Below are 71,713 nucleotides of genomic sequence, written 5' to 3' on the forward strand. Positions count from 1 at the left end.
AACGTTTTTAACGTCCCAAGATTCCAGTAGCACTAAGGTGAAGCTAAGCCATCTATTTGATTTGAGCTCACCTCATTATGGATGCTACATTCAAAATAATCACCTGTGCATGGAGTTTGAGGAAGTGGATGACTTTCATTTTCAGAAATGCTTTTTCATTTTAAGAATGTGGCTGCATTGTTTGACCCATAAACGAAATGAGTAATCAATAATCCTATTTGCATTTTAATTTTCTTCTTCAAGACTGCTCATTCTTTCACTTAATTAAAATGAAAAAGAAAAAGACATTTGAGATTTATTTTTCAAAATGTACCCCAAAATTCAATTTGAAATGTAAAATTTGAAAATGAAAAAGCATTTCCAGAAATGCTTTTTCATTTTAAGAATGTGGCTGCATTATTTGACCCATAAATAAAATTAGTAATCAATCATCCTATTTGCATTTGCATTTTCTTCTTCATGACTGCACATTTTATGCCATAATAAAAAAAAAAAACAAAGCCGACATTGCTTTTTTGTTTTCGTGGTCTGCCCGCAAAGTACTGCCCAGAACTCGAAAATGAAAAAGCATTCCGAGTGGCGGGCGCAGCAGAGTGACGTCAGCAGCCGCTCTTCCTCAGCTCCCTGCTCACCGAGCTACCCATCTTGTTCGGTAGGGGGCGCTGTGCACGTCTGCATTGGATTACATTGCAAACGTGCCGAGAAATTGATTGAATTGCAGCAGGGCCGAGCTGAATTTGTGGCAGTGGCAGGCAGAACTGGCAATTCCGGTGGCAGGCTGTGGCATCCTCGTGGCAGCCTTATGGCCTGGGACATCCAGCATGTATCTAAGCATTTATTTATAATTTTCTGTGACTGACAATTCAGAATAGCCGCTCATGCTCTATAATAAACTGGCTGTTTGTGCAATAAATCTTCGTCATCCTTTCAAGATGTCACACAAACACATAGCGCTATTTATTTTCCATGTCAAGTAAATACAATCACCTTATGGGTCTAAAGCTGTTTATTAAATAATAATCAATAATGAAATCATTATTTAAAGGTAACAGGCTATAACAACAACGACATCCTGTTTGCCAATAATCAGCATCAGCTTCCACAAAAACAGCGGCAACCGCATTGGCAAGCTTTTACGGCCGGTCTGGCATCCTCGCGGAATCCACTGCCACCCTGCGGCATGTTGTGGCAGCTTTGGTGGCCACTGCCACAAATTGAGCTCGGCCCTTCTGCAATTCAATTTCTCGGCACGTTTGCAATGTAATGCAATGCAGACATGCACAGCGCCCCCTACCGAACAAGATGGGTAGCTCGGTCAGCAGGGAGCTGAGGAAGAGTGGCTGCTGACGTCACTCTTCTGCGCCCGCCGCTCTGAATGCTTTTTCGTTTTCGAGTTCTGGGCAGTACTTTACGGGCAGGCCACGAAAACAAAAAAGCAATGTCTGCTTTGTTTTCTTTTTGATTATGGCATAAAATGTACAGTCTTGAAGAAGCAAATGCAAATACGATGATTGATTACTAATTTCATTTATGGGTCAAATAACGAAGCCACATTCTTACAATGAAAAAGCATTTCTGGAAATGCTTTTTCATTTTCAAATTTTACATTTCAAATTGAATTTTGATATCTATTTGCTGGGGTACATTTTGAAAAATAAATCTCAAATGTCTTTTTCATTTTAATTAAGTGAAAGAATGAGCAGTCTTGAAGAAGAAAATTAAAATGCAAATAGGATTATTGATTACTAATTTCATTTATGAGTCAAACAATACAGCCACATTCTTAAAATGAAAAAGCATTTCTGAAAATGCTTTTTCATTGGAAAAATGGTAACTATTTGCTTCCATAGGTAAGAGCACAGTTTTGCTCAAAATATTGAAATGCACACAACATTATGGGTGACATACCAGAGTTCAAAAGAGGACAAATTGTTGGTGCACGTCTTGCTGGCGCATCTGTGACCAAGACAGCAAGTCTTTGTGATGTATCAAGAGCCACGGTATCCAGGGTAATGTCAGCATACCACCAAGAAGGACGAACCACATCCAACAGGATTAACTGTGGACGCAAGAGGAAGCTGTCTGAAAGGGATGTTCGGGTGCTAACCCGGATTGTATCCAAAAAACATAAAACCAAGGCTGACCAAATCACGGCAGAATTAAATGTGCACCTCAGCTCTCCTGTTTCCACCAGAACTGTCCGTCGGGAACTCCACCCTGCTAATTGAACCTTCACACTCTGCTCTTACTGGTGCAATGTGCAATCAATGAAGACTGGCTACCAGGCTGGTCCAATTTAGCCATGAAACCTCCCACACTAAAATGACAGGTGTTTCAGTTTCATTGTCCAACCCCTGTATGTGTCCTCTATATGTCCAAAGGGCAAACGGGATTTATTTTCACTTTCTTTCAACAATGACTTGTTTCTTACCACTCCTTCATAAAGGTCAGATTTGTGGAGTGCACAACTAATGTAGGTATCACCTCAACAGAGTCCCACCTGAACTGTGGATCACTGCTGCTCCTCTAAAGTCACCATGGTCCTCTTGGCTGCTTCTCTGCATTGTTTCTCGCATGGCCTGTCCGTTTAAGTAGATGGCCATGTCTTTGTAGGTTTGCTGTTGCTGTTTAATATTGTCCACAACCTTCTCCCGGACTGCTGTGTTCCTTGTCCTTCATGATGCTGTTTGTTCACTAATATTCTCTAGCAAACCTCTGAGGTCTTCAGAGAACAGCTGGATTTATACTGAGATTAAATCACACACTTCTGAAGGCAATAAGTTGCACTGGATTTTATTTAGGGGCATCTGGGTTTTAGCTGTAAAGTGTTAGAAAACTCTTTTCTTCCATTTTACAGTTATGTATTTCTTTGTGTTGTTCCAGCACATAAACTCTTACCAAAATGTAAAACGGTTCAAGCAGTGTAAAAACTTTTGCTGGGCTCTATGTCTTTTGTATAACTGTGTGATCACAGAACATTCAATTTAAATCCTTGAAAATTTGGGCTCAAACTACATTGCAAAATGATAAAAACTTTCATTTTTAGAAACAAAACGTCTCTCACAAGTATTGGACATTGGAAATGTAGATATGCATATACACACTGTAGGATTTATTCAGCGTTTAAAACACCATCCACCTTATTCTAGCAGCATCTTGTGCTTTAGTGTAACCCAGATTCACTGGCATGCAGGAGCTAATCCAGGTGAATGCGTGCTTTTAAAGCTCTTCAAATAAAGTTTCCAAAGCTCTTCTCATTCCATCTACCCCCCAGCCATAGCAAATAATTGACTTCAAAACCAGATTTAAAGCAGATTTCCTTTAAGCATGTTTTGGTTCACCCTGGGAGTTTTTCCATGAATACCAATGGCTTGTGCCATTTCTTTTTACTTTCTGCACAGGTTAGATTAGACCTCCAACTTTCTGAAATTAATTAAAAAAGGATTCCTTGTTATCTGGATGGAGAATGTCTCCGAAGAAATGTGGGGGAAAGCAGATTTTAATAGGATGTGCTGACAAGTCTTTGGGGGAAACCCACAATTGTTTATGTGGTATTGTGCTGTTGGCAGGAACTGAAGTGTTTTGCTCTGCTTTTTTGTGTTTCAGAGGAAGCCAGTGCCGTTGTTTCACTGTTCAAATACTGGATCACAGAGATTCTTCCCATGCAGAGAGACGAGACGACAAGACTTCCTACCACACAGTAATAATACCGTCTGTGACAAAAACCAGAGATTCTACCGAAGGATAATTTGGGCTTTTTTGGAAATGTTTGGCTTTATATAGCTATGGAAAATGTTTTTTTTTAACAATTAAAAAGGTTTAACTATATGCTGTTTTTTCTTATATATGCAAACAAGACAAATTTCTAAACTTTTTCTTCTCCTCCCCATATCTGTTAACTTGAAGTTGACAAAAACATCGCTAATGTAACTGACTTATTTTTATGTAGTTGTAATTTAATCAAACTGCGTGGTTCAAACTCACTAATCGCAAAGCAAATTTCATATGTTAAAAGCTTCTCTTTGCTTGCAGGCATACAGGTCCTTCTCAAAATATTAGCATATTGTGATAAAGTTCATTATTTTCCATAATGTCATGATGGAAATTTAACAACCATATATTTTAGATTCATTGCACACTAACTGAAATATTTCAGGTCTTTTATTGTCTTAATACGGATGATTTTGGCATACAGCTCATGAAAACCCAAAATTCCTATCTCACAAAATTAGCATATCATTAAAAGGGTCTCTAAACGAGCTATGAATCTAATCATCTGAATCAACAAGTTAACTCTAAACACCTGCAAAAGATTCCTGAGGCCTTTAAAACTCCCAGCCTGGTTCATCACTCAAAACCCCAATCATGGGTAAGACTGCCAACCTGACTGCTGTCCAGAAGGCCACTATTGACACCCTCAAGCAAGAGGGTAAGACACAGAAAGAAATTTCTGAACGAATAGGCTGTTCCCAAAGTGCTGTATCAAGGCAACTCAGTGGGAAGTCTGTGGGAAGGAAAAAGTGTGGCAGAAAACGCTGCTCAACGAGAAGAGGTGACCGGACCCTGAGGAAGATTGTGGAGAAGGGCCGATTCCAGACCTTGGGGGACAAACATCCAGAGCCACCGTGCACAGGCGTGTGCAGGAAATGGGCTACAGGTGCCGCATTCCCCAGGTCAAGCCACTTTTGAACCAGAAACAGCGGCAGAAGCGCCTGACCTGGGCTACAGAGAAGCAGCACTGGACTGTTGCTCAGTGGTCCAAAGTACTTTTTTCGGATGAAAGCAAATTCTGCATGTCATTCGGAAATCAAGGTGCCAGAGTCTGGAGGAAGACTGGGGAGAAGGAAATGCCAGAAGTCCAGTGTCAAGTACCCACAGTCAGTGATGGTCTGGGGTGCCGTGTCAGCTGCTGGTGTTGGTCCACTGTGTTTTATCAAGGGCAGGGTCAATGCAGCTAGCTATCAGGAGATTTTGGAGCACTTCATGTTTCCATCTGCTGAAAAGCTTTATGGAGATGAAGATTTCATTTTTCAGCACGACCTGGCACCTGCTCACAGTGCCAAAACCACTGGTAAATGGTTTACTGACCATGGTATCACTGTGCTCAATTGGCCTGCCAACTCTCCTGACCTGAACCCCATAGAGAACCTGTGGGATATTGTGAAGAGAACGTTGAGAGACTCAAGACCCAACACTCTGGATGAGCTAAAGGCCGCTATCGAAGCATCCTGGGCCTCCATAAGACCTCAGCAGTGCCACAGGCTGATTGCCTCCATGTCACGCCGCATTGAAGCAGTCATTTCTGCAAAAGGATTCCTGACCAAGTATTGAGTGCATAACTGTACATGATTATTTGAAGGTTGACGTTTTTTGTATTAAAAACACTTTTCTTTTATTGGTCGGATGAAATATGCTAATTTTGTGAGATAGGAATTTTGGGTTTTCATGTGCTGTATGCCAAAATCATCCGTATTAAGACAATAAAAGACCTGAAATATTTCAGTTAGTGTGCAATGAATCTAAAATATATGAATGTTAAATTTTCATCATGACTATGGAAAATAATGAACTTTATCACAATATGCTAATATTTTGAGAAGGACCTGTATTTTAACTGATATCTTTGCACCACACCTTCTGAATATCCAATATTCTTTTCACCTGAGCTGTTTACGCTAAGTAGTTGAAAATCTTATAATCATATTTGGTATTGGGGGGGGGGGGGGGAGAAACAACCCAAAAACATTGGGTTTGTTGTATTTTTTCTTATGTAATGGGAGACTGCACACCTTTTCAATACTGTATCAGCCATCAGATGTGCCAGGTGCCCTGCTGAGATCTTACATGGAAAACAGCAGGTATGGTGAATGCACCACATCCATATGGCTTACGCTAACGTAGGCTTGTCTCGATGCCAAGAGACAATAAGGTAAGGTAACTTTATTTATATAGCGCTTTTCAGTAACGAGACACTCGAAGCGCTGTACATACAATTACAATACGATCACAAAGAAAATAAACAGATACAGAAAAACAAATCAAATGGTACTACAATCCTTCTGAGAAATCTAAAAATCTCTGGCCAACATTACAATGATACAGATAACATTAATAACCCTTTGGTTTTTACTTAAGAGCTGGTTCTGAACCAGTCTTTCTAAAGAGGTAATTATATCATTAAGTCCTTTATGTAAGGGAAAGCATCTTGTGCTAAGATTTTTCTGGTACTGAAGTTGAACTAAGTAATAACAGTCCATTGTAGTCTAATTAAGAAAGCTGGGTCATTGGTGTAAGAGCAGCTAAAGTCCAAATTACTAATAATATTTGGTTTTCGCTGGAAATCTTTATGATAAAACAAAAAAATCAATGAAAAAGTAATGAAATACTAATAATAATTGGCTTTTGCTGGTAATCCTGAGAAATCTAAAAATCTATGAAAAGTAATGAAATCACACATTTAGTTAAAGTAAGATAGGAGGGGAAAGAAATCATATTTCAGACTATTAGCAGAATAGAGTCTGAAATTGTACACAAAACCTCAGCAGGGGGTAAGCAACACACACATAAGTAAAGATTTAGCAAGGGTACGGTGGAATCTTGAGGGTGCGAATATATATATAAGTCTGAGTGTGTTTGCAAGAATTAGACTGTCAACACTGATAGAAGCACCATTGTCCTTGAGAAGAGAGGTGGAAGTTTTATCAATCGGCCGCATAGTCCTATCAGCACACAGCTGGTAGAGGAGTGCTGGGGAAGAACGTCGTGTTTATATAACATCCAGGAGATATGTTTGCCAGTTAGCAGAAGTTGCCAAGGCCACATTGGGGCGCCAGATTTAGAAAAACAATAAATGTTGGGGTTCAGGCAGTTGTGAATTTCCAACTACCTTAAGAGTTTTACTGGTATGTCTCAATTGCGAATCCAAATAGCCAAATTTCTGGTATATTCCGTAGATCTGGAGCGAACAACTTCTCCAAGATTATATCCTTTAACCTCTGAGTCTAACCGCTGCCAGGCTACGATTCTACTCTCTTAACATTCCAGTCTGAGTGTTGATCGCTCTACAGACTTCATCTAACATCGCAGGCAGCTTTGGAATGCTTTGAACAGCCGCCCACATTTTGCGAATCACTCGATAAGCCAGGTAACCACCAACTCCAAAAAGTAGAAATACAATACTATTTCAAAGGCATTAATAAAATCAGTGAACAACCATTAATCACCACGGTTTTCTTGAAATTTAATTAAGTTTTTAAAAGTTGGATAACCAACCTAAATTTCCTGTAATGTCTTAAATATAGTTTTCTGCTGTGCATCAGTTAGTGCAACAGGTGTATCAAAATAAAATTAAATGAAACTTGTTTTACGGATTTATTACATGTGTATTTCGTTTAATTATGATTATGATTTTCAGCTAATTAAAACCCAACTTAATTTTTTCAGCAATTTCGAAAATTGCACAAGATCAATACAAGATCCTTAATCCAGGTATGTTATGACCGTAATATAACAGTGATTGTCAGCCAACGCAAGGAGGGTAAACCACAAAAGGTGATTGCTGTGAGTGCTGTATCAAAGCATATTAATAAAGGGTTTGGTGGCAAGAGTGTGGTTGAGAAAGGTGCACAAACAAAGTGGATAAGTGTAGCCTTTAGAGAATTGTGAAGGAAATTGCATTCAATAGTTCCTGGTCACAAGGCTTGGTGCTCCTGGACGGTGAAACAGCGACAGAAGTTTCTTACCTGGTCTTAGGAGAAAAGGAACTGCACTGATGCTCAGTGGTCCAAAGTCCTCCTTTCAGGTGAAAGTCATTTTTACATTTCATTTTGAAATCAAGGCCTTAAAATTTGGAAGAGGAGTGCAGAGGCCAAGTTGCCAGAGGTCTCGTGTGAACTTTCCATAGGCACTGAAGATTTCGGGAGTCATATTACCTGCCACTTTGTTTTATCACATCCAAGGTCACCATAGCCTAATACCAGGAAAATCTAGAGTACTACATGCTGCTGTCTGCTAAGAAGCTTTTGGAGAGACTGATTTTATTTTCCAGCAGGATTTCACACCTGCCCACACTGCTAAAAGTACTAATGGTTTAATGACCATGGTATCATTGTGCTTGATTAGCCCCCAAACTCACCTGACCTAAAGCCCCTGGAGGCAGAGACACCACACCCAGCAATGCAGACAAGTAGAAGGCTACTATTAAAGCAACTTGGCCTTCCATTACACCTTAGCAGAGCTCCAGGCTGATTGCTATTATGCCATGCAGTAATTCATGAGCCAAGACCAAGTATTGAGTGCATATAGTGTATAGTACATGGAGATATTTTTTAGTGGTCTGACATTTCTGTATTAACAACTTTTTATTGATCTTGTTATAATGTAATTGTCCCATTTTCTGAGCAACCACATTTTGTATTTTCACTCACTACAAGCCATAAAGTAACAGATATAAACGCGATATATATCACTCTTTCTATATTATTTTTTTTAGTTAACCTTCATACATACAGGTTGTGTCATTGAGATCCAAGATCTCATTTAGAAGAGACCTATGTATATATATATATATATGAATTCACTTCTTGACTTGGAATCTGAAATACAGTTACTTCCTTTCACATTCTTCTTTAATGAGTGTGAGCTTTTGAGGCAGCGGTTGGGAACACAGCTGACACTTTATTGTAAAAATCACTTGCATGTCTCCAATTATGTGCTTTAAATGGTAGCAGACACTCTTGTTGGTAAACAGTTTAAACCTATACCACATGGGGATTTAACACTATTTCCATAGAATGCCTGTCTGTACCTATTTTAAAACGGTTTCTCACAGCTTACTGCACAGCAACGAGTTCAGGAAAAGGCCAAATAATTATCTCAGCTGGATGGTGATAGTTCGGTGGCCTGAGTGAAAGCTGCTCGCTACTTATCACCTTCAGTGGAAGTTCTGTTCTAGAAACGGCACACGCCAGTGGACAGCTGCAGTTAAAGTTCATAACACAGATCTGTGTGGGCGATAACTGGGTATTTTAGGAGAAGGCCAGCCATCCATGACCGGCGTTTGTGGATGAATGGAGACCAGGTGCTGCACCTGACGGGAGCTCAGATGTTCATTATTTTGATATTACACGGAGGAGAAAATAAGGACAGACGTTGTGACATTATGTAAGCTCAAACAGAGGTGATCATTTGCAGATTAAAGGGCCGGTTTTAGACAAGCTTAATGGCTCGAGGGATTTCAGTGCTGGATAAACTGCTTAAATGACTTCTCAACAACAGCGAGTTTATTAGTGTCAGATTTAAATAATCCTCCCCACCTTTAGTTCTTTCATTTATATATATATAAATGAAAATGTTGGCTGTCCAGTTTTTTTTTTTTTTCTTGTCTCATTAAACATTTTATTAACATTATAAAAGAACCACGGCACTAATTACAAAAAATAATCTGTCTATTTAAAAAAATAGAATAGATTGGCATTTTTGGATGCCTACCATTGCTCAATTAATTAGGTTTCATCATCAAAGTACTTATTACAATTATAAACCCTTCCACCTCATAAGATCCTGGTCAAGTAATTCCAACATGCAGTGATACTATTTTTTTTTGTACTGGATCATAACATAAAATAACGTTTGTGCCAAATTGTAATTAGCAGGATCTCTTAATGTTCCATAATTACATGACTTAGAAAATATATTTCAGTTTTCCAGGCAACAAATCTTACCGTTATTTTCATAATTGTGGGTTTGAGGGAAAAATCTCCATGGCTAATTTTTGCTGTATTTTTGCTGTATTTTTGCTCTTACTGATATGTGCTTTTTGTCCAAAAACAAAACCCCTGCTGGCATCAAAATACCCTGTTTTATCACGACTTTGCAGGATTATTGTCATACTTTTAGACTGAACATGGATGCATGAAATAGGAGGCATATTTGAGTCATATTACCAAAAATGAGAAAAGGGTGACTAGGATTCTCACACTGGAGACAATTTCACTTGATCACAATGAGAGATACATGGCACAGCAAGGCCTCCTCATTATGAGATCTGGAAATAAGGACCCTGCAGTGTAGGCGTTCAAGAGAGATATTAAAGCAGCTGAAATAGCAGGAGAGGCCATTGTAGATATCAACAGAATAAACTAACAGCAAATTCAGTTGAGAATCAGCATGATGCTGCCACTACCATGTTTCTTGCGGTGTCATCAGGTTGCAAACATGTTTTGGTAGGTTTTGCAGTACAATCCTCTTTTCATTTTTGGATGTTGCACTGAACAGTGTAGGGAGATTTTCACAGCTTGGAGTGTTCTGTATTTGCTGGTGTCTTTCATGGTGTTTGTGATGCTAGTGTTCTCTAAAGAGCTTCTGGTACCTTAAAAGAACAGCTGTATTTATACTAACAATAACATATACACAGGTGGGCTAATTAGATGATTAGCTGTCAAAGTGAAGCAGACAATAAAAACCAAACTCTGACTTTTCAGACTTTTATTTGTAAAAAATATAAAAACCATGTTTAATTTTGCTTCCTGTGCACAAATGTGCACCACTTTATGTTGGCCTTTCACCTAAAGTCCAAATAGGGCACACACAAATCTGTGGTTTGGAAACGTTCAGGGTGTATTAAAACTTTTGCAACCCCTTACAGTCTATGCAAAATAGACTGTTATTGGGTGATAAGAGTCAATTAATACAATTACAGGAGTGGCCATTGTATGTACGATAAAGACATCTGCGCAAATGAACTAACACCCTTGACCAGAAAAAAAAAATATCCTAAACATAATTTAGAAAGTTTTTAAACAGTGGCATGCAGTTTTACAATCCCACTTAACCTTATTTTTAATGTCATCTAGCAAACCTATTCAAATGTTTCTGTTTGCACTGATCTCTTAGTTCATGTGCTCCAGCTCTTTTAATCTCCTTAGTCTCACCTCCTGCAGCCTTCCTGTTATGCAAACAAAGGAAGGAGACAGAATAAGAGCTAACCAGGTTGTCTCATGTCAGACAGCAGAGCATAGGTTGGACAGGCAGCACGCACACCCGGGCAGACCATCTGTCAGCGGGGTTTCCCCACAAGGGAGTACAGGGAGAGGAGCTTCAGAGAATAGAGGCGAAGGTGATCCGGCCTTTACCTCTGATTTCCATCAGATTTTAAAAGAAGTCCATGGTGGAAGGCTGCAAGATGGTTTTCAGACTCCCAATACTCACTCCCAGTTACATCAGGCTGCTGCAGGTTAGTAGAGGACAACTTTTCTTTCAAAGTTTGGATAAATAATATATACAGTTCTCAGTATTTATGTTCTAGGTTCATATCTATCCACATGAGAAACCTTGTTTGCAGACAATCTTATGATTTGGACAAGAAATATACTCTTTTAAATACAAAATATGCACAGGAGAGCTTTAATGACAAATCTTGATCCTAGTTTTAAGGAAATCCTCATGAGTTGTTTCCACAGTAGGAGCTCCAATGACACAATGATTTCCCCTAAGCCATATGGTGCCATAATGGTGACATTTCTTTCAGCCAATTGCCTCAATAAATTCAGTTGTGACTAGATGATGAAACACAGCATTATCCTAATATACACTCACAACCCACAATTATGAGATATTTCCAGGCTGCTGTGCCTGTGATTGAGGAATGGCTTTGGATTTTGCACAGTGCTGGTTGTTTATATCTCAAACAATGGAGAAATCCAACCTGTGACAGTCCATTGAATTGTAAGTAGACACAAGAAGTGGATGAGTGAGCCACAGGAATTGCTTTCTAACTGCCTGTGACACAGCAGTAATGGAAAGGATGGAGTTTTATGATCTGCTCATCTTTATCAGCGGCGTAGAGGAAACTGTTCGTGTCTCATGATAGATTAGTATTTTTGTTTGCTGAAAGATGAAAATCATTGTTTAGTAAATAATAAAAAAGTTGTATTATTTGTGTAGGAGTGATGGGTGGGCTGAAAGTTGTCACTTTTTCTCTCCTGTCAGACCCAGGCGTTCCATAACATGCCTGTGACACCTCCAGCTGAGAAAACCATGCCTGGTATGGCTATGCTGCTGGGGGCCGTGGGGATCGGGATGTGCGGCTACAGCTCTAGGCAGTTGGCCCTTCACCACAGGCCCTCCATTCGGGTGCTACACTGGGTTGGCACGCACACCGACGCTGGCGGCGCTGGCATGGTGACACATGGGACCCCTTTCCTGGATGTAACCCGCCGAGCTCCCACCCCTCTGGAGATACCACCTCCCTCCTTTGTGGGCCAGAAATTTACCTAAAATAACAGCAACTATATCATGAATTTAGATTATGAAGCATTGTAGGTGAAGTTCCTGTAGCTACACTTCCTCAGGTCTAAGATTGTAGCTATGCTGGCCCGTTGCAGCTGCAATGAGGCCCATGTGCTCTCTGAAGATGAGTAAGGGTAGATACCTGACTTTACCTAAATGCAAAATGTAGTGATATGTAATTCCTTACCTACTGAAATAGATGTAATTATAATTCAAACTTTAAAAGCACTGATGGGATACTTGGCAATAAGAGTGACTGAATGAGTATAACTGGAACTTCCAGGACTTTGGAGATATATTTCAACATCAAGCTGTGGTAATAAAAACCAACAGGTTTGGCTCTATGATTCCTACAAAGGCAGACAACCAAGTGTAAGTGCTTAAGCAGCTTATTGATGCCTATGACTTCAACGAATTTCCTCTGACGTGGAACAGGTGTCGTCCATTCAACAAGCGTTGATATTTTGTACATATTATATTGCCAACGGAGAGTATCACTGGAAACGTTAACATTTTCAAAAGAGAATTTGAAATCCAAGCATGTAAATAATGGATGCACAACTACACCTTGCCAGAATATGATTGCTAGGTCGTGTGTCTGAGACCTTGTTGCTGGCAGTCAGGCAAAGCAGAGTGGCGGAAAATCAACATATGCTCATTATCCTAATCTGGAATTAGAGATACAAGGACTGGCAGGCAGTTCCTGTGTGACCAAACAATGTGCCGTTCACCCTGCAGTGTCCACCACTCCTCTCAGAGTCATTCACAGAGTTTTATGTCATATTAAAGTTGGTGTTTTTGATGTGTAGACATGAAGCAGGGAAAAGGGGACCTGAGATTTGGCGAGGCACTGAGTGTGGTTGAGAATGTGCACTGTGCCTTACTGGTTGCACTGGAATTACACTGTCTTGGCAAGAGTTGTAGAGGAAGTTCTGAGAATGCATACACAGTGCTTTGAAAAAATAGGGATGGTAAGAAATTTGATGTCTGACCAGTTAGAGGTCAGAGAGACTATGTAATCTCTTTTTATGCATCTGAAGTGCCAGCCTTCTCTGTCTGCCAAACTGGACAAGTGTCGAGTTGTAGCGGGTTGCAAGTGTTTGGAGCCTGAGTAGTGCTTCTCCAGAATACAAGCCCAGCAGGTCACCACCAAAATGGTCATAATATACTCAGCAGAGGGGACTAATGGCTCCAACTGGCATCAGATGCTGAACAGGACAGCCCGCTGGACAGGGGCCAGCATCTTTTAACAGTTAATGGGATTATAATAATAAATTTTTTAAATTCTGGCAGAAACCTGTCTGACAAAACATATTTTTCCACCTGTTCAAATATTATAAGTAGCCCCAATTTGGATTTCATGTTCAGGCTTAAACTTGAAGGAGTTGTGAAATCGATGTGGTCATGGGCTGAAGGCTGTGTAGTGCACCTGACTGGCTTTGATGGATCCTCACTATGCTGCAGTGTTGCACACCGATCTCCGAGCCCTGTGGAAACCAATTGATCTCAATCAGAAAGGAAGAGAGGCAGAGCTCATCTCCCCTTTGCAGCAAACCTTTTCTCAGGTTTCTGCACCTTATTACGAAATACTGACAATAATGCAATGTTCGCTGTTGGATTAAAAATGCAGAGAATGATTGAAGGCATCATATTTATCCTGTTAGCTTGCTTTTTGTCACACATCAGTGCGCATCTAGCTATTTGCAAACTTTGGTTCATCTCTGTTAAATAAAGGAGAGATCTGTTGTCCATAGAAGTTCATACTTAATAAATTCATGTTGCACACAATGACTTCTGCTGTTGCACTTCAGTCACAAATGTTAGTGAAACTGCCTCTGAAAACATGTGGGATTTTCTATTTTTTTGTACAAAGGAATAAAGGTTTTTAGTTAAATTGCAATTCATGTTTTGGTTTGATGGGAAGCTGGAGTATGCTTCTCCTGCAATACAATTTAATGTTATTAAATAGAGGTTCAAAACATCTGATTCTAGAGTTTGTTGTTGGATTTGCAGTTTTCAGTCATAAAACAGGTGTGCAAATATGTATTTTTACCCTTTGAACTTCACATGTCATATAATAGCAACACATCAGTTAATTTCATTGGGACTATGTGATAGAACACCAAGAAGTGTTTGATAGTAAATGAGGGAAAAAAAAAAAAAAAAAAAAAAAAAAAAAAAAACAGTTTTTGTTTTTCCTTTACAAATACAACTGAATAGTGTGTAGACTCACTTTTAGCCTCAATTTCTACTCCAAGGTTAACCCCCCAGGTGTGTCCCTGGTATTTAATGACAAGTCAACAGGTTTTGTGCATATTAAATATAGCAACCTACTAAGATGATCAATTAAAGGGTATATTAACAGAAATAATCTAAGTTCAAATGCATCATATGCTGCCTTTACACTGGTACTTGTGTATTTAAGAAATTAAAATCAAGAAACTAGAAGTACTTTGTCATATTAAAACAGGCAATCCCTGCACACATATTGACTCTTCACAATAAGATCCAAAGGCACCAAATCTAAATTAAATGTGGGCAAACTGGAGGAAAATAGAACATATTGTGCTTTTAGCACAGGTCAATATAATTTGGGAGAAAATTAAGACTTGTTTTACACAGAAAGTGCCTCTTGAAGAAAGTCTGGTACTGAAGATATAAACATTAACCACTGTGCCTGCAATGATAAACATTTCAGGCTGATATAGAGAGAGAAAAGAATTTCCTGGAGAAGACTGACAAACCGAAACATGTTGGAAAATTCATCTTATTGCCACAACAAACAATATAAATTGGATTGAGATTTAAACTTTGACAGGGCCAGTCAAACACATGAATTTGCTTTTCTCAAAATCGTTCCGCTGTACGTTTGGCTGCATGTTTAGGCTCCTTGTCCTGTTGGAAACTGAACACCCCAGCCTAAAGTCTTTTGAAGCCTCTAATTGTTATGAATCAGAAAAAGGCAGACCCAAGATTCAGCCAGACACAGTACTGAAAGTTTAAAAGGTTTATTCAGCCACAGGAACACATCACACAGGTAACACTCCTCACAGCTTCCAGGAATCACTGAGGCAGAAAAAGGGATTAGTGACTTGTAGTCTCTCCAGATTTTGCAGGGATCAGAAAAGCCACTAACCTGCTTTTGTCTTGAGTGGAACTTGAAACCCAGAGGGGAAACCTCAGTGGGCAGCAGGCGGTGATCTCCACAGCACAGGTAAGAAGTGACTCCAGGCTGAATAATCCAAGGACAGAAACAGGGTCAACGATTGGAACAAGAGGCGTCGACAACCAGAATCCAAATAGTCCGACAGGGAGCAGGCAGAGGCATAAATCCAAAAAACAAGGCAAGGTCAAGAACAATGATCAGACGGGAAGGAACGCTGGATATCTACTCACACAATGGCTTTCAAAACTCTGGCACCATCTGCTTGTCAAAGTCAGTATATATCAGGAAGACACAGGTGTATGGCATTCCACAGATTGCACTACACTGCAGCAGCCACCAGGTGCATCTAATCTGCTGATTGCAGCCCACTAATTTGTTTTTAAGTAAAATGAAGAAAACTAAATATAAAAACAATAAATATATAATAAATAAATAAATAAATACACTGAAGTGAAGTTTGTGGTTGTAACTTTATGAAATATAAAGAATTTCAAGGGGGTGGAATGTTTTTTTTATTGCATAGTAGATACATACTCTACATTTTCTACATGTTAGATTTTTCTTCATTTTTCAGTGTATGTAATAAAACCAAGTTTTTTACAACTTTTGAAGAAACTGTAACATCAAAAAACCCGGAGCACCTTTTTGAGGTTCTTTAGTTTAGTTTGGCTTTGTTTTGAGAAGTATAAAAGTGCAATGAAGAAAGCATTTACAACAAAACAAATCTGCACACCAAGAAATAATTATTCCAAACCTGTTTTTGTTGTCCCACAAATTCGACTTCTGATCTTGAAAATGATCATTCTGGTGGTTCTTTAATGTCCCCATACTGGAGTCAAAGCACGGCGGCAGTTAATGGTCTGATTAAAGACAAAAGCAATTATTAAAAATTCTGATAATTTAAGTGTTCAACCAGCATGCTTCAAAAGGCTGGCCAGGATTTGTTGATTAAAACAACCATTTAGTGTATGAAGCTACACTTAATGTAGATGCATATATACTGTATATTTCCTTCAGTTATTACTAGTTGTTGTAAAAATGTAAATAAGCTAAAATTGATTAATTAAAAAGCAAGTTTTGGACATTTTCAAAGTCTTATGTCCACAACACAGTTAACCCACTTTCATAAAATATTTGTCTTAATTTGTTTAAAACAACATTTTATATTAAGATTTTTCTTAAATTTAAATCAGAAAAGTAGTACAATATTAAAGTACAAAATTACTTTTAAGCATACAAATAAATAAATAAATGTCTAATAGGTTCAAACATATTGATCTAAATCATTTACAGCTTTCTTACTCAGCATATGACCAATTTCATGTAAGTTTTATATTTATTATGTCTGAACAGTAAGTCACCAATTTGAACTATTAAGGTGTGATGTGGCATTTATAATATTTTCTGTTCTAAAATATATAATATTGCAATGTTTTCGAGTATTTTATTTTTTGGACAAATACTAGCCACACGGTTCAGAGTTTTGTTTGTAAAGAATTTCCGAAATCATGTATCATTTTCCTTCTCCTTAATTATTTATTTTACTTCATCAGATAATATTCCAATAAAATACGTTAAAGTTTGTAGTAGTAATATGGCTGAATATGAAAAATGGAAAGAGGGAGCCCAACTTTGATGAGGTTTGATAAATTTTTAGGCGCGTTGCGGTACAGTAGGTCAGTAGGTCAGCTGCCTCATCATCAGGTCCAGAGACAAATGAGGGCGGGCATAACTTCCCAGAGTTTTTTTTTTTTTTCCACCAACACAGCCTAACCGTGCCCTCCAGTGGACACACAGCGCAGCTTGCCTTTGGGTGCTGTAGTTCACAGATCTTTTTACTTTGTTTAGTGGATTGAAACTTATGACAATGTTTTCTCTCATGGAGATGCTTAGAGGAGGAAAGTGTTGCTTGTGTTTTAGTTTTCAGTAGGAGCGGCGGTTGCGATCCGTGCAGCTGCCATCGCGTCTCCACAGTGAAGAAACCAGCAGAGGAAGCGCGTCTGGTTGAGCAGCTCTTCAGATACACAAAGTAAAGCGGGAAGGAGCAGAAGAACGGCTCATCAAGCAGATCTGGAGATCCTTGGAATTACCTATTCACTTTTTAAGGTTTGTATCCAGTTTTTATGTTAAATTCTTGCGTTTTGACGCGGAGGAGTAAATTACTTTTTACACATTCTCGTGCTTGGGGGAGAACATTTTTAGCTGGTAGATGTGGTTTTGGATTTAAGATCCTTGCTTTATTCACAGCTCGGACACATAAAGTATGCACAGTGGCTCAGATTGTTGCCTTTGCTTGTTATACGCAGTTCTTTTGCCAAAACATGATGCTCATATATCAGAGTAGACTACACTAGACCGTCCAGGTTCAGTTCAGGACTCATGCAGCTACTGTAATTTAGCTTCCTTATCTGAACATAGTGATTTTCTTAACATGAAAATGCCCATTATTAACACCGCGCAAACACAGACTTTCAGGAGTCTGTTTGCTTCTTCATGACCTCACCCGAAAAATTACTGGATGTGTGCAGGTCACCTCCGCACTGGTCTGGGCTGTGCAACAGGTACCTGCAGGGCCGCATCAATGGGCAACTTTTCCTCCAAGGACAACCATGGAAACGCAGGTAGGTCAGCACTCAAACAAATGCAACTGTCAGCAGTGCTGGTTTTTGCCCAATTGGTGCCCTGAGCGATGCCTTCGTTCGGCCCCCCATCCTCCCACCCCACCTTCTTCTCTGTGCTCCAACAAACACTATATGGTAGATGGCTTGCAGTTGTATAGCGCCTTATCAAGTCAGAGGACTCCGCATTATACTACAATCAGTCATCCACCCATTCATACACACATTCACACACTGACAGTGGCAAGCTACATTGTATCCACAGCTACCCTGGGGCAGATTGACAGAAGTGGGGCTGCCATAGAATCGGTGCCACCAGGCCCTCTGACCACCATCAGCAGGCAAGGTGGGTGAAGTTTCTTGCCCATGGACACAACCACAGGGACAGAGTGGGGGTTCAAACTGGCAACCCACCTCTTACAGGATGAACACCTATCACCTGCCCCTCAGTCTAACGTTTTATTACTTATCAGAAATATTATAAAAACTATTCACCTGTTCAACTTTTGTCTAATGCTTTATTGCTGGAAAATAGATATATAAATACCAGCAAAACACAAAAATTAAGAAATCTTCACCTGCAAAATAAAGTTAAAATTTTAGTCACAAAGTGTAGCCCTGTTGTACTGAACTCTTCTTTTCTAAGAAACTCTAGTTTGTGTGGGAAGGAGTAAATGTGAAATTGAACAACCTACCTGATGAGTTTCATTTTACTTGTTTTTTTATGTCTATCATAGTGAAAACACTTTTTGTAATGTAGAAAAATAAAATTAGCCTAATAAGGAAAAGGACAAGAGATCCACAAGCACACAAATTCTCCCTAAAGAGTAGGTGGCTTGGATGTGATTGTGAAACTGAAGTCAACAAAGGGAATGGTAAGGGCGAAGCTGTATGTGTGAGGCTGCAGGAATCTTGGCAGCCTTCCTGCTTGTTGCTCAGTGAGTGGTCATTCTCCTGGCATCCCCGTGTGATTCGCCCTGGCCCCGCCAGGCCAGCTGTGATGAATCGGCAGAATTCCCCCGTACGGCACAAGGGCAGCAGATTAATCATAAGAGGCCTAATGCTGCCTGACACACACACACACACACACACACGCGCGCACACACACACACATGAAGGGTTGGAATGAAAGATAAAAAGCAGGGGTGGCATTAGATCTTTATTAGACAATCCTGTCATTCTTCCTGAGTGAGTTTGGCCTTGCTGCGGGTGGTGCATAACTTTGCAAATGTTCAAATGCAGCTCTTACATCACTTTAGAAAAAGTAACCACTTTGCTAGTAGAGCAGCTTTGCCCAAACATGGAAATGAAAGACACTGTTCTCCCCTTTTTCTATTATTTGTCAAGGTATAATTATTGCAGAACCAAAACCTGGAAACAATGCATGCTTTTGTGTCAAACCTGATGATTTATTGAAAGTCCAATGCTGCAACTATGTCAATACATGATAATAATAATAATGTGGAAAATGAGTATTGCAGCATTCCATTGCGGGATTATAGCCTGGGTGTTTTGCAAGAGTATCTCACTGAATATTGTTTTCAGTGTCAACATACAAGACCAGTAACGACTAAACACATAAATTTTGTTTTGTAATTCTGGCTACAATTCAGCTGTTTTCTTTGGTTTTGTTGTGTTTTGCAGCTGTGGACCATAAAACATGCAGCTTACAGGCTCTTCCACATTCCGTTGTTATAAAATACTAACAAAAGTATTCATACCCTTGGAATATTTCCCACCACCATATTGAGAAGTATAATTAAAATTGTACATGGTTTTCTATTTATTTTTATATTTTTGAGCATTAGTGTTTAGCTCCTTTGAGTAAATACTTTACCTTAGTTTGCTCTAAACATTTTCCCCATTCTTTGCAGAACAGCTCAAGCTCAATCAGACTTGATAGTCGGTGCCTGTGAACAACAATTTCAAGTCTTGGCACAGATTCTCAAGTCGATTTAGGTCTGGACTCCTCCCATTAATTTTGTTAAAGAAGCACATCTTCGCAGCAGCAGGCTGGCAATGCCACGTTTAACCATGGTTAGGGTGTGTTTAGTGGGGTATGCAGTGTTATCTGCACACGTAGTGCTTTGCATGTAGGATTGCAGACTTGCCATGGCTTTATTTTATCATTGTCTCTCATCCTGCCGCTCTTCGATAAATTCTACATTTGTGGAGTCTACAACAGATAGTTTTCCTTTCAACAGATTATTGCACCTGAGCTGTCTCAGGTGTTTTGGAGCCGGTAACTGCTTTTCCGTGATTGTCCAGTCCATCCTTCCTGCCCTTGCTGAAAAAAAGTACCTCCACAACATGATACTACCACCACGTTTCACTGTGTGGATTGTTTTCAGGCTGTTGTGTAACGTTCACACGCTACACATACAGTTTTTAATGTAGGCTAAAAAGTTAAAAAACAAATCTAATCTTGAAAGCATTTTAGCTAATTTACAGCACTGTACAAACATTTTTAAAGTCGTCTTGATCATTAGTTCTTTAGGCTTTGTGAAGGTCTTTCAAAAATTTCTGTTGACATTAGAAATAATCCGTTAAACTAACAAACCCAAAAGCATAATGTTGTTTTTACATTTTTCTCCCTAGGGGCAACTTTGGAAAGATTCCACACTCCCCCTTCATCTCCACAGAGCAGCATTCCCCATCTTCCACCTACCCCTACATCATCTGCTTTATCTCCATCACCAGCAGCAACCATCACTTGTAGTGAGAAGAAGTCACAGCAATGCTCTGCAAGGACCTCCATTCCTCCTCCGGACTGGAGGCCTCCTCCAACAGTCAGTCCAAACAGCTCTGTAATCAGTCCTGTAGTGAACCCAGTTCTCAAGAAGACAGGCAGCACTGTTGAAGGAAAGGGGCAAGCTTCTTCAGGAAGAAATGGGGATCTACTGAACTCTACATCCAGGACTTCAGGCTCCCAAGTGAAGAGTGTGGCTGTCAGTCCTATAAAGAGCCCTTCGTCAGTGTGCTGTGTGCCACCTGCCACCAGCTCTGTGGAGCAGAACAAGAGGGAAAGAGACAATAGTCTGAGTGAGTCTCTGCTGCCAGGTTACGAAGACAGAGACAGACAGAGCAAGGAACTAGCTAAATTGTTGGAGGAGTGCAGGACTACACTGGGTGTTACAGACAGACAGGATGCGACCACAAACACAACAGGCAAGAAGTGTCTCAGTCTGTCGTAGAGCTTTTCATCCAGTTTTCAAGACATTTTGTTGCAAAGTGATTCTGAGCTGCAGAAGATTTTGTTTGACATATTTTCTGTGTTTGACTGTTATAACTTATAACATTTGCTTTCACCTCCTTCAGAGATTCTAAAGCAACTGCTTACTGAAGTGAAACGTTTAAAGACTACTTTGGAGGTAAGCGATGGCTTTCCTTCTCAGTTTTGAGTTGTGTGCTTACTGAACTGTAATTTTGGTGACTGAATAGTCATGTTAGGGCTGACCTGACAGATATTTCAACCATTCAAGGATTATACTTCCCTTTAGCAAGTAAAGTAACATTTCTCACAGTAAATACATTTCTAATGGAGCTACGGACATGGAATTCCCACCAGATTTCCATTCAACACCGAAAGAAAACATTGTAGTCTAAAGCTGCCGCTGACAATTATTTTAGTAATCGTGTCTTCAGTCGAGGATTCTGTCGATTATCCTGACAATCGAGGGCATGCTATTATAGAATCCTAATTCAGTTTTGCAGTATACACACTTCACGGTGTTTTCTTTCCTGTTTGGTTTAAATTGATCCTGCACTTATAACACTTTCAGTCATTGTCTTGGCGCTTCGTTTTGCCCCTCACAGTCTCTTTTCATAGCTGATAACTGCACTTGGCATCCACGTATCAGCAGCATAGGCTATCATTAGAGCAAGTGGTAGCGTTTTGCAGCACAAATAACCGCCTGGCCGGAAAACCCTGAATAGTTTTGAATTTAAGGAAGCCTCGAGACATAATTTGCCTCGAGGAATTTCAGTAATCAAGGTAGTGAAACTGTTTGAGGAATCATTTCAGTCCTCCTATAGTTCATAAATAAGGTTTTGTCTGATGCAGTAGGATGTCAGAGAGAATGATTGTTGAACACACTAAGTAAATCTGTTAAATTCTCCATTAAAAAAAACCTTAGTTGGTAATGAAAGCATTAGGACATCTCCTTTATAGAGAAACTAGTAGCATGTATTGCTCAGTGTAATTTTGACCCATTTTCTCGCCAAAATGTCTTGAAACCTTAAAGGACAAAAAGTTTGTATGCATTCTGTTCTTCAGTTTTTTTTCCATAGATTTTCAGTTGGATTGATGTCATGTTTTTAGGCCTCCAAAAACGTGTTTGATATCAGCGATTCTATGTTCCCAAGCACAGTTAAAAAATACTTTTCTTGAGTAAACAGGAAGTAATCCACAAGCCAGGTTAGTGGCTGAGACCCTTCAGCTGTAAGATAACACCGACACACACATTCTGTCCTCTCCCAGCTCCCTCACCACAAGAGACTTTGAATAAACCCCTGCCTGCTGGGAGACGCTGCTTTGGTAATTAAAGCTCTTCCTGTCCTCTCCTTCTCCGCAGAGTCCTGAGAGAGAAAGATAAATAATCTATAATCATCTTAAGTGAGATAATGTTGAAAGTTGTGCCACTCTGTGATGGAAGAGGTTAGAAGTCCCAACTTCAAAGTCACATTTCCACCTAAACACCCCAACTATGTTAAAACCAAGCCCAACTTAAATAACCTGATTACAATGAGAATAAAATTAAGTTCTTTCTAGAATTCCTCAGTTCTATTGCTAAAGATTTTTGTGTTTTCTTGAGGATTGTGATATTCTTTGGTAATTTCCTGCCACTCACTCCTTCCAATTTCTGACCCTCCCTTATGAGCACTGTAGACAGATGCTCTTAGTTTCCTCTAGATCTGCCTCATATTACAACAGCTGTATATGACCTATAGTGGACCTCCCTCATCTGCATCTCAGTTTCTCTTCTTTCTTGCCTTTTTCCTTCATCTCTTATAAAAGTCTGACACAAATGACATGTATAGATTGGTTTTCCAAACCTCACCAATGTAAACACTTTATTCAATTCAAGCTTCCTTCATCATTTTTTCAAGCTCTTGTAAACTTCCCTACACCCTAATAAGGGTGTTAGACATATTAGCTTGACACAGGTCAGTTAATCTCAGAAGGACTGTAGTACAGCACTATGAGGGGGCCACCATGTCATGGAAATGGGGGAACTCAGCACTTGTGTTTACATGAGCCCTCGGCAGAGCAATATGAGCAAGCAGAGCTCAGCTTATTAAACCTTCTCGCTCTCCGCTGATGGCCTGGGATTCATTTTTTGTGGAAAATAGAATTGCTATGTAGAGGACAGGGGTTCACATTCGGTTGTTCTGGAGACAAAACCTGTTTTGTTCTGTCCTCTGTTGTGAGGTGGAGGGGGCTGCGCTCTGCAGCGTAACTGATTGAGCATATGTTGCTGTTTTGTGTCTCAGAAAAAAACCAAAAACCGATTTATTTAAATTTTGTTTTCTTGCTAGGAAGTATTAATATGGTTTTAGTTCTGTCTTTTATCTCTTTTGTAGCAGTGCTCCCTCCTCACTCATCTCCCACTTCCTATGCTAACTTCTATATTGTCTCACCTCTACCTTTATTTTTCTATTTATCTGAGCTCAACTTTGAGTTTTCCTTCATCAGATCGCTTAACCGTTTTTTTCTTTTCAATTTAAGTACGCTTGTATTCTTCCTGCAACATTTTGCAAGGCTCTTCTATGTGCTTTCTTTTTGCCACTTTCAAAAATCTTCCTGTCATGCGCTGTCTATGCGAGAGTGAGAATGCTTTTCCTGTACACTTCTCACAGCAGTGCACCATCTGTCTGTGCTTATGTGTTTCAGTTGTCGTACTAAGCAAAAAATAAAATCAGTCCATTCATCGTGGGACAATTGCATGTATGTGTGTTGATGCGTGGGTGGCTGGTTGGATTTGTGTTCCCAGCAGTCCCTCTCAAAGACGTGCTGTGGAATCAGTTCCAGGTGAACGCTGCTGGAGATTTTCAGAAATTATCTGCTGGTTCTCTTTTCTTTGCTCACTAGACTGCTCCTGCAAACAAGGCTTAAAAAAGGCCCCTGTACACTGAGGTTATGCAGGCTGGTCACGTGTTGAAAAAATACTGTGCACCAATGAGAATCTGAGGAGGGAGGCAGGGTTGGATCCATGCTGTGCTGTATTTGCAGTCTTAGTTCCTGGTGAATGTAGCTGTAGGCCTCAAGACATGCAGTTTGCAGGCTCCCCCTAGTCGTGTTATTTGTAGAAATGAAGCCATTGTGATGTATAAATGTGTAAAGCTGCTATGGTTTTAGTGAAATAGAGTTTTCCACATTTGGTATGTTAGAACCACAAACCTTAGCGTATTTCCTTGTGATTTTATGTGAAAGACCAATGCAAAGTAGCGCCAAATTGTGAAGTGGAAGAAAAAGCATACATGGTTTTCAAAATTTATTGCAGGGCGCCTGTGTAATCAGCCCCAATATGTTAGTACTTTGGAGAATCACATTTCATTGCTATTGCAGCTAGAAGTCTTTTGCAGGAGTCCGTCTCCACCAATTTTGGATATCTAGAAACTGTAATTTGTGCTTCTTATTAAAACCGCTCAAGCTTAGTCAGATTGGTTGGAGAGCGAACATTAATACAGCTTTTGCCACAGATTCTCAATTACATTATGGTCTGGACTTTGACTGGGCCAGTCTAAGTCCAGACCTTGTAGTTTTGGCTAGTTTTGGCTATGTTAGGATTGTTGTCCTGCTGAAAGGTAAACCTCTGTTTCGGTCTCAGGTTTTCTGCAGCCACTCAAACTAGTGTCCTTATTCCTGCTGAATGAAACCATCCCCACAGCATGATTCTGCAACCAGCATGTTGTACAGTCCTGGACATGTTTGTCCAGGACTCACTGTTAGTTTTCTATCCCATGGAAGAGGCTTTTCCACCAAAGTGGTTCCAATGCTAAACCGGTGCTAGAGCCAGTTCTTAACAGGTTCTGCAAAACAACCGATTTGCTTTTCCACCACCACCTGGGAGCCCAAGCCATATGATTTAGTCATTTGAAAAGTTTCATCTGTTTGTTGACTGATCCTCACCCTGTTTTATTCTATTTTGTGAAGGATTGTAGTGCATGGAGACCGTTTACTCAAATCATATTCTGTATCCCTGCAACCAGATTCCCTAATATCATCACCCTAATTTGTCGACGCTTTTTTAATTAGCAGTCTTTGATTGTAAATCCTTCACAATCCTAATCAGGTGATCTCTCACCCGCACCAGCAGGGGTGGAAGACACGCAACACCTAAAGATATTAAAGAAAGACACTTTTAACAGGTTGAGTTTGAAAGCCCGTTTTTTGGATTAAGTGGAAAATAATCAGCTGTGAGCACAGCTCTAAGTGGCGCATTTACCAACTTAAACTCCTTGATGGGTGATTTAAAGAAAACTTCCTAAAGATAAGATGTTATTATGTCATGTCATGTTATGTCATGTTATCCTGATGTGTTATTCTGATGCTTATCTGACATTTTATAAATGTTGAAGCGCTGTGTTTTTACTGGTGTGGTGTTTTTTATTTGAAATATCAAAAAATGAATCTATACTCCTGAGTTGGAAACATGGCAATCACAACATTTTGATTGGCTGCTGTTCCCAACGAGTCTGCTTCCAGCTCCTGATGAAAGTGATTCATTCCTATGGTCCTGCAGCAAACAGACGCAACGTTAGCACCAGTTTTCAGGGCTAGAGCTGGAACGTGCACATTTAGAAACACAAAGATCCGGTGCTAAGTAAGAATTGTCTTGGTAGATTTATAGTTGTGCTACCCTGTTTAGATTTCTGACCAGTCTTCATGAAGCTGTGTTTCAATAATGTTTGCTAATAGGGTGACTTCTGAAGGCAGTTTTAGTTGCCTTGGATTTCATTTAAGGCTATCAGAGTAAATAGGACTCAAAACAACTCCCATCCACACTAATCAGATTTTTATTTGAAAATAAAAATAAAATAAATAAAACTGTTTAATTTTTTCCACTTTTTAATTGAGCTTTTTTCACTTTTTTCTTCTTTTTCTTAATAAAACCAAAAATAAAATACATTATAGTTTGTAATTCTATAATGACAAAAAGTTATTTTACTTTTGTTAGGCACTGTATCTTGACAAGGACTACTTTCAAACACTTTCTGAATTCATATTATAAGCTGTGGAAAAGTAGAAAAGTGGAGAAAAGAGCCATTATGTAGTTGGGATGTTTCCCTCAAGAATGTATTCCAAAAACTGGGTGTGGAGGTGAACAAGGGATAGATGGGTGGAACATACTCAGAGGACAACATTTATAAACTGGACCTTTGCCCGGATCTGTCAGAATTTCAGCTGTGCTTGAGAGTGCATAGAAGTTTATGCTTCCCTGTCAAGGTTAGATACCTCCTCTGGTCTTGCAGAGAAACCTGAGGTTAGGCCTTCAGGGACTGAGTCAGTTTGTGTGTAAATCTGCTGTTATCTCAGCATGAACTGAGGAGCGCCCCTTCCTGTTTCCTTAAACAGATATGCTGTAGTTGGGGCATCTTTATTTCATCTTATCAGACAAGAAATACTCTGCACAGACAAGACCCTTCAACAATGGGTGGTGGTGGGATGGGGGGGGGGGGGGGGGGGGGGTTGGGTAAGCACTTGCAAACAGGAAACACTGTCTTTCTGTTCATTTCATGTTGTCAGTTAACAGTGAGGTTTGATGCTGTGGTGAAACAAGAAAGAGCGGTGCATGTGTGGGAGAGAGGAAAGGAATATTATAATCGGGCACAGCTGCGGTCTGGAGTCACTGGTCAGATGAGGGAACGGGCTCAGACTTCCCCTCCTCCTCACATCTCCATCCATTCTTCATCTAATTCCCAACCTTCCCGACTCCTCTGCTCCTGTGTCCCAATTCCCCGGCTAACGTAGCTCTGCTTTAAACCTGTGTGTGATTTAAAAACACTTTTATGTTTTATTTGGCCCACCCCACCACATCCTTTTGTGTCTCTTCTTACAGTAATCATTACCTTGAATTTCACAATAGTCTGTTATCATTTACCTCTTGGCTTCGCTGGTTCAGATTTCCTCTTTTGATCCCTGTTTGTTTGATGTTTGACTATTCCATTATTTCAGTATGTAAGCCTCAGACATGTACAAACCTTTTTTTTGGTCATCCTTAAAGTTTTGAAACAGAGTCAGTTTGATGAAAATCTTATTCTGAAACTGTGTTGCTCATATATAAAAAAACGAAAGAAAGTTCTTGGATCACAGCCCAAGGAGTTGAGACATAGAACACAGTTTCACAATACATCATTGGTGTAAAAAAGAAAATGAGTTAAATACTTCCAATCCATTCAGTTATGCTTCTTGTAACTCCACTCCTTTCAGCTTGCTGAGACTTGCTGTTTCGTTTGGTTTAACTTGTGGTGGCCAAATGGATATTTGATTGCTCCTTTTCGCAGCCTAATTTGATCTAGATATGCATGCTTTGGGACAAACGATACACATGTAAGATGTACTTTATGTAGTACATAGGTTGACTCTCACATAAAAAGCAAAAATCTGTACTTTTTTTTTAATGTTGTGGGTGAAACTATCATTACTGATGTATGTATTGTTTAGTTTAGTTTCACCAAACTACACAGTTTAAAGTTTTTTCGCACTCACCATTAGCTTTGTTTCTGTACCAGATTTACAACATAGAATGCACGAAATGCATAACTGCAATTTGCACTTAATTTTAAATGCACCAGTTCCCCTTTTCTCCTGTTCTTCACCTTTGTTAAAGAGCTCATTAACTTTCAGCATATTTTACCCAATCTACAAGTCATAAACAGCCTTGCTCCTTGAGAATGCTTTGCTGTTTGCTTTAGCAGTTTTTTAAACAGTTAAACTTAAATATGGGCTTAAGACAGAGTGCCTCACTTAAACATGTCAACAGGTCACCTTTAACAGTTTGACCACATGGTCTCATTGGGTAGATGAGACACAGCTCAGCAGTACTGAAAAAGCTAAGTCTTCTTTACTCAGTAACAACTTCCACACTGAGGAATGTTGTTGTGGTGTGTTCATTGTTTAAAAAATAATTCAAATTCATCTAAACACTACACAGTGTATTCTTACAGTGCTTGCTAATCATTCATATCTGGTCTCATGTTTTGTTTTTCCTATCCGATTACCCAAAATGCTGTCAACTTAATTTAAAAGTGGTGAAGGCTTCTTCTTACCTTTTTTGTAACTGAGTGTGTTGGACAGCTCAACCACTGATGTGCACCACCTCACCAAAGGGGTCCCCCAAGCCTCAGTACTGGGACTTCTTTTCTTTGTGATAAACACCATCTCACTGGGCCGGATCATCCAATCACATGGGGTCTCATACCACTACTAGTCTGATGATACCCAGCTTTATCTGTCATTCCCACCTGTCAACCAGATGGTCTCAGCATGAATCTTGGACTGTCTCCCTGACATATTGACATGCATGAAAGCCCTTCACCTCCTCTCTTTCTAGCCAAATGGATCATACACCAAAATATCTGCAATAAAACGGAATCTCTATCTCACGTTCCATCAAAGGTAGCTAGAAACTTGGGTGTCATGATCGATGATCAGCTGACATTTTATGATGATGTTGCCTCTGCCGCTCGATTGTGCTACTTTGCATAACATAAAGCTAATCCTGTACCTAATCGAACGCGCCACCCAACTCCTACAGTAGTGCACCTACCCTTACCTACTTACCTACCTGATCTACTGCCATTATCCTTTGTGCATTTCCTTCTATGCCTGCTCTCTATTTCTATGCTGTCACCTATGAAAACATGACTAATGATCTTTCTTTTAAGTAGCTTATTGTTAGCTTTGATATTACTGTTATGATTTGTGGGTGTTTTGGGGTTTTTGTTGGTCTTATTCAAGTTCAAGTTTGGAGTCATGTTTCTGTTTATTTTTCTGGTCATGTTTTAGTCTTGTTCATATTTTGTCAATTTTGGTTTTTGGTTCTGGTTATGCTTTAGTTTTTGTTTGTTTGTATTCAAGAGTCTCTGTTTTTGCTCCAGCCACGTTTTGTTCTGTCTGTTAATTAACTTTATCCGGTTCACCTGCACCTAGTTAATCTGTCTTCTTGTTTCACCTGGTCACACTCCATATATACACACCTGTCCTGTTTATTCCGCGTGGAAACATTTCTCAAATCATGTCTTGTTGCCAAACCATGCTCACGTCTTGTTTTGTGGATCATGCCAAATCCTGCTTGTCCGTTTATTGTTTTGTTCCTGCCTCTTCTGAGAGTGAGTTTTTGATTTTTATTCAATCGTTTTGCACTTACCGTCATGCTGCTTGCTAGTCTGCATTCCGGGGTCCTCTATCTCGCGAGCCCTAACAATTACCTCCACTTTTCTATCCACATTTGTCACTTGCTTTGGATAAGCATCTGATAAATCCATAAACACAAACATAAACAATGGTGTCTTGTTCAACAGACAAACAAAAGCAAAACAGCAGGGCAAGACCTACTTCCTTTTATACTTCAAAATAAGAGTCTCAAATATAGATGCAGGATGCCAAGCTGAAACCACTGACTGTCACAAATAATACTCATGATAATAGATTATACTTATTTCACCAGATGAAGTCACCTAATGACAGCAGCTGGATGGAACTTCATGATATAGAGAAAGATTTCATGCCATGAGATCTTGTCAAAATCTTAAATTTTATGAGCTAAAAAATAAGGTATTTTGACAAATTAAAGATAGCTAATGTATTAAAAGAGTATCACTGTATTACATGTATTTATATTCATGTTTTTTTATAAATTAGGTGGTATGTTATTTCTTAAATACCAAACATCCGCTATTTACCTCCAGACAGAGCGTGGGGAATGGCTGCAGTTCCAGGCAGACTTTCAGGTGGCCGTGTCGGTGGCTGACCGCTTAAAAGTTGAGGCTGAAGAGGAGCTTACAGTGCTACGAACAGCCCACAAGGAAATCGAGATGGAGTTGGCGACTGCTCAGCACAGACAGAAGGAGGCTGAAATTCAGCTTGTCACCCTACAAGGAGAGCTAAAGGAAACCAGGCAAAAATTGGCTAATCTTACCGAGGCTCAAGACAAATCTGAAGTCCATGCTCAGGAGGAGCTAAAGAGGTCCAGTGGAAAATCCATTAACTCTGAAAGCAAAGAAGGGACCAATCGGGGCAGGGTAAGGGGATTGTACAGGCTTGGGGGAGAAAAGGTGGAAAGTAAGAGTCAGAATCAAGTAATAAAGAATATTATTGCAGACAATTCCATAATAGACTGTAAAGGTGTAGCCAGGCATTCCCTAAGAAATGTGACCAATGAGGATCAGGATGGAGCAGATGACCAGTCCAATGAATCACGAAGGGTGATAACTTCGGAGAGGTCAAGGTGAGATAAACAGTTCAGCCATTTGCTCTCTTGAACAAAATATAAAAAATATTTATGTAGTTGCTGCGGTTTTAATTGTGTAATGTGATGGAGTTTTCTAAACAATGCTTCCACAATTATTATCTTTTGCAAACAAAGATGAATAATAATTACCACATTTGGCCAGGAATGCTGCTGTGGTTTCTGTTGAGTGGGTTTAACTGTATCCACAGACCTTCATGGGGCCACATGAGGACAACCTCAGCAAAATAACCTAAAGCTGGAGCTGAGTAAAACAACTATCTTTATGGAAAAAGTTGGGTATTGCAGTCTCTCTTGTTATTATGTTGTAGGAGCCTGTCTAGATTACCTACTTCTTCAGACACTGCTGCCATACGGAACGGAGCATCCCAGACTAACTTCGCTTCCACAATGGGGTCAACAAACCGGGTGAGATACTGTCTCTTGAGAAAGATCATTTTAATTACGTTGCTTAAATACTTGCTTAAATAGCTTTTGTTTTCTAGAACTTGGGAAAACTAAGAGGAAGAAACGGTCTGGACTGGCAACACTGCAAATTGTCCAATGATGCAGGTCAGTTTTTCTGCATGCTGATTGTGGTTAGTAGGATTTTGCTCATTATCTTTGGTAATTCACACCCCTTAAACGTTTTTCCACATATTGTAATTTTTCAACCTCAAACATTAACATATGTCATGTGATACACCAACACAAAGGAGTGTATCATTGTAAATTGAAGGGAAAAAGACATATAATTTCAAAATCTTTGCTAATAAAAAAATGATAGTCTAGCAAGCATTTGAATTATTCCCTGTTCACTCTGATGCCCCTAATAAAATTCTGGGCATCCTATTGCCTTCATAAGTTGGAATCCCACTGTGTGAAGCATAGTGATGGGCAGCATCATGCTCATGCTTTTCTTCAAACCCACAGTCGGTTGTGGCACACAAAGCCAGGTTCTGCTGGAAGTTTCTTACTGTTTAAAGGGGAGTTTTCCATTCTGCTGACCCTACATGCATTCTCAGTATTAGAGACTGCTACAAAGGCAATTGTCAGGATCTGCCATTTTGGAATTTGTTTGGGTTTTGTGTTTGTTTTCAATTGAGCAGTTTATTTAAGTTTATTTACTCCTGCGTTGTGCTTAGTTTTGTTAGCTTCTTCCTCCTGGCTTTAGACCCCTTTTTGTTATGATTTACCCAGTTGCTTGTTCCCCTTAATATTAGTTGTTCTTTCCCAGCCTTGTTAGTATAGTTCCTCATGTCCCTGCTTTGTCCAGTTAGGTCTTTTTTCATGTGCTTCTGTTTAGTAGCTATGTTTATTTTCCTTAGTTAGTAGGTTATTCTCCCCTCTTTGTTTATTCCTTAGGATTGTTTCCTCTGGTGATTATTATTATTACAGTTCTCTTTGTTTCTTTTCCTTCTTTGGTTTTTCTAGTTTAGTCTCTTGGTTAGTGTTTCTGTGTTTGTTTACTGTTAGTTAGGTTTATTTATTCTTGCTGCATTCTTCTTCTAGTTTATTAGTTCTTTTTTCCCCTTTGGCCTTAGACCCCTTTAGCCAGTTGGTTATTTCCTTGAGTCTAGCTTTTCCTCATGTCCTCTGGTTTAGTTCTTCCTAGAGTTTATTTCCTTTCTAGCTTCTAGGTTTATTCCCTCTGGTTTGTTTTCCTTTGAAGGTTATGTCTAGTTTAGTTTCTCCCATGCTTCTGTCTCACATTAGTTACCATAGCAACCTATTCCCTCAGTTCCCTTCACCTGGCCTGCGCAACTGCAATCATTCACTCTGATTACCTGCCTGTCTCTTGCCCTTTGTTTCATCATTCACTTTCTCTGTATATATACTCCCGGGTTTCACTTGTCCCCTGTTGCCGCTCTCTTGTCTAACCACCTGTCGAGTACCTGCCAGTTACCTGCCTTCTGCTCCTGTAAGTTCTGCTCATTCTGCTTACTGTTTCCTGCACTACTGCTGAGCATCCGGCAATAAACATTGACCAAACCTTACCTCATGACTCCCGAGTGTCTCTCTGCAAACTGGTCTGACTCAAACCCACTCCCTGACAGCAATGACTTGTATCCACCCTTGAGGGAGGGGCAATGTAATGTTTGTGTTTCTGTAAATTGCCTTCATCTGATTTCCATGTAGCTCTTCACATCTCGGTTGTCTTTAAGTTTCTAGTTTTCCTTCGTTGCTGGATTCTCTGTTCACCTTTTCTCATGTTCTGGTCCCTGTCTTCAGTATTCCTTCATGTCCTGTATGTTTATCATCCTGTCCATTGAAATACAGTACTGTGAAAAAGTTTTAAGCAGGTGTGAAAAAATGCTGTAAACATATAATCCTTTCAGAAATATAAATGATTGTTTATTTTTGTCAAATTACTAAATGCTAATTGAGCGAACCCAAACATACAGCCAAAGTCATTGAGAACTACCTTCAGCCTAGAGAAGAACAAGACTTACTGGAAGTGATGGTATGGCCCCCACAGACCCCTGATCTCAACATCATGGAGTGTGTCTGGGATTACATGAAGAGGCAGAAGGTTGTGAGAGAGCCAACATCCACAGAAGATCTGTGGTTAGTTCTCCAAGATGTTTGAAACAACCTACCAGCAGAGCTTCTTCAAAAACTCTGTGCAAGTGTACCTAGAAGAATTGATGCTGTTTTGAAGGCAAAGGGTGGGCACACCAAATATTGATTCGATTTAGATTTCTCTTTTGTTCATTCACTGCATTTTGTTGATTGATGAAAATAAATGATTAGTGCTCCCATTTTTGAAATCATTCTTTGTTTACAGCATTTTTTTTACACCTGCCTAAAACTTTTGCACAGTACTGTATATCCTCATAATGCATCTGCTGATGTCCTGTTGCTGCTTTGGTCCTCCGCAAACTCAAAACATGTCAGGGGTTGGTTTGGAAATTACTAAACAAAACTGTCAAATTGTGAATGCTACAGTATACACTGTATAGGAATGCAATGCCATTGAAGCACAACACAGTTGTGTGATAGGGAAGTGATCGCAATGTGTCAGAACTAATTTGTATACATTTTCTTTTAGTTCAAAAATTAAATGGAACAAACATTGGTCCTAAAAATGTGTTGTAGGTCTATTAGAAAGGAAAAGATTTGAAGCAAACAGTACATTAAGAGATTACTAGATTTTCCCAGTTTATGCATGGAACAATGTCTAACTTTCTTGTGGCTTTTACTAATATTAAAACAAAACTCAGTCAGTCATTTTCTACCACTTATTCCATAGTGGGTCACATGGGAGCTGGTGCCTATCTCCAGCAGTCTATGGGCGAGAGGCAGCGTACACCCTGGACAGATTGCCAGTCCATCACAGGGCAACACACAAACAACCAAGCACACACTCATTCATACACCTAAGGGCAATTTAGAGAGACCAATTAACCTAACAGGCATGTCTTTGGACTGTGGGAGGAAGCCTGAGTACCCGGTGAGAACCCACGCATGCACGGGGAGAACATGCAAACTCCATGCAGAAAGACCCCCGGCCGGGAATCGAACCTAGGACCTTCTTGCTGTACGGCAACAGTGCTACCAACTGCGCCACCATGCATTCGTCTGCACAAAAACTCAAAGAAAATTATTTTTGTTTATTTGTTGACAGGCTGAAAAAATGTACTTCAGGAATAGAAAAATACAATCATCATTTAAATACCAATACATTTTTCAGTATTTGACATGTTAAGGAAAATGTGGCCAGTTTTGATCATCGTCCTACTGATTCTACTGTCTGTGCAACACTATACTGTGGAAGGACAAAGTTTTATGTTCAGTTTTCTCAGTAGTAGAAGATAGAGAATTTAAAGGACAGGAAAAGATTAAAAACACAGGGTCAAATCAATTCTGATGTTCCTGTCTGTGTGTCATGTATTTAAAAGCAAACTTTATCTTATCAAAGCATGTTTTATTGGCTAACTTTACATCATGTGTTATTTGACATAATGCTGTTTAAAGCTTTAAAGATAAATTGACTGAAGTAGTTTTCATCTATGTGGGTAAATTATTTACCAGCTGTTTTGACAACTTCTTAGTCAGACCTCCTAAGAAAAGAAACATATAAAACAATAGTTGGTATTGTATTGACGAGAGTTCATAAATGCTGTTGCTTTCACTGCAGGAAAACACGAAGAGTCTTTAAACAAGTACAACTCAGCCCTCACTGAGCTGCCACCCACCAAGTGAGTACACACACATATCCACGTACCCTTCTGACATCAAGGCCAATGTAATTCCCTCATCCTGTTAAAATTGTTTTACTTGTTTTGATCCAATTTGTCCGTCTCCATTTCAAGAAGAACAAATGCTGCTCCTGCTGCAGATGACGTTTTACTAAACCTTCTACATTTTTTCGAACTCTGTACAAAAGCAAACAAACAAAAACGCCCAGCTCATACATCTTTTTCTTCATTTTGCTGTCAGGTCCCAGGATGGTCTCAACCTACTCCTGCGTCGCCATGGAGGCTCAAAGAGAAACTCGCTTCTCCGCTGGTGTCAGAGTCGAACCCAAGGATACAAGGTGACTCAAGAACCAGTTTAGGGTTTTGTGGATTCCGAATGTAGTAAACACATGTTTCAGTTTTCACAGATTTAAAACACTGTTAGTAAATATTAATTAATAATTACTTTTTTAAAGTAGAGGTAAACCACTATCAACACATTATCTAGGCTTGCCACATTTCAAGCAATAAATAAAGAATGCCTACCAGGTCTAGGCCTATTGTTGCTCCTATTTTGGGAGCAACGATAGTACATCATCTAGTATACAAAAGAAAGTGTACTAGATGATGCAGCCTTCACACACAGTATTTATAGAGCTTTACTTCCAGTGACCATGAAAATAAGCAAGGATAAAAATAAAAAAAACTACAAATTACAAACTATAATTGGTACTGAAATCAATGCTTATGACTAATGTTAAGATGATAAAACTTCACTATAAAGCCTTTAAAACACTTCAAATTGAGTATTAATAAAAGTGAATAATTATAAAGAACTGTGTAAACACAGGTTTTCATTGGAGTATTTTTACCTACGATACAGTTTACAGATATTTTTAAAGGCAAAGAGTGTCATGTTTGATTGGGATGGAGGACCCAACCACAAGCAGGAGGTAGTAAATTATGTTTTAATAGGGGAAATTAATGGATAACCATACAAAGCAGTACTAATAGGTGACTCTGGAAGGGAACTTATTTAATTGAGAGGTTAGCTGGGATGATGATTGCTGAACAAGGAGCAGGTGCTTCATTAGTAACCAGCTGCAGCTGTTGGAGGAAAGCCAGGTTCTGATTGAACTGAGGAGATTTGGCTGGGGAATAACACTACAAGGAAACACAGGGGTAATTAACTAAACAGGATGAATGCAGTAAATCATCAACAGAAAACACTAAGTAGCTGAAATTGCAGAAACATAAGAAGTCACTGAAAAACACAATGTTACAAAAATGAAAACAAACAAAACACAAAGGACCTCAAATCTTAAACATGTAAATACGGATTCTGTACATGAGTATACATGTTGCAGTCAGGTTACAAATGGAGGAAAAATCCTACCCCATATTCATTTAAAAATACTCAATTTCATTGTCAAATATGGTTTAACATACCTTTTCTCTTCATTCAGAATATTGACATTACCAACTTTAGCAGCAGCTGGGCAGATGGCCTTGCATTCTGTGCTGTCTACCACACCTACTTTCCTTCACACATCCCTTACAGCAGCCTTAGTCCTGAGAACAAGGTACAAATGCATCCCTGTATCATGAATAAGACCAAGCTTTTTTTCATGTTCAACTTATCAAGTTGACCCTTTTTTTAGCAAGAAAATCTCAGCCTAGCATTCAAAACAGGAGAGATTCTGGGGATCTCACCATCACTGGTAAGGATCACTTCCTTTATTATGCACATAAAGTAGTAGGTTTGGTTTGTGTTTAAGCTGGTAAATTAGACTGAAATGTTCATCCAACAGACAGCAGATGAGATGCTACGAGCTGGCGGACCAGACTGGCAGAGGGTCTTGAGTTACGTGGAGACCATCTATCGTCACTTTGAGATGTGACTGCAGGAGATACAGAAGGACAATTTCAAAGAAAACACACACTTTTATAATAATTCCACGGCCAGTCCTGGCAAATGGTGGCAATAGTCAATATATAAAGGTATAGAAAGTAACTTTTGTCATTTTGGTCCAGAGAAGATTATCCCGGAAAAGGTCAAAACAAGAGTGTGTAACCAAGAAATGAAGGTGCAGAAATTAAGCTGTGCATTCACTTGTCATTTTGAAATTCTGTGTGCTTTGAGGCATTCTAGCTTTTGTTTTAAAAAAAAGTCAAGGAAGTTTACCATGCAAAACTAGAGTATAAATTCGATCAACAGGAGAAGAAAAAAGGAGGACCAAAATCTAGAATTTTCTCTTAGGATGAAAATGGTTATTAGAGGGCATATTTCATGATTTTTAGAATTTTTCCTCACAGCAGTAGTATTCATTTTGAAGGTTGGCACCCTAAAACCACAAGTGAGCACAAGGCAGTCAAGGAAAGAGCTGGTAGCTGTTAAAGAATGATAGTCATCTGTTGGACAACACAATGGCTCAGCAGGAAAAGAGCATTAATTGGGAATACTTTAGTTAGACTTTACACTCATATTAAGGTTAATCTAAAAGCTCTAAATGTGTCAGAAAAGTCTTCTGTTTTTAAACTAATCTGCTATAAAAATCAGTGGAAAGGCGGTGGAAAAGAAGTGTGTTTCATCTTTGTTTATTATAAAGATTTATTGGTTTTTAGCACTAATATATATATTGAAATATGCCCTTTAATATTCAAAAATGTTACGTATTGAAAAAAAAAAATCGAGCATTCTTTGTGGAGGATGCAAAGTTACTGTAAGTGTCTCCACACTGGTACTTTACTGGTAAAAAGTTCTGTATACCAATTCACTCTGTTAGCAGATTTCCTTCTTCAAATGGTTTTATTTGTCAATATGTTTTGCTTTTTGTTTTTTATATGATCACAAATGCATCATTTACTGGATCCCTTGGTGCTCTGGAGATGTGCATTTTGAAGTTATAATTGCTGCACATAACTGATCTGGGTTCTTTTAGAGGCTTCAGGCTTCTTCCTGTTAAAAGTGAGTCATTCCTTTGCCACATTCTTGCTTGGGATGAAGGGTTGCTGCAAAGTTAGTGACTCAACGCAATCAACCATCCACTGTCACCTCATGTTTGCTCAGGAGGAAGGGTTGCTTTGAAGTCAATAACTCGATGCAATTGGTTTGGCTTCCTCAGACAGATAACCTTTCACCAATTTGTGTTATGAAGGGGATTTGAGTGCAATGAAACATAACTCGTAAATGCTGATTGAATCACTCGGCACCAATTTTGGACCTGTCTTGGATTGATTTGTTTAAATATTTTTGTATATGAATTGGATCTGTTTGTCTTCTAAAGTGCCTTGAGATAACATTTCTGGGAATTGGTGTTATATTCATAAACTGTATTGTAATTCAAGAACGAATGACGTAAATAATGAAAGCCCCTTCATGATATCACAAGTCTGCCAGTGTCAGGTGCTCTGGGATCTGAATTACAAAAAAACCAATGAAGCAAGGACAAATGCTTGCCCATACAAGCTTTTAATCCAGTTTCAACACCATTTTACCTTTGTCTTCTTTTTCACTAATTCATAGCTGCTGTTGTTACAACATGTTTAAACTGAGTTTGTTGCCAAGGTTTTATGTGCCAAATGTTGAATACTCTCCACTGTAAAATATGTCAATATGTAACTAGTGTGAAAAAAATTATCCCAAAGCAATAAAGTGTTAAAATATTGCCGTGAGTATTGCACAATTGTGTGACGTCGACATTTACCAAAAGCTACAGTGAGGAGAATGGACAAAATTATCCATTTATGGTCTTTAAGTCAAAGTCAAAGGCTTTCAGCAGATGGAACTGGGAGGAGCTTGTGCTTAGAAAGGCAAGGCTTTACTACCACCTGCTGGTAAAACCAAGGTAATGCACACGCTGGTGCTCCCTGGTGAAACATTTGATCACTGCCTGGTGATTAAAACCTGCCTCATGCTGGACCCTTAATGTCATTTCTTATCCTACATGCTGATATATTGGTACCACCACCACGTCCATTTAATGCAGATTTTAAAAGCAACATTTATTTTAGGAGAAGATAGATGCACTTCCTTACAAAAGTACATATTTCCCCTGAACCTTTTTCTTTTTGTCTCAATAAAACTGCAGACTTTTGTGCATTGTATTGGGATTTTATGTGATAGACCAGCACAGGATAATTGTGAATTTGAATTATATCTTGGTTTAAAATTTGTTTTTAAACATAAATCTGGAAACAGCATTGTATTTCTATCCTCCCCTCACTCTGATTCACCTAAATAAAATAAAGGGCACCTAGTTAGTACCGAATTAGTTGGCCTGTGTGTAATTTAAGCTCAGTATAAACGCAACTGTCCTGTGAGGGCCTCGAAGGTTTGTTGGAGAAAATTAGTAAACTAGCAGCATCATAAAAACCAAGGGATGCTGCGCACACCGTAGGGATACCATTTTGAAGACTTTTAAAGCTGGGTTAGGTTACAAAATAATATCCCAAGCTTTTGACACCTCACAGAGCAAAGTTCAATCCTTTAACTGAAAATGGAAACTAAAAAAGTAGTAAGACATGAACGTCAGCCCAAGCTGATTGGCCAGTAATGAAGAAGCTGTTGTCATATGAAACCTAAATCACGCTTTTAGCCTACCTTTACAATGCAATGTGTGGCAGAAAAGCTAAGCTGCACAATGTCCTGAGAACACTGTGCCCAACTGCGAAACATAGTGGTGGCAGTATCATGCTGTGGGAATGATTTTCCTGTGCAGGGACAGGGATCTGAGTTGATGGGAAACACCACTAAACAAATATGCCATACCTTATTTTTTTAAATATTGAAAATCATGTATAATTTTCTTTCATCTTGACAATTATGTGTTACTTGGCATCATGTAAAGTCCCAATAAATAGACTGAAGTTTGTGGCTCTAATGCTACAAAATATGGAAAAGTTTAAGGTGTATGAATACTTGTGCAAAGCAACGAATCAGAACATAACTTACCAGGGGTGTTAGTGTCAAGTATCTTACACAATGTTGATTGCTGTAAAACATGCAAGATGTTTGACACTGGTTATGCATAAAGGAAGGTTTAGACAACATGGTCAGAAACCTGAGACGTCTCCCTGTGGGCAAAGGTACTAAGAATGTGAGAACATCCTCTTTTGCCCTTCATCTTTGTGAAAGAATCATTTGAGTGCAACTTGTTGCTAGTGTTTGGACAAGATTTGGAGCATCGTCCGTCGAATGGACAGACTGGTTTTCTTACACCAAGTTTTGGATATGAAACTGAAGCTGAACTTGCGAATGACCTTGTGCACGGACAACATGAACAGAATCTGTACCCTCCTTTTGTTTTTTGTTTCTGGTTTGACACAAGATTCACCCAAGTAAGTAGCATTGTTTATTCTGAATGTCGTCACCCAGTTGTTATTCACCCGACGACCAGCTTAGCCAGCTTGTTTGGTTAATGCCTCTTTCTTCCTTTTTTTTTTTTTTAAGTCCAACGTTGTTTCTGATCTCGGCTCCAGAGATCCTGCATGCTGGTTCACCCACTCCTATCGCTATCACTGTTTTTGCTGATTTCCCTGGCAATTTAACAGCTGAGGTGGAACATGGGAACACTAAAGTAGCACAAACAGGGATCTTCCAAGGAGGTGACACTAGAGTTTCACAAATTAAAGTTTTTTTTATTGATGACTTGGGTAATGGGTAGTGAAGACTAAAATCTTGTATTTTTAAAGGTGTGACCAGCGTCTTCATGCTTCCACCTGTGAGCGTTATTTTTTATCTTTTACCCAAATGAAAAAATACTAACATTTTCTAATATATTTATGCCTAAGTTTGATTTTGTTTCTGAACATTTTCCAGTTTCCTGGCTCTTTATCGCAAAATTCACTATTAAATTTAACTGTGAGGGGCTACAGGGAGAATCGTCTCCTTTTCACAAACACCACCACCCTCACCTTCAACCCTTGGACGGTTTCCTCCTTCATACAAACCGACAGATCAAACTACACACGGGGAGACACCGTCAAAGTCAGAGTTGTCTCTTTCCAGCTGGATAACAAACCATACAAAGGAAGGGTGCACATTTCACTACTGGTAAGGTTTCTGCCTTTCAGAAAAAAATCCCAGTCAGAGGGGAAGCTTGACTAATGTTCCTTTGTCACACAGGATCCCAGTGGGAAACCTGTTGACAGCTGGAACTCCACAGGGAATCTGGGGATTGTCTTAAAAGAATTCCGTTTACCCCAGTCGTCTCGTCTTGGACAGTGGGTGATCACAACAACAGTGAACGTAAGATTGAAAGACGGGAATGTACTCCAGTTTTTGCTTTATCATGTTGTTTTAAACTATTCTGCCAAAAATTAAGATACTTCTTTTTCTTTCCTGATGACAGGGAGTGACTAATAAGAAATCATTCATTGTGGAGCATCATGGTAATGATTCTACCAATTTACTCCAATAGTATTTATAGTTAAAAAGACCAATTACACTTGTAGAAATATTTGAACTGATTGATTTCAAAGTCCAGCTAAATTAGTTTAGTTCATTTAATTTTCTATTTTTAACACTTTTAAAACTGACAAAAATGATCAATTAAATACAAAATACAAATATGACAGAACATGAACTGAGAGAAAAGTAGAAAAAATGTGTTTGTAATAGTCTGTCAAAATGTTACAGTACAGGCAGCTACAATGCATAATCAGACTGTTCCACAAGTATGTGCTGAACAGCTCGGATTCTGGATACATCCTGGCCCGAGTGGTGTAATAGTTGATACATTTACCTTCATAAGGTCACACTAGTCCACTAATGGATTTAAAATATAAACAAAAAGTCTTTTACATGAAACATAAAAGATGTAGAGGTGTTCGACTGATTTTCATAATGGCCAGTCACAAAATAATGACTTAAACACTTGAATGGGTATAGGCCCTATGAAGCTAGAGCTTCTGTTTTTAGTTACTAATAAAACAAATAAACCACAAAAGAAACAATAAACGTAGGAGAAATACAGTCAAGTCTCAAATTATTCATACCGATAGCAGATTCTGATTTAGTGTCTTTTATTCACCAGTTTGTTTCTAAAAATATATTCAGCTCTTTCTGTTTACATTTTATTTTTAAAATGGCATGTCACTTATTCATATGCTTTTTATTATCTAAAGGAAAAGCCTGAAATGGCATCACAGCAATCAAACCTTTGTTGTATTTGCTTACCATCTGTTTTTAACATTTCAATTGATTTTTGGATCATTTGTCTTTCGCAATGAGCTCCAAGTGTTTGAGGTTGGAAGTCCTCCTTGCCATCACCCTAATCTCTAGCTCCCTCCACAGAGTTCAGTTCAGGGTTCTGGCTGTGCCACTCTAAAATGTTAATATTACTTCTAGTTAGAAGAAACGTGTTGGTAAAATTAAAGGATTTTAGTCAGTCAGTCAGTCAGTCATTTTCTACCGCTTATTCCATAGTGGGTCACAGGGGAGCTGGTACCTATCTCCAGCAGTCTATGGGCGAGAGGCAGGGTACACCCTGGACAGATCGCCAGTCCATCGCAGGGCAACACGCAGACAACCACACACACACCCAAGGGCAATTTAGAGAGACCAATTAACCTAACAGGCATGTCTTTGGTAAAATTAAAGGATTTAACCTAAATCTGCCAGGGATATGCATAAAATAGAAAATTAAATGTTGATTTGAATGTTTGTCTGATTGCTGTTTTCAAATCATTCATAAATATCATGGCAACATAATATTTTCAGAACTTTCAATGGATTGAAAAACAGGTTTAGTTTTAAGATATAGGACATCACTGAACAATACTTGTTCAAACATCAAATAATATTTACAACAAACCCAGATGAGCAGAACTGATGAAGACAGTGAACATAATGGAAATATATTTTTCTCATAATTTCATGTGTGGCAGATGGAGGGGCTCCTTCTTTTGATGTGATGGTCAAAACATCCTCTCAAGTCCTTCTTGGAGATGACATCTCAGGATCAGTGAGAGCACTGTAAGTTTAACTAATAATGTTACCGTTATGTTGATGGTTGTCCTTCAAGCTCTGTTTCAGTATCAGCTTGGAGCTTGAAGGGACAGTAAAATGTCTTTGCTGTCCCTTGCACGGCTTTCTGTGAGTATTGCCCTGGGATCTGCCTTTGCCACTCACTTTGAAATGGGGCGACATCCATAAGTGATGCAGTGACCGATGGCACTTTCTGCATATTACAATTTAAAATTATTTGATGCAGGCCACTCACTGGCCACAGTCTGAATTAGTACTGGCTATTACTGGGTTGGACCCCCCTTTTGCCTTAAATCCTGATAGCATTGATTTGACAAGACGTCAGAAACATGTTTTAGAGATTTTGGTCAAGGTTGACACACCAGCATTATGAGGTTGCTGTAGATTTGTCAGCCCCGCATCCCATGATGTGAATCAACCACATCCCAAAGCTGCTGTGGTGGATTGAGATCGGGAAACAGGGAAGGCAGCTGGAGTTCAGTGAACTCATTGTTAAGGTAAAGAAACCAGTTTGAGAGTTTTTGAGCTTTGTGACCTCGTGCATAATCCTGCTGGGTGGGTACACTATGGTAATAAAGGGATGGATTTGTCCAGCAATACTCAGATTAGCTGTGTTCTTTAAACAAAGCTCAACTGGTACCAAGGGGGCCAAAGTGTGACAAGAAAAACAGCCCCCACACCATTACACAACCACCACCAGCTTTAACAGCTGACGAAAGACAGAGTTGGAGCCATGCTTTCATATTTACCGTGAATTCCGACCCCACCATCTGAATGTTGCAGATTAAATCAAGACTCACTGAACCAGGTGATGCTTTTACAAGTTGTTATTATCCAATTATCAGAGGCGTTGCAAGTTGTAGCCTCAGTTACCTGTTGCTGACAGGAGTGGCACCTGGTGAGGTATCCTGCGACTGTAGCCCATCTGCTTCAACGTTGGACATGTTGTGTGTTTAGAGATGGTGTTCCACATACTGATTGGTCCTTCTCATTATCTTAAACCTGCCAATCTATACGTCTCTGATATTAGCAAGGAATCTTCATCAACACACTTGCCGCTCTCTGGAGAGAGAGTTGTGATACAGTTGTGTGTAAAAATCCCAGCAGATCAACAGTTTCTAAAATACTCAGACCAGACTGTCTGGCACCAACAACCATACTATGTTAAAATTAACTTAAATCCCCTTTTAATCCCCATTTAATGCTCAGTTTGAACTTCAGCAAGTTGCCTTCACCACCTCTAGATGTCTAAATGCATTGATGTGCTCCAGTGTGTTTGGCTGATTCAGAGTGTCTGTGTTGACCAGAATTTAAACAGGTGTTCCTAATAAAGTGGCATTTGAATCTGTATCACATTATTTTCTCAACCTATGATTATGCTTTCAGTTATTCCCATGGACAACCTGTACATGGCACATTGGATGTCATGTTGAAGGCTTTTATAAACAACAGAACCTCTCCTTCTCTGCAAACCCAAACCAAACAGGTGGGATTTTACTTACTGATTCTTATCCATTCAAAGTAAAACTTAAACTAAAGCAAGAATAGACCAGAAAAGGACATACTTACCTCTTTCAGATCTATGGGTCCGCACAGTTTTTCTTCAGCAGAGACCAGCTTCAGTCTCTATACTCCTCCTCAGCAACTAGCAACAACAGCCACATTTTGCACATTGCTGCCCAGGTCAATGATAGCACCACAGGTATGTTTTGTTTTAACCTATAGCTTTAATACACCACTATTACATGACCACAACATTATGTGTCTGTTGCTGTGGCTCCAGGATTAACTGTGAACAAAACTGTTGAAGTCCATGTATTGCCAAACAAATTCCAGCTCACGTTCCTCAACTTTCCATCAACTCTGAAGCCATCCTTAAACTTTACAGCAAATGTAAGTTGACAAATTTCTAACATGGCATATTAACAATGTTTTGAACTTCTCTACCCTGATATATTAATCTGCTCTTATATTTAACAGCTAAGGATTGTTAGATATGACAGACAGTCTCTCAGCTCGTTGGATTTGAAGCACTTTGCTGTGGTTCAGGTCACTCAGAGAACCTCTTTGATTTACTCAACAACTATGAGTCTAACTCTCCCTGTGCCTAAGAATGGCAACATACTCATACAGTTTCAATTACAACCTCAAGTGGAGATGCTTTTCATAGAGGTGAGTATTAGGTGTCATACCCCATAGAACTGGGTTCGCCAGGAAAAGTATTATCCGGCAGTTTTGATGCATCTTGTAGAAGTAGCTTCAGTACAATACACAATACCTGTTTATCTAAAAGAGCCTACAAATCCAAATTCTTTGTGTCGCCTTTATCTTCAGGCCAGATTCCAGTCCAATGAGGAGACTCTGAGGATGTACGCCAACTACTCCTCTCCCACTGGCTCATATATTCAGATCATCCCAGTCAACACATTACCTACACAGGTAATTCTAAACACATTTTGCAATATTGATGCATTATTGTATGTAGGTGATAATATAATATTCAGTGGTTCTTCTAATTAACTCTCAGATTGGATTGCCACTTCAACTTAATGTGGAGAGCACCAACATACCAGAGAGACTTCACTTTGTGGTATAGTAACTGAAATCTGTCAAATACTTCATTGACCAAGCACTTTACTTTTTACAGTTATAGAATCGTAATCACATATACAGTGTAATGCAAAAGTATTCATACCCATTAAAAGTTTTTTCATTGTGTCCCGTTATGCAATTGTCGATTTTTGTTCAGCCCTGATGAGACAACACTTTGTAGAACCGCATTTAGCTGCATTTTCAGCTACAAGTCTTTAGGGGTAGGTCTCTACCAGCTCTACACGTATAGCGACAAATGTTTTCCCCATTGTTCATTGCAAAATAGCTCAAACGTAGTCGGATTGGATGGAAAGTGCTCTTAAACCCTTAATTCTTTCCTCAGTTAGATTTTGGTCTGAACCTAGACTATGCCATAGTAACACAATTTGCTTTGATCTAAACCATTTAATTGTAGCTCTGGTGGTATGATTAGTTATTGTCCTGGAGGAAGGTGAACCTCCACCTTAGCCTCAAGTCTTTTTCAGCCTCTAATGGATTCTTTTACTGGATTGTCCTGTCACCATCAGTGTTGACCAGCTTCTCTGTCCCATCCCTTAAGGATGATGCTGCCAACACCATGTTTCATGGCGGGGATGGTTTGTTCAAGACAATGTGCAGTGCTAGTTTTCTGCCACACATAGCATTGTGCATGTCCACCAAAACGTTAAGCTTCGGTTTCATCTGACTAGAGCACCTTCTTCCAAATGAAGAAGTGTCCGCTCCATAAAAGTTATATTTGGAGAGTTGCTCTGTTGACAGATTCTCCCACCTGAGTAGTGGATCTTTGCAAGTTGTCCCAAGTTACCATGGGCCTACTAGCCTCTTCTTTGATTGATGCTCTCATTCCCTGGACTGTCAGCTTAGGTAGACAGCAAAGTCCTGGTATCTGCTCTGAGTTTTTCAAAGCTTGGGATAATGTTTTATGAACTAACCTTGCTTTTCAATTCCCTTAACGTTCTGATGTGTTTCTTGGTTTTCATGATGCAGTTCGTTCGCTAATGTTCCCTAACACACCTCTGAAACCTTCCCAGAACAGCTGTATTTATACAAATATTTTAATTACAAAAACTGCTGTATTAATTAGTTTACTGATTTGGTGATTTCTACAGTTATGTGTTTACACTGGATTTTGTTTAACGGGATCATATTAAAAGGGGGCAGAATGTAATTGGACTCTACACATTTTTCAGATTTTAGTTAGTAAAAAATGTTCACAACCATGTATACTTTACTTTCAGTTCGAATTGTTGTGATATTTTGTGTTAGTCAACAATAAGAAATCCCAATAAAATACCGTGACGTTTGTGGTTGAAAAGCGACATAATGTGAAAAATGTTTAAGGGGTATGAATACTTTAGCAAGGCACAGAACATTTTAAACTAGATACAAAGTATTCAGGATAGTTGGTAAATCAGTGCCAAAAAATATGATACCTCTTTTATGTTGCTGTAATTCCAGGTGAGCTCTAAAGGTCAGGTGGTAGCTGCTGGGACAGAAAGCTTCTCTTCGTCTGTCGCTCTCACGCCAGAGCTGTCCTGGTACCCTGAGGCCTGTGTCACTGTCTACTACATGCATCCTGATGGAGAAATTATCACTGACACAATCTACATTTCTATCCAGCAGTACAATAATGTGGGAAAATATATTTTATTTATAATTTTTTACAATAACGTTAGCTTCAATACTGTTTTATTAGAAATACATAAAGCTCCTTCTGGGTGTGCTGGTGGTAGAATGTTCACCTGCTCTTCTCAGGTAACTCTACACTGGGGCAGTGAGAGGGCCCAACCAGGTGAGCAGGTATCGCTTACTGTGGCTGCCAGTGAATCCATGTTTCAAGTATTAATCACAGTCACAGCGATGCAAAATGATGCCCTGCAGTCTGATCTGGACCCCAGAGTTGAACAGGTAGGAGAATCCTTTGAATTATAAAAAACTCACAGGTCACATTTTCTTTGCAGTCAATAAAACATGAAATGTTTTCATGCTGGGTTCAAACTTGTGGTATACAGTATCTTCCCATGGTGAATTATGTGAACAAAGAGAGAGGCAAAAAAGTAAGTTCTGAAATGTGACCTTCTTTCAAACCTTTTGAGAAAGTTGCTTGTTTAGACAGAGCTGTATTTGCTTCATGCATCCTTTGTTATTTTGATTACAAAGAAATGTCTCCAATTATGTCTCCAGCACTCCTGTTACTTTAAGATGCATTGAGGGGATCCCTAAAGTGGCTGATCTGGTTGTAACATATCTGACTGCTTTGTTTGGAGGTGGCCTATTGTTCTAGAAGTTGGAAACTGTACAGTTTTTGGCTTCAGAGCCTGAGGTTGATTGACGGCAATATATAAAGGAAATAAAGGTATCTGGTGACATGTATTGTGTGAAGATTTAATTATTTACAAAAACCGGAGATCCTTCAAGCGACGACAGTCCAGTTGCTGTTCTCTGAATTATGTCATGTGATCTGTTTTTCATGAGTATCCATGCAAACAATGCAGTATCCAACAACAGCTCTCCTTTTACACAAGTCTGAAGGGTTGGGTTGTATTGAGTAGTTAATGAGTCAGTATTTTACTGCACTACAGCAATCAGGAAAATTTAAGTTTTAAGGTTTCTTCATGACAGATTTTAAGCACAACTTTTTACTTACAGGTCCTTCTCAAAATATTAGCATATTGTGATAAAGTTCATTATTTTCCATAATGTCATGATGAAAATTTAACATTCACATATTTTAGATTCATTGCACACTAACTGAAATATTTCAGGTCTTTTATTGTCTTAATACGGATGATTTTGGCATACAGCTCATGAAAACCCAAAATTCCTATCTCACAAAATTAGCATATTTCATCCGACCAATAAAAGAAAAATGTTTTTAATACAAAAAACGTCAACCTTCAAATAATCATGTACAGTTATGCACTCAATACTTGGTCGGGAATCCTTTGGCAGAAATGACTGCTTCAATGCGGCGTGGCATGGAGGCAATCAGCCTGTGGCACTGCTGAGGTCTTATGGAGGCCCAGGATGCTTCGATAGCGGCCTTTAGCTCATCCAGAGTGTTGGGTCTTGAGTCTCTCAACGTTCTCTTCACAATATCCCACAGATTCTCTATGGGGTTCAGGTCAGGAGAGTTGGCAGGCCAATTGAGCACAGTGATACCATGGTCAGTAAACCATTTACCAGTGGTTTTGGCACTGTGAGCAGGTGCCAGGTCGTGCTGAAAAATGAAATCTTCATCTCCATAAAGCTTTTCAGCAGATGGAACATGAAGTGCTCCAAAATCTCCTGATAGCTAGCTGCATTGACCCTGCCCTTGATAAAACACAGTGGACCAACACCAGCAGCTGACACGGCACCCCAGACCATCACTGACTGTGGGTACTTGACACTGGACTTCTGGCATTTCCTTCTCCCCAGTCTTCCTCCAGACTCTGGCACCTTGATTTCCGAATGACATGCAGAATTTGCTTTCATCCGAAAAAAGTACTTTGGACCACTGAGCAACAGTCCAGTGCTGCTTCTCTGTAGCCCAGGTCAGGCGCTTCTGCCACTGTTTCTGGTTCAAAAGTGGCTTGACCTGGGGAATGCGGCACCTGTAGCTCATTTCCTGCACACGCCTGTGCACGGTGGCTCTGGATGTTTCTACTCCAGACTCAGTCCACTGCTTCCGCAGGTCCCCCAAGGTCTGGAATCGGCCCTTCTCCACAATCTTCCTCAGGGTCCGGTCACCTCTTCTCGTTGTGCAGCGTTTTCTGCCACACTTTTTCCTTCCCACAGACTTCCCACTGAGGTGCCTTGATACAGCACTCTGGGAACAGCCTATTCGTTCAGAAATTTATTTCTGTGTCTTACCCTCTTGCTTGAGGGTGTCAATAGTGGCCTTCTGGACACCAGTCAGGTCGGCAGTCTTACCCATGATTGGGGTTTTGAGTGATGAACCAGGCTGGGAGTTTTAAAGGCCTCAGGAATCTTTTGCAGGTGTTTAGAGTTAACTTGTTGATTCAGATGATTAGGTTCATAGCTCGTTTAGAGACCCTTTTAATGATATGCTAATTTTGTGAGATAGGAATTTTGGGTTTTCATGAACTGTATGCCAAAATCATCCGTATTAAGACAATAAAAGACCTGAAATATTTCAGTTAGTGTGCAATGAATCTAAAATATATGAATGTTAAATTTTCATCATGACATTATGGAAAATAATGAACTTTATCACAATATGCTAATATTTTGAGAAGGACCTGTATGTTGGGTCCATGAAACATTTTGTGTAGTTAGGCCTGGTTAATACACAAACAAATGCTGCAGTGATATGGACCTATGAGGATCTCCCAGAAGCTCTGCGCTTGAGTACTTGTGAAGTATGAAATATATTTGAAAAAAACTTTTGTTTTGCTCTTGGTAGCTCAACTAAAGGAACTTATTTCTCTGTTTCTTCAAAGTATGTGTACGCCTTAAATCATGGGGAGTTTGAGTCAGATTCAAGCAGGCTGAGTGGATGCAAATATAGCAACCTGAAATGTTGTTCGTTTTGGAAAACTGTCTTCTTCTGGGTAGACACTGACTTTTTTAGCTACTCCACAAAGCTCTATTTAAAAAAAAGAAAAAAAACAATCATCCCTTAAACCACTTGTCTCATATTTGCTTCGAACAACTATGCAGCCAAAGTGGTGCATGTACATGACTAATGCTTGCTGATGCATAGTTAAAGCACCGAGGACCACATTGGAAGCACTTGGGCACTAGTAATTTTTAAATATGCATACTAAATACCTAAATGTACATCTGTTGTATTAGTAGTTTTCAAATAAATTGTCTGTGCTTAATTTAGAACCTGACATTAAAAACACCATAAATGTGTTATTATTTTTTAAGTTGTAAAACAATTTAAGTATTAGGGGTAAGGATGGTAAGAAGTGTTATTTCTTGCAGAAATGTAATCTTAGGATGATGACCAATGCAAGATTTTATATGAAAAACCAAGCAGATGGGCTTAAAAATGGTAAGAGTTGCTCCACATTGAAGAGTCCATTGTGAAGTTATTTACAATACATATTTTATTCAACATTTTGAATTCTTCCTCATACAGTACATGGGATGTAACATGATTTCTTCTTTCTGGGGTGTCTTCCTGAAGAAGGAGATAAATATACCAGGTTAATTTTAGAGCAATACTGGAACCACTGGGTGGACGCTGCTGAATCTCTGCTATGGTTGGACACAAATGTTAGGTAAGAGCTTAAAACTAATCATACAAACGGAACGTGGTGCTAAAAGGATGGTCCAAAATGCATATTTTTCACCTCATCATGTCTCACAGTGATAAGAGCTGGACCAGTGGAAAAATAACAGTACCTGATGGTGTCACCGCTTTAGGAGCTGTAGCTCTAGTAATGTCAGAGAACCTGGGTTTGAGTTTCACTCCTGTGGCACAAAAGGTAACAAAACCATAATGTTTGCCTCTATTGGTACCTGGGTTTACCCCAACTCTGTTCCATAACCTCTTCTGTTTGTGTCTTCTGTCCTGGCATTAACAGCTGACCATATCCAAAGATTTCTCTTTGTCTCTTGTTGTCCCCCCACTTCTCGTCAGAGGGGAGGAAATTGTCCTGGAAGTAAATGTTATCAACCATTTAGAGCAAGACACCGAGGTAAGTTGAAGGCATTTTTGGAGCAAGAAATTAGGTGTCAATTTAATAGTTTTTTAACAATTTGTGTTTTAAACGATATTTCTTTGTTCCAATGATGTGTCTTTCTCTTGTAGGTGATCGTGTTGGTAGCACAGAGTGAAGCCTTTGAGTTTGTTTTAATGAACCGAAGGGGTGCGTCTGTTGTAAATGCTCAGAAGCTTACCTTAGGAAGTCATGCGTCTGCCTCAGCCTTATTCCCTATCAGGGCTTTGGCTGTTGGCGAGATGGAAATATCCGTGGATGCTGTGTCTGCAGAAGCCTCTGATGGTCTTGTTGGAAAAATCTGGGTCAAGGTATGACGTGTAAACAGAAAAAAGTGGATATTCTATGGTTGCAAATAATTAAAAGATTTGTGTTTATATTGAGGCAAAGGTACAACCTGCAATGTGAGATTTCATCAATCCGATTAAATTATTTCTGTAGCCTGAAGGAGTTGAACAGACCTTCTCTCACACTCTGTTCTTGGAAGGGCCACTAGAGAGACAAGACTTTTCCAGATCTCTGTCCTTCTCTTTTCCTCCAAATCTGGTACCAGGAAGCCAGAGGGCCCATATAGCACTGGTTGGTATGTCCATCATTTGCTTTGTGTCAGTTTGCAGTCATAAATCTTTAAGTTATATTGCCATCCCGATCTTATTTTGTCTCCAGTACCAAATTATTTTGTCCCCCTGTACCGACTTATTTAGGAATGGGCAGTTAAAAAAAAAACTCTCTACATTTAATTAGTATTACATCTATCTAACTTGCCAATGACATTTGGGATGATAGTCTTTCATTTTTCACCTTCTCTTGTCAGTGACAGATATTTTCTCCCTGCCAGACTTTTAGCAGGACAGCCTTATTAGCTGAAAAAAAAAGCTACAATAATATTTTGACAATGCATTACCTGAAAAGTGCATAGCTGTATCATTTGCTGCTAAAGATAGATCTGAATCAGTATATAATAATTTGGCTCTCATCACATCGACACGGATCCGCGATATTAAACATTAAGCTATTTTAATTTTTTATTTGATGTTTCTTAGGTTTTCTGCTAAATATTATTTACCTATATATTCTTTTTCTATGATCTACTGGGTCATCTGCTGTTGAGTGCTGATATCATGATGTAGACCTGTTAAATTGTCCCTTCTTTAATCTCATCTGATTCAAACAGGTGATTTCTTGGCTTTGTCAATTGAAAATTTGGATTCACTGGTTCAGTTCCCTACTGGGTGTGGAGAGCAGAACATGATCCACTTTGCACCGAGTGTCTATGTTCTCCAGTACCTAGAGAAGTCAGCCCAAGATGATGCAGAAATCAGAAGCAAAGCTCAAAGCTACTTGATGCAAGGTAACCTGGACTGCACCACTACTTTCAGTCATAGATTAGAAATAAACTTGTGGAAATTCACAAAGCTAATTGCACTTGATGGGTGTGTTGCTTCTCATGCAGTCTGCATCTGGAAAATAGTGCAGAGATAAAACTGCATTCAGAATGTGGAAAAAACAGCAGTTTGCATTGCTTTGTAAATTTGCATCTCTATTTCATATTAGGCTTGTTGCGAGATCTCTCTCAATTGCTCTTAAGTTTGAATGTGTGTGTGCATGGTTGTTTATCTATCCATCCAGCCCATCACAGAACAACATAGAGACACACAGGACAGTTTATATGGTAGGTCAGGGGTTTCCAAAGTGTGGCCTGAGGGCTGTTTACAGCGTCTGAATAAATTTGTGCCCCCCCCCCCCCCCCCCCCCCCCCCCCCCCCCCCCACCCCCCCACCCCCACCCACAATAATACAAGAATGGTGCAAATTTGACCATCCAGTACAGGCAGATGGACATTTTTTAGAATTGTTAGGATAAGATTGTCACTAACAAATAATAATGTTCTTAAAATGGAAACTGTACAAGACAAATTATTCGTCTTAATTAACCAGGTTTTTTGGTTTAATTTAAGTTTCATAAAAGTACAGTTTGTCTAAATACAACAGGTCCTGTGAGTGACCTATGTCCTATTATTCTTGTAGAGCACTGACTAAAACATGTTTCTAGAGCAAAATTAAAAACAGTTGACTCAAACAATTTGGGAAACTCTATGCCTCTTTTAATAAGACAAACAAGTGAGATATTTCTATATTTAGGTGCACAATTATTTACTGATCCCTTATTGAAAAAAAAAAATGATGTTACTTTGTGCATTTAATTCAGTGTCCAAAGAGTTTGGACATCGCTGGGATAGAGCATAAAAGCAGTGCTTCATAAAAGATTATTTCTTCCATGTTTTAGGATTTCTTGTAAATATTTTGCTACAAAAAGTTTAGAAATTTCTACAATTATGAACAGGTTTTTTTTTTTTTGCTGTAGGTTATGAGAAACAACTTTCTTACCAAAGAGATGACGGCTCCTTCAGTGCCTTTGGAAAAAGTGACATCTCTGGTAGTACCTGGTAGGTCATAATTTCTTTGCATTCTCATTGAATAGATTTTCTTTATACAGGTCCACGTTCTTTTTCTCAATTTCTTATCTCTTTATCATTGCTTTATGTTTATGAACCAGGCTGACAGCCTTTGTGCTGCGATGCTTCCTCAAGGCTCAGCCATACATGCAGATAGACCAGACAGTCTTAACCAAGGCCACAGCCTGGCTCTTAAAACACCAAGGTTCCCAAGGGGAGTTTACTGAGGTTGGCAAACTTATCCACACCGAGATGCAGGGAGGGACTGATGATAGCTCAGTGGCTCTCACCGCTTATGTGCTTCTGGCATTTCTGGAGGACAAGGCCTATTCTGTAAGTCAAAGGGATGTGTGTATACACTTTAAAATGACATATTACAGTGTGTGCACGCTAAAACCTTACTTTCACCTATAATAAAACTTGCTTGCATTTATTTTTTGTAAAGGAGATGTATGCAGGAAATGTGTCTCTGGCCCTGAGGTACTTGGAGAGCAAAGTGTCCAGTGATGTGGTCGGCAACTACAGCCTGTGTTTGGTGGCTTATGCTTTAGCTCTGGGCAGCAGTCCTTTATTGGATAGTGTGATCTCAGAGCTCAGCAGGAGGGCTGATTACAGAGGTGATTCAATATGTGTTTTATTACATCAAGAATGAAAAATATCCTGTAAAAATGCAACAGTGATGAGATCTTGACCAAACTGGTCCACATTAATTTGAAATTAAATCAAACGAAATCTTCATGCGATTGTCTTTTTTTTCTAAAATAACAAATAAGCATGCAGATTTCTTTTGACATATAGACATGCAATGAAGCAGCCAATGTAGCCTGTTAAATACTTTCTCATGGTTTGATTTCTCTTTTCTCCTAAGATGGAGTCATGATGTGGACAATCTCCAGAGACCCGAGATCAAACAACCAGCACCAACATTCAGCACAGATTGAGATGGCCTCGTATGTACTGCTGGCTCTGTTCTTGCGTGGCAACTTCATTGAAGGTATCACACTCATGAAATGGTTGAGTACACAGAGGAACTATCTAGGTGGCTTTGGAACCACTCAGGTGAGCCCAAGCTTGAGAAAATTGTATTTTATGAAATATCTTTTTTATCCAGAACAAATTTTTGCAGTGTAAATAGTGAAATAATCCCTGTATGTTTTGCTTCTATTTTCTGCAGGACACTGTAGTCGCCCTCCAAGTGCTGGCTTATTATGCTGCATTCAGTGGAGCAAATGCCATCAACCTTAAATTTAACATATCTTCCCCTGTGTCTTCATCTGCATTGCTGTTTCACATCAATTCGACCAACTACCGGGTTTATCAAAGCCGAGAGGTAACAAAAACCAAATCTTAGAAAAATATCACTCTTGTTTATAAAGGATTCTAAAGTAGGGGTGTCCAGTTTCTCAAGAGCTCCTATCTTGCAACATTTAGATACAGCCCTTCTCCAACACATTTGAATCAAATAACTGGGTTTACTTATCAGCATGTCATTTAGCTGGGCAAGTGGAATGAAATTAATTGGATGTGTCAAACTTTTTTAACAAATAAAAAACTGAAAAGTGGGGTGTGCAATATTAATGCGTTAATACTTTGTAGCACCACCCTTTGCTGCAATTACAGTTGCAAGTCGCTCGGGGTATGTCTCTATCAGTTTTCCACATTGAGAGACTGAAATTCTTGCCCATTCTTCTTTGCAAAACAGCTCGAGCTCAGTGAGGTTGGATGGAGAGCGTTCGTGAACAGCAGTCTTGAGCTCTTTCCACAGATTCTCGATTGGATTCAGGTCTGGACTTTGACTTGGCCATTCCAACACCTGGATACGTTTATTTGTGAACCATTCCATTGTAGATTTGGCTTTATGTTTAAGTAAAGGTGGACTCATCAGAGAACAATACATGTTTCACATTGTCCACAGCCCAAGATTTGTGCTCCTTGCACCATTGAAACCGATGTTTGGCATTGGTATGAGTGACCAAAGGTTTGGCTATAGCAGCCCGGCCGTGTATATTGACCTTGTGGAGCTCCCAACGGACAGTTCTGGTGGAAACAGGAGAGTTGAGGTGTACATTTAATTCTGCCGTGATTTAGGCAGCCGTGGTTTTATTTTTTTTGGATACAATCTGGGTTAGCACCCGAACAACCCTTTCAGACAGCTTCCTCTTGCGTCCACAGTTAATCCTGTTGGATGTGGTTCGTCCTTCTTGGTGGTATGCTGACATTACCCTGGATACCGTGGCTCTTGATACATCACAAAGACTTGCTGTCTTGGTCACAGATGCGCCAGCAAGACGTGCACCAAAAATGTGTCCTCTTTTGAGCTCTGATGTTGTGTGCATTTCAATATTTTGATCAAAACTGTGCTCTTACCCTGCTAATTGAACCTTCACACTCTGCTCTTACTGGTGTAATGTGCAATCAATGAAGACTGGCTACCAGGCTGGTCCAATTTAGCCATGAAACCTCCCACACTAAAATGACAGGTGTTTCAGTCTCATTGTCCAACCCCTGTATGTATATGATGATGATTGCATGTGAACCTCTGATCACCATTGTCTATATACATATAAAAATCTGCCCTTTCATTTCCTTTTCATTTCTTTTTGTTTTATTAGATTAATGCTGACAAAGATTTACCACTAAATATTTACATGAAAGGAAGAGGATTTGCCATTTTTCAGGTAAAGTTTGTTGTTCTCATTAAAAACAAATATTGCAGGAATCATTTTATGATACACATCGTATTATTGTCTGAACCCGTGCAGAGCAGTGATGTTTTCTTCCCTCCATTATGTCTGGCTCTACAATGTGCTGACACACTATTTAACCACAAGAACATGGTCAGAATAAATTAATAGCAGCAGCTGTGCATGATAAATGTCCCAGCATGTCTCACATTAGAAATATGGAATCAAAACAACAAACGCAAATGTAGCGATGATAACCGACTCTCAGCAGTTAACATCTGGACTGCAGACTGTGGCTGTCAGCTTGTAGAGAATTTAGATTAGAGGGGAGCATTAAAAGCTACTATCTTTTCTTTTTTCTTTTTCTTTTATTTTAAAATAACTCGATTAATCCATCCAGCTGAACGTCTTTTACAACGTGAAGACCACACCGGATGTTGTGCCAGTCACAGATGAGGACGCATTCAGATTAGATGTTAATCTTACTGACAGTGACTCCAATCACATACTGTTGTCTATATGCACAAGGTAACCTCTACAATGCAGAAAGCAGTTATAATTTTTTATATTTTGTGTAAAACTATATTTTTTATTTTCTTTTTCTCTAGATTAAAGGATACTCAGGCAATAGCTCACACAGGTATGGCTATATTGGAAGTGGGCATCCTCAGTGGTTTTGTTCTTCTCCCTGGAGCTGAGATCCAGGCGGATTTTATCAGGAAAGTGGACAGAGAGCCTCAGAGAGTCAGCCTGTACCTAGATTCTGTAAGTGCTGAAGTCATTTTCTTCATCTGTTAAAATGTGTATGTAATAGACCTGCAGTTCATTAAAACAAAACAGGTTTGATATCTATAGCAATGTAAGGATTATTTCAATTTGCTCTTCACCACTGCCTTTATAGATAAAAGAACAAGATCCCAGATAAAAATCCAGTAATATTAATACTTTCTATGTTACAGAAAATGTGAAAACTTAATGGCAGCAATAGCTCTTTTTGTGGGTTTGTCTATGAGAATATTAAACACAGAAAGACAGAGTCAAGTGTATCCTCTACAGAAAGAGAATATTGTTCGCTTGCAGGAAGGTGTCACAGCTAAACAATACAACTGTGCTAATATCTATATGAATAGAAGAACAAACATTATATGGTTGCAGTAAATACTGATAATGCATAATTAGAAAGAAGTAAGAAAAAATAGAAAAAACGGCGTCAGTGCAGGGGGCTCAGGCACCACCTCAGGATGCCTACCTCCCGCAGGCATCCTGATGAGGTGCCTGAGTCTTTCTTGGAGGAGATCCTGTGGCAGACCAAAAACTGTGAATGACTATATGTCTCCCCATTGCCCTGATATGCATTGTTTCCAGCAGAATGAAATTAAAAGTGTTGAGGAGAGGGATGTTCAGATTTCCATCCTGGATCTGTTATGTCCATGACCTAGTCTTGAATATTCGGGAGACAATTAATAGATGGATGAATACATAGTTCAATAATGAGAAAAATAGAAGATAAAGATGGAACTAAGTTAGGCTGGAACAGCCTTGCTCGCTGGCTAAAGGGCAAGAATATGTTTTATACTGTGGTGTCAAAAATTACTTTTCAATTCTGAAGGCTTCTAAATGATGTAGCGCAACCCAACAACTGATGTCACGGGGTATTTTTAGGTTTTATTTATCATGAAAATGGTGTTACATAACTTGCATTGAATGTTTAACAGTAGTTGTGCTGTGTTTAAAGTACAAAGCCCTGCTTTCATCTGAGACATATAGGCATTCTGACATCAACTCACATCTTGCCCATCCCTTCCTTGAAATGTGTTTTGATTGATATTGGCCTATGCATATTAGACTAGAATCCAGCATGTGTAATCAAGATCTCTGCCCCAATGCATTTTTAGTCATATTACTATACTCTGATCAGGAATATTATTATTACCACTGTCCTGATCCTTTTTTTTGCTGCAGAGATAATCAATTTCATACACTACACCTACTAGTGTTCACAATGTTATGCCTGATTGGTGTATTAACTTGAACAACTGACATTCTTGTGTCATTTGTAGGTCACCAAGGCAGAGGCTTGCGTCAGACTTCCTTTTGTAAGAAACTATAATGTGGCCCATGTACAGGATGCTGTGCTGCAGGTTTATGACTACTATGAACCAAGTGAGTATTGCTGCAGCTAATTGTCATGTTACAAATACAGTTTCCCTTTCTAGCTTTGATTCAAATATCTAGTACACCACTGAGCACAATATCATTTTGTTATGTTTTTTAGCAAGGAAAACAACAAGGATGTACAACTCAGATAGTGTTCACAAGAGAGACTCTTGCTCTTTCTGTGGCAAAAACTGTGACAGCTGTAGGCCTGGAATAACCATTGCTGTGAGATCTCGCTCAACAATCGCCACTTCCTGCAGCTTGACTTCCCTGTTTCTTGGAGCCATTGTTTTCCTTGTTTCAGTCTGAAAACATGAACTGAAATAATATGCGCCTAATGCATGCTTATTTTATACAAACAGTTGACAATTGATTGTAATATTTAGGGGACTGTTTGCATGCTGCTGTTTTTGGTGGGTGCACTTGTGCCCTCTCCTGTTTAAAATCTGTTTTGAATTGTTTTTCAAAAGAAATAAATCCATGACTTATAATTCATGTAAGCAGCTCAATACAACATTACCAAGCATAAACGTCTGTATTTTTTTATGTTTTCATTCACTATTTTAGTCTATTTTTCAACATATGTTTCCATTTATCGACTGTCAAGGAACATCTAATAAAGAACATATGTGTAGATGGCAAAAGTTCACATGGACGAGGGTTTATTTCCAAGCTCCATGTGTGTCCTGGTGTAAGTCTTCTGGCAAAAAATCCAGACATATCATGCTGTCTGAGGAAATAATAAAGCCTGAAAAAGAATTAAAAGTACAGCTTCTCAGGTCATGACTGACCTGTGAGTTTGATGGCTTTACTTATGCAAATACAGGTCCTTCTCAAAATATTAGCATATTGTGATAAAGTTCATTATTTTCCATAATGTCATGATGAAACTTTAACATTCATATATTTTAGATTCATGGCACACTAACTGAAATATTTCAGGTCTTTTATTGTCTTAATACGGATGATTTTGGCATACAGCTCATGAAAACCCAAAATTCCTATCTCATAAAATTAGCATATCATTAAAAGGGTCTCTAAACGAGCTATGAACTTAATCATCTGAATCAACGAGTTAACTTTAAACACCTGCAAAAGATTCCTGAGGCCTTTAAAACTCCCAGCCTGGTTCATCACTCAAAACCCCAATCATGGGTAAGACTGCCGACCTGACTGCTGTCCAGAAGGCCACTATTGACACCCTCAAGCAAGAGGGTAAGACACAGAAAGAAATTTCTGAACAAATAGGCTGTTCCCAGAGTGCTGTATCAAGGCACCTCAGTGGGAAGTCTGTGGGAAGGAAAAAGTGTGGCAGAAAACGCTGCACAACGAGAAGAGGTGACCGGACCCTGAGGAAGATTGTGGAGAAGGGCCGATTCCAGACCTTGGGGGACTTGCGGAAGCAGTGGACTGAGTCTGGAGTAGAAAATTCCAGAGCCACCGTGCACAGGCGTGTGCTGGAAATGGGCTACAGGTGCCGCATTCCCCAGGTCAAGCCACTTTTGAACCAGAAACAGCGGCAGAAGCGCCTGACCTGGGCTACAGAGAAGCAGCACTGGACTGTTGCTCAGTGGTCCAAAGTACTTTTTTCGGATGAAAGCAAATTCTGCATGTCATTCGGAAATCAAGCTGCCAGAGTCTGGAGGAAGACTGGGGAGAAGGAAATGCCAAAATGCCAGAAGTCCAGTGTCAAGTACCCACAGTCAGTGATGGTCTGGGGTGCCGTGTCAGCTGCTGGTGTTGGTCCACTGTGTTTTATCAAGGGCAGGGTCAATGCAGCTAGCTATCAGGAGATTTTGGAGCACTTCATGCTTCCATCTGCTGAAAAGCTTTATGGAGATGAAGATTTCATTTTTCAGCACGACCTGGCACCTGCTCACAGTGCCAAAACCACTGGTAAATGGTTTACTGACCATGGTATCACTGTGCTCAATTGGCCTGCCAACTCTCCTGACCTGAACCCCATAGAGAATCTGTGGGATATTGTGAAGAGAACGTTGAGAGACTCAAGACCCAACACTCTGGATGAGCTAAAGGCCGCTATCGAAGCATCCTGGGCCTCCATAAGACCTCAGCAGTGCCACAGGCTGATTGCCTCCATGCCACGCCGCATTGAAGCAGTCATTTCTGCCAAAGGATTCCTGACCAAGTATTGAGTGCATAACTGTACATGATTATTTGAAGGTTGACGTTTTTTGTATTAAAAACACTTTTTTTTTATTGGTCGGATGAAATATGCTAATTTTGTGAGATAGGAATTTTGGGTTTTCATGAGCTGTATGCCAAAATCATCCGTATTAAGACAATAAAAGACCTGAAATATTTCAGTTAGTGTGCAATGAATCTAAAATATATGAATGTTAAATTTTCATCATGACATTATGGAAAATAATGAACTTTATCACAATATGCTAATATTTTGAGAAGGACCTGTATACAGGCTTTCTTGAGTGAAGCATAGCCAAATCAGTGATTGTTGTGAAGGTGGTGTGAAGGGGAATATGCTTTTTGAGATGATCTGAAGTAATTGTCAAGCCTATTCTGCCCCTTTGGCTTGATACATATTTGTGAGCTAAAGGAATGCATGAGCTATTGAAGTATGCAGAGCGTACACACACATGGAAGTCATCTACAGATTTAGCCACCATTGCTTAATATAAACTAAAATAGCTATTAACAGTTTTTGTTCATGTGATGGTATTGCCTTTCTGTATTGGATAATTTCTAGGCATTGACAAAGTACCTTACTGCTTGGAAAATATTTTTTTAGAAGACTGAGAAGAACTACAGGAGTCCACACACTTATTTTGTTAAATGTCACATCTCCATCCCTTAATTAAGCATTTACTAAGGTGTAAGAACCAGTTTCCAAATATATACGGAGGTTACTCTAACTATTTTTTCAATCTATACATATTTTGATAAAATCTTTGATGCTTTCTGCTCAATCATCAGCTACACTAAGTGTGTAAATACATTGCTGCATGGCTCTATCTAAAGAAGCATTTTGCTACAAATTTCACTGCAGAACAGAAGCTTAACAGGAATTTACACCAGAATGCAGGCTCAGCTTGGTTTACGCAAGAGGCTTTAGAGCTGCAGTTCAGCATTTCCGAACACTAGATGGCAAGCTTAGCATCATAATAGTAATGGTTTCAAAACTTAGATGGGAATAAAAAATGCATAGCATATTTTCCTTTTTTTTGTATTTCATATTTTTCTGCAGCTAATGGACATATGCTTTCTCATGGTATGTTCACATCACTGTTTTAATGCACAGATGTACTAAAGTAGGGGCATACCAGAACAGTAAAAGATAAAGTTGCAACGTTTAAAGCAGAGATAGATTTTAAACAATATCCCATGCCTTGAACATCTCCTGGGGCACTGTTCAAGTCATTATCTGAAGATGGAAACAGTGTTGCTCTGGAAATGTTCCAAGACATGGCCTTACCTAAACTGACATGCCAGGGTTGGAGAACAGCACATAAGTCTGAAGGAGCTATAAAGAACCGCAACTCAAGACAAATATAAGACTGCATTCAACAGATCTATCCAGTATGGAGAAGTGGCTAGGAGAAGAATAAGTTAGTCAGAAACCATGTAAGGAATGGGATGAGACTAATATATAACTTTACATGAAAACATTATGCATTGTACAAAACTAACACAGCACATCTCCCTGAACACACTATCATCCTGGTGAAATATGGTAGTGGCAACATCATAGTAGGGAAATGCTTCTCTTCAGCAGGGTCTGCAGCTGGTCAGAGTAGATGAGTGAGGCTAAATACAGGGTAATCTGAAAAGAAAAAAATGTGAAGGACTGCAAAAGCCTAAGGTCAAGGTTCAGCTTCCAGATGGACAACAATCTAAAGCATACAACCAGAGCTACAATTGAATGGTTTAAATAAAAACAAATTCATGTGTTAGAATGACCCGAATAAAGTCCAGACATTAATCCAATTGGTTCCAGAGTTTAAAAATTGATCTTCACAGACACTCTTCATCCAGTTTGAAAGATTTTTAACTATTTGACAAATGTGAATTTGCCAAATAGTTTCTTAAATTGCTAAATATTCATCCTTAGTTTTGAAAAGCTGGAACAGACTACGAAATGACTGACTGATGTTGGCCCATTCCACATCTATTTAAGTTCATCTCACAAGCTGCAATAATATTATTAATGTAAAAACATGTTTTTGTGACTTCTCTGGAATATTGCTGCTTGCTGGAACATGTTTGTGATGAGAGGTATAAATCTGGATTCAAATGGAATTTGTTTTTAGTTTTGGAATTTAAAATGAGGTGACTTTATGGGTAATCTTAGACTGCATTCAGAGACAACTTATCGACACAATTTTCTAACAAGAACTCTTGTGCAAACTTGTGTATGTTTGACTCCTCTTCTGAACCGGTCTTCACATGGGGTCACTGCACGCACACACAAAGGTTGCCACAAATGACCTTTGCTAGCCTGAGCCATGCTGTGGGTCAGGCTAGAAAATAGGCAATTAGTGGCATTCAGTGGATATGATGTCATGGGGTTGCTGTATAAGAAAGCAGATTTGAGAATTGTCTAACATAATATCTCAAATTGATGGACAGATTAGGTCATGAGTAGTGAAAGGATCCAAATGTTATGAGGACTTTGCTTTCAGCCTTCTATAATTTATCTGCAGTTTCTGGACTTCTGTTTGAACTGTTCCACATTACAACCACCAGCTTCAATGTAACTTATTGGGATTTTATTTGAAAGACCATAGTCAACCATAATTGTAAAGATGAAGAACAACTATACATGGCATTAAAATTTTGTATAAATAAAAATTTATAACAGTGACATTCCTTTGTTTTCAGCCCCTTTTACTCTGACACCCCTATATAAAATCCTGTGCAGCCAATGAGGTAATTGGTAGTCAACTAAACAGTCTTCATCTATACTGTAATTTAATCTCTTTATAAATACAGTTTTCTTTAAAGCTCTCAGAGGTTTGTAAGGGAATATTAGTGAACATGCAGCATCAAGAATCATGCCTGACCTTTAAATTATTTGTAAATCTGCAGAAGTAACATTGGCAGTTTGCAACAAGATGCTTAGGGACACAACAAACATGTGGAAGAAGGTGCTCTGTTCAGATGGGACCAAAATAGAATATTTCGGCCTACATATATAATGCTGTTTTGGAAGAAAAACTAACCATACCCACCACCCTGAACATAGCATCAAATCAGGGAAATATAGTGGTGGCAGCATCATGCAGTGGGGATGCTTTTCTTTAGCAAGGACAGTGAAGCTGTTCAGAGTTAGTGGAGCTAAATTGACCTAAATACAGGACAATCATGGAAGGGAACCACACACTTTGGAATACTTTATTATCCCCAAGGGGCAATTTATTTACAGCAGAGGCTACAAAATACTTTCCACCGACAGATACACACAGTCAAAACAACAATGAATGACCCAGTCAAAGTCAAGACCCAAATCCAATTAAGAAACAATGGCAAAACTTGAAAATACTGTTTCATGTTTCCATGTAATCTGACTGAGCAAATGTATTCAACACTTTACATATTTTTATTTTAAAACAATTTTAAAACCTTTTCTTTTCTTTCACAATTACACTTTACTTTGCATTGGTTTATCACATAAAATACCAAAAAGTACATTTTGGTTTGTGGTTGTGATGTGACAAAATAAAAAAAGTGGCATGAATACTTTTGCAAGTCATTATATAAGGGTTCAGATTCAGCACTTTTGTATGATTTTATTTCTTTAGAGGTATATTGTTTGATTACGAAGCTGCTCTGACAAGTTTGCTGCTTCATTTCAATGACTTACTTCCAGGTGGGCTCCATTTTGTACCCTTACTATAGCTGGAATACAATACAGCCCCCCAGGATCCTGAATCAGAAAAAGTAGATAGAAAAAAGGGTGTAAAATGAATTTAAAACAAAAACAGAAATTACAAAATAGCTCCCTGGGCCCTGCTGCCTATTACATCAGTATCAAAGAACCAGCGAGCACATCCAATAGAAATCTTCTTGTCTTGGAATCATTGAGCAGCAACAATGACAAAGATCAATCGATAGAAAACTTTCTAACAACCTCGCCATGCTACCTAAGCAGCTCCCTGTGTCGATTTGGATGAGTGTTATGAGTTTACTTTGGCAAGGTATGTTTCATTCACTGGGGTGAGTCATGGAAAAGTCCCTAAGCTTGCATCCCACCAAGAGGGAGAGTATATTTGCACAACCTCCATGTGACCTCAGGCCAGCTTGGCGAGACAGAAAAATCTGTATCTGTCATCTGGGACTCCAGAGCAACATTGTAGCACTTATGGTTCTCTCCTGCAGATTTTTTATATTATCACTGTGATGGGCTTTCCTCAAGTAGATTAGATATGGCTTATCACCCCTAAATATGTTGTTTTGGATGACTGGTGTCTGTGTGCACAGACAGCATGCACAGGTAAACGCTATCACCTGTGATGAGCCACTGCCTGTTAGTGAGTGAGTGGCCTTTAATCATCATTTAACTCTGTCTGTGTCTTTGATATTTGTACACTGCAAGCCTATAGAGACAGAAGAAGTCTTGAAAAACACTCATAATTAAAGGGATAGTGCACATGTATTTGAAGTTGGGTTGTTTGGATTATTCATTATTAGTCAGAATATTACTTGTTGTCAATTTGGGAGTCAAGCCAATGACTACACAAAGCAGGAACCAATTAAGACCAAACGTCAACAACCAATAACAGAAATGACCCAGTGTGGAACAACAGGTTGTGTGGTGCAGCATCAATGTCACCACTACGCAGAAAATATGTGTGAGAAGTCTCCACACATCATACTTTTAAAATCATTAATGGCAGACAAGCTAAGTGTTGTTGTTGGCCAAGCATATGCTTCCGAATGCTTTGTCGCTCAAACCGTTCATCAAGGCAAGGCAAGTTTATTTGTTAAGCATATTTCAGCAACAAGACAATTAAAAAAAAAGTAACAATGAAAAAAGTACACGGCAGTGGCATGATAAAAGAAAACAAAGAAAACTTAACAAAGTTGGTTTACAGTTAATTGTTTACATTGAATAGTCAAAGGCAACCCTTAACCTATGGGTTTTTAACCTTGATTTAAAGGAAATCAGGAACCGAAAGTGGGGCTTGTCTTTGTAATCAGCCGTTTTTACTCTGACACTCTAAATAATATTCAGTCCAACCAGTAGCCTTCAGAAATCTACATGTGTAATTTAATCTCAATATAAATACCACTTATCCGTAAAAGCCTCAGAGAATCACCCTAAACACCAGTTAAAAACAGGGTACTGGCAGCATCATGCTGTGGGTATGCCTTTCTTCAGCATAAATGGAGCTAAACCAGAGCTGGCTAGAGGCATAAGTGAACTAAGTCACTGCTTGGGCCACACAAACCATCAGGGGCCTCCTATTAAAGTTTTAAATTTAACACAGACCATAGACCTAATAATTTTATGTTTGGTAACTTTTCAATTTGATTTGATGGTTACAGGAAAGATAAAACAAAATTTCTAGTTGAGATTATTATAAAATTTAAAGAAAATGGGAACCTTACTTTGTAAAAGTACAAACAATAATATTTATTGCTTGATTGTTTAGTTAAAAAAACAATCTGATGCTATGAGTTTAATGTTTTCTTTGTTTTTGAGCTCACTTTGTTCACACAAACATTTCAGCAAATAATAACCAATTATCCTTGTCTTTAAGCTCAGCCAATTAAGCTTGCATCTCTTGCCCAGATTCCACCAAATCTGTATTACAATGCTGTTAGTGGTGGTGATGTTCTGAACAGGAAGAGGGACCCCAAATCAAATTCTGCATTAGACCACATAAAACCTTGAGCCAACTCTGAGCTAAATACAGGGAAATCCTGGAAGGAAGCCTGTTAGAGACTGCGAAAGACTTCCAGGAGGACGAAAACCCTAAATATACAGCTAGTGCTATGCTGCAGTGGTTTAGATCCAAGTGTAATCATATGTTAGAAAGGCCTAGTCAAAGTCCAGACCTACATCAAAATGAGTATTGGAAGCAAAACCTGGAAATTTATGTTCGCAGACTCTCTTCATCAAATTTATATTTTCCAAAAAGGTTTTTAAATTCTCACACTACTCTCCAGTTTTGCATTATTTGCTGTTATTTCAGCTTTTAATCTTGTTCTCTCTATTCTCTTTCTATAAGCTACACCTGGCCTAGCTCTGTGTCTACCTGTGACACCTTTCTGGAGAGGGGAATCGTCCGAGCTTCTGCTGGCAACAATTTATTGCTCACCCTGTACCGATGATCCACATAGACCTGTCTTTTAGTGTTTAACCCTTTCTCTCTCCTAGACATGGCGATTGACTGAGCTTAACTGTAACAAACTCTATGTGTTCTCTTTCAGACTCTAACCTTGAAAACTGGCTCAGAGTTTATCTGTTCTTTCTTTCTAGGTGAAAAGACTAAAGGAGCTACATCCATTAACATTTACTTTTCCTTCCCATAGAAAGTACTCCTGGATCAGTGCTTCTTTGCCCTCTTTGTGTCTCTGCTCTGTTCTCTCAAACCCCCAGTCGGTCGTGGCAGATGGCCGCTCACACTGAGCCTGGTTCTGCTGGAGATTTCTTCCTGTTAAAAGGGAGTTTTTCCTCTCCACTGTCGCTACATGCATGCTCAGTATGAGGGATTGCTGCAAAGTCAACGCCAGTGACTGTCCACTGTCTCTACATGCTCATCCAGGAGGAGGGAATGCTGCAAGCCACTGACTGGATGCAATCTGCTGGGTTTCCTTAGATAGAAAAACTTTTTATCCAATTTGAATAAAAAGCTAACTCTGACTGCACTGTTCAATGATTAGGATTAATTGGGATGTATGTACCTGACTGTTGTGAAGTGCCTTGAGACGACATGTGTTGTGAATTGGCGCTATATACATAAAACTGAATTGAACTGAATTTAATTTAAATTGCCAAACAATTATGTCTATAGCTTTGAAAAGCTGGTAGAGACATATTCCAAAAGAACCACAAAGTATTGGCTCCCCTTCTCACCTTTATTTCATTACCACATCCCTGGCTTATGCTCTACATTTTCTGATATTTGAGTAAATGACTGCTTCACTTCCTTTTCCACTCTATTGGTGCTCACGTAAACAGAACAAAGCTGTTTCCATGATGGTGAAAGAGCTGGATTTGGACAGGTTTCAGCAAAACCAGCTCCGCGAGTGTGATTGATTGATTCAGCCTGGATCAGGAGGACTTCTTGACTCACCGCTTGTGTGCTTCTTTTATCCCATCTCATGCTCTTTGGCATCACTCAGTGACTCTGTCTGGCTCTGAGATTCAGTTCAGTCTCTATAATGACTAAAAGACTAAACTCACCCAGTTCACACACAGAAAATACAGGAAACTCTTACTCTAAATGCTGGTATGACCTCTCTCAGTGAAATGCTCTTCTAGTTTCCACTCATTTTTCATTTGGGTCAGTTTTGCTACTATGGATTCAGCTGTTTCCTCAAACTGCATGACCAATCACAGTAATCAGAAACAGGGTTAAATAGGTTTATTCTTCTGCTCCTACATGTATATGTGAGACTGTATGCAGATAAAAGACAGCAGACAGAAACCAAGATTGTTAATGCACACAGAAAACCTGTCACAGCTGCTTATGTGTTTGCACAGACATATCTGACTGACATGGGATTTATTTTGTGTCTAAACCACAGAGAGAGGGGGAATTCCTGCAGTCTGATTAGGAACAAAACACTGTCTGAGTTGCCTTATGAGATCAGCTGCTCTGATGAGTTTTCAGGGAGAAAATCCAGGGGCTACTCATCCCTCAGCCAAACATGTGGGACTGGAGCCGTTTACACGGTAGCAAGGGTAATGAATAGAGGAAGCTGGGAAAATAAATTCATCAACTGGGTTATTCCACAGAAAAATACTTCAATGACTATGATAGTTGAAATGCTGAGATTGTTGTAAGGAATATGTGAGTCACTGCTGAAACAGGTAACAATGAATCAGCTATGAGCTTTTTTGTTTAGTCTGGTAGATATTCAGTGATTACATTATTTTATTTAAAACACACAGTACCTCTTAATGGATAACCTCAGCTTAACTTTTTTTCATTTTCCTTTTACTTTTTTTAATTTACACTTTTAATGCACTTAAGCATACTAAAAAAGCACCAGGAGGCCTACTGGATGGTTCCTAGTCCTGGTTCCTGCTTCAAAATCTGTTTGGTTTTTTACAGTAAACTATTCTCAATCCAATTCTGACTCTCATACACCAGCTTAAATATTTATTTATCATAGTCTAGAACAAAACTCTGTCAAATTGGGGACTTCTATGGGAAATGAAACTGGACATGCATAATGCACTATGAAAATGTGTCTTCTTACTTAATAAAAGTAACCAACTGCAGTCCTCAAAAGCTACAATCTTGTAACTTTTAGACGCATCCCTTCTCCAACACACCTGATTTAAATGGTTTAATTTCCTCATCAGCGTGTCATTCAGCTGATGATGGTGCCTGGTAATGAGCCATTTATTTGATTGAGGCATGTTGAAGAAGGAATGCATCTAAAATTCGCAGGATAGTAGCTCAAGGACTAGGCTTGGGTAGCACTGTTGCCTTGCAGCAAGAAGGTTCTGTGTTTGCATCCTAGCCTGCGGTCTTTCCAGATACCCCTGCTTCCTCTCACAGTCCAAAAAACATGAGTGTTTAATTAATTAGCTGCTGGTCCGGATTCTGTCTCACCAGCCAGCCTGAAGCACTGCGCTGATCAGCTGTCTCCAGTCTTCACAGACATTTTTAACACCTCACTGGAGACATGTCATGTGCCTGCCTGCTTCAAGTCCTCCACCATTGTCCCTGTCCCCAAGAAGCCAAGGACCACAGGGCTTAATGACTTCAGACCCGTCGCCCTGACCTCTGTGGTGATGAAGTCCTTTGAGCGCCTTGTGCTCTCACACCTAAAAGACATCACCGACCCCCTCCTGGACCCCCTGCAGTTTGCCTACAGAGCCAACAGGTCTGTAGATGATGCAGTCAACCTAGCCCTTCACTTCATCCTCCGGCACCTGGACTCCACAGGAACCTACGCCAGGATCCTGTTTGTGGATTTCAGCTCTGCCTTCAACACCATCGTCCCAGCTCTGCTCCAGGAGAAGCTCTCCCAGCTGAGTGTGCCCGACTCCACCTGCAGGTGGATCACTGACTTCCTGTCTGACAGGAAGCAGCGCGTGAGGCTGGGGAAGCACGTCTCTGACTCCCTGACCATCAGCACCGGTTCCCCCCAAGGCTGTGTTCTCTCTCCTCTGCTCTTCTCCCTGTACACCAACAGCTGCACCTCCAGTCACCAGTCTGTCAAGCTTCTGAAGTTTGCGGACGACACCACCCTGATCGGACTCATCTCTGATGGTGACGAGTCCGCGTACAGATGGGAAGTGGACCATCTGTTGGACTGGTGCAGCCAGAACAGCCTTGAGCTCAACGCTCTAAAGACAGTGGAGATGGTTGTGAACTTCAGGCAGAACCCAGCCCCACCTGCCCCCATCACCCTCTGTGACTCCACAATTGACACTGTGGAATCTTTCCGCTTCCTGGGAACCATCATCTCCCAGGATCTCAAGTGGGAGCCAAACATCAGCTCCCTCATCAAGAAAGCCCAGCAGAGGATGTTCTTCCTGCGGCAGCTGAAGAAATTCAACCTGCCAAAGACTATGATGGTGCACTTCTACACAGCCATCATTGAGTCCATCCTCACCTCCTCCATCACCATCTGGTACGCCGCTGCTACAGCCAAGGATAAGGGCAGGCTGCAGCGTGTCATTCGGTCTGCTGAGAAGGTGATTGGCTGCAGTCTACTGTCGCTCCAGGAACTGTACACCTCCAGGACCCTGAAGCGGGCAGGGAAGATTCTGGCTGATCCCTCCCACCCCGGTCACAGACTCTTTGAGACTCTCCCCTCTGGCAGGAGGCTGCGGTCCATCCGGACCAAAACCTCACGCCACAAGAACAGTTTTTTCCCATCTGCCACCAGCCTGGTTAACAAAGCCCGGAAACCACCTTGACACTCTCCCTTTCCCCCACACCCCCCCTTTTTTTGCTGACAGGACACCTGTAACCTGTAACTCTATGCGTTACATTAACGCTCAGCTTGGACTCCTGCTTACTTGCACTGCTTTACTTGCACAATGATCACCTGCACTGTTGTATTGCTCTTGCATCTTATACTGCTCTATATTTACTCTCACTCACTTAAAACTGTGCACTTATATTTATATTATATTGTAGATATGTTTGTACTGTTTAATTTGTACTGTATTGCACCGACTACGCCAAAACAAATTCCTTGTATGTCCAAAAACGTACTTGGCAATAAAGCTTTTCTGATTCTGATTCTGATTCTGATTCTGATTCTGATTCTGATTCTGATTCTGATTCTGATTCTGATTCTAAATTGCTATTAGGTAGGAAGGTGTGTGCATGGTCACCTTTTCTGTGTGTCTCTGTGTTGCCCTGTGATGGACTGGTGATCTGACCAGGGTGTGCCCCCACCAGCTCTCCTACGACGAAAGACGATGGATGGATGGATGGATGGATGGATGTTACAAGGTCTAAACTCAGGAGTAGCTTTCAGATGTGTGATTCTTTGCTGAAGGTCATAAATCCAGAAGATTATTAAATGCATATACCTGAACTATATCTGAACATGTTAAGGCGCAATGTAGAGTCAATAAGGTTAAAATGAAAATGTTATATCCAGGATCAACAGAAAAGACAGATCAGATCTTTACAAAATATTTTCATTGGGCTTGTAATGATTTTGACTGTCGTTCTCTCATCTCTTCTCCTATGTCCTGTTAAAGTGTATTTATTGGTCGAAGCAAGTTTCTGGATATTTTTGCTTGCCTAATACTCCTATTCATGAAATCCTAAATCCACTGTGAGGATGCTTTTCCCATTACTCTACGGGTAAAAGAATGCAAGGCAATTTTTGTTAGATGAATTCAACACAGAGGTTTCTTTCTTTCCTTTTGTCTTCCACTCTGTATCATTGTTCTCAAGTTGTAAAACACAGGCAATACAAGTAGTCACACACTGATATAGAAGATTATCAAATCTCAGTCAATCATGATATTATTCTTTGAAGGTGTACTGCTGCTTTGTGACATCAGTTGTTTTTCTATAACCACGGTATTTATAAGAATGAATAAGAGAAAAAGTACTCCACCCATGTGGATGTTGCTGAAACATCAAATGACTCATTGGAAACACACACACACACACACACACACACACACACACACACACACTTACTCTTGTTTTGCTATATGTAGTGAGGACCATGTGTTGACTCCCATTGTCTTCCATTGATTTTCAGTCATTTTCAACCCTTTCTATGCCTTAACCCTGACAATAACCCTAAACCTAACCA

General features: G+C 39.5%; 4 protein-coding genes across 6 annotated transcripts in view; all 4 read left to right on the forward strand.

Moving 5' to 3' along the window:
• Nucleotides 1-3,828, forward strand: part of LOC124885068 (glutamate-rich protein 1) — a 13,551-nt gene extending 9,723 nt beyond the window's left edge. For both annotated transcript variants that reach the window (XM_047393263.1, XM_047393262.1), the window contains exon 6: nucleotides 3,607-3,828. In XM_047393263.1, coding sequence (XP_047249219.1) covers nucleotides 3,607-3,704 — 98 coding nt within the window. In that variant the 3' untranslated portion in view covers nucleotides 3,705-3,828. The remainder of the gene's footprint in view (nucleotides 1-3,606) is intronic.
• Nucleotides 3,829-10,295: 6,467 nt separating this feature from the next.
• zgc:193593 (uncharacterized protein LOC564090 homolog) lies at nucleotides 10,296-14,269 on the forward strand. The gene is made up of 2 exons (XM_047392953.1): nucleotides 10,296-11,233; nucleotides 11,989-14,269. Exons 1-2 carry the CDS (start codon nucleotides 11,165-11,167, stop codon nucleotides 12,274-12,276), a joined length of 357 nt encoding a protein of 118 aa, XP_047248909.1. The 5' UTR covers nucleotides 10,296-11,164; the 3' UTR covers nucleotides 12,277-14,269.
• Nucleotides 14,270-17,239: 2,970 nt separating this feature from the next.
• si:ch211-195o20.7 (cytospin-B) lies at nucleotides 17,240-38,373 on the forward strand. The gene is made up of 12 exons (XM_047346028.1): nucleotides 17,240-17,560; nucleotides 17,983-18,075; nucleotides 20,671-21,240; nucleotides 21,391-21,443; nucleotides 29,986-30,524; nucleotides 30,857-30,953; nucleotides 31,031-31,097; nucleotides 34,666-34,726; nucleotides 34,968-35,064; nucleotides 36,172-36,288; nucleotides 36,367-36,426; nucleotides 36,517-38,373. The coding sequence occupies exons 2-12, from the start codon at nucleotides 18,036-18,038 to the stop codon at nucleotides 36,604-36,606; spliced, it is 1,791 nt and encodes a 596-aa protein (XP_047201984.1). The 5' UTR covers nucleotides 17,240-17,560; nucleotides 17,983-18,035; the 3' UTR covers nucleotides 36,607-38,373.
• A 1,491-nt stretch (nucleotides 38,374-39,864) lies between these two features.
• LOC124855706 (CD109 antigen-like) lies at nucleotides 39,865-58,902 on the forward strand. 2 transcript variants are annotated; one of them, XM_047345717.1, is made up of 32 exons: nucleotides 39,865-40,045; nucleotides 40,158-40,312; nucleotides 40,400-40,428; nucleotides 40,527-40,760; nucleotides 40,833-40,955; nucleotides 41,059-41,098; nucleotides 42,596-42,683; nucleotides 44,082-44,181; nucleotides 44,274-44,397; nucleotides 44,479-44,588; nucleotides 44,676-44,867; nucleotides 45,030-45,134; nucleotides 45,223-45,285; nucleotides 46,746-46,919; nucleotides 47,043-47,195; nucleotides 50,223-50,292; nucleotides 50,428-50,521; nucleotides 50,611-50,728; nucleotides 50,828-50,941; nucleotides 51,055-51,273; nucleotides 51,404-51,545; nucleotides 52,137-52,313; nucleotides 53,327-53,408; nucleotides 53,519-53,750; nucleotides 53,863-54,034; nucleotides 54,286-54,476; nucleotides 54,592-54,747; nucleotides 56,030-56,095; nucleotides 56,502-56,629; nucleotides 56,710-56,866; nucleotides 58,162-58,264; nucleotides 58,377-58,902. In XM_047345717.1, the coding sequence occupies exons 1-32, from the start codon at nucleotides 39,903-39,905 to the stop codon at nucleotides 58,565-58,567; spliced, it is 4,245 nt and encodes a 1,414-aa protein (XP_047201673.1). In that variant the 5' UTR covers nucleotides 39,865-39,902; the 3' UTR covers nucleotides 58,568-58,902. The 2 variants fall into 2 exon arrangements, with proteins under 2 accessions (XP_047201673.1, XP_047201671.1); XM_047345715.1 differs by having other exon boundaries at nucleotides 46,746-47,195.
• Nucleotides 58,903-71,713: the final 12,811 nt, after the last annotated feature.

The sequence above is a fragment of the Girardinichthys multiradiatus genome, chromosome 19 (genome assembly GCF_021462225.1).
Source record: "Girardinichthys multiradiatus isolate DD_20200921_A chromosome 19, DD_fGirMul_XY1, whole genome shotgun sequence".
Lineage (NCBI taxonomy): Eukaryota > Metazoa > Chordata > Actinopteri > Cyprinodontiformes > Goodeidae > Girardinichthys > Girardinichthys multiradiatus.

Bases quoted from the DNA above. Each gene is read 5' to 3' on its own strand.
- zgc:193593 (XM_047392953.1), top strand. From the start codon at position 11,165: ATGGTGGAAGGCTGCAAGATGGTTTTCAGACTCCCAATACTCACTCCC. The intron at 11,234-11,988 runs GTTAGTAGAGGA...CTCTCCTGTCAG, and splicing joins GTTACATCAGGCTGCTGCAG to ACCCAGGCGTTCCATAACAT.
- si:ch211-195o20.7 (XM_047346028.1), top strand. From the start codon at position 18,036: ATGGGCAACTTTTCCTCCAAGGACAACCATGGAAACGCAG. The intron at 21,444-29,985 runs GTAAGCGATGGC...ATTTACCTCCAG, and splicing joins GTTTAAAGACTACTTTGGAG to ACAGAGCGTGGGGAATGGCT. The intron at 31,098-34,665 runs GTCAGTTTTTCT...CTTTCACTGCAG, and splicing joins CAAATTGTCCAATGATGCAG to GAAAACACGAAGAGTCTTTA.
- LOC124855706 (XM_047345715.1), top strand. From the start codon at position 39,903: ATGGACAGACTGGTTTTCTTACACCAAGTTTTGGATATGAAACTGAAG. The intron at 51,274-51,403 runs GTATGACGTGTA...TTATTTCTGTAG, and splicing joins TTGGAAAAATCTGGGTCAAG to CCTGAAGGAGTTGAACAGAC. The intron at 52,314-53,326 runs GTAACCTGGACT...TTTTTGCTGTAG, and splicing joins TCAAAGCTACTTGATGCAAG to GTTATGAGAAACAACTTTCT.